At 42.8% G+C, this 72,089-nt stretch overlaps 1 protein-coding gene across 1 annotated transcript; it reads right to left on the bottom strand.

The window, feature by feature from the left end:
• Window positions 1–12,974: 12,974 nt before the first annotated feature.
• LOC145865466 (uncharacterized) lies at window positions 12,975–36,528 on the bottom strand. Its single transcript, XM_082970356.1, has 2 exons — window positions 35,659–36,528; window positions 12,975–13,055 (listed from the first exon to the last, which is right to left on the bottom strand). The coding sequence occupies exons 1-2, from the start codon at window positions 36,526–36,528 to the stop codon at window positions 12,975–12,977; spliced, it is 951 nt and encodes a 316-aa protein (XP_082826482.1).
• Between the last annotated feature and the right edge of the window lie 35,561 nt (window positions 36,529–72,089).

The raw sequence follows: 72,089 nt of genomic DNA on the forward strand, positions 1-72,089 counted from the left end.
AATGTGGTTTCCGGACAGACTCCATGTGACCTGTGGCTGTTCCAGGTGACTATAGAGGAATATATGGCTGGACCATTTTTAGAAAGAGACCAAATGTAATCACTCTATCCGAAGCTTAAAAAATGCACCCAGTCAGTGAGGCCTCTGGATGAATATATTTGGAATACTCATATTTGATGAAAAACAAAATAATCTCCATGCTTTTTTTTTAGGATCCCCTGTTTTTCTTTGTTTCTGATGCTGCAGCACATTCTTGCAGCATAAATGCTTTCGTAAGCCTTTATTATATATTTTTTTTACCGCATCACATTTCACATTCTTGAGTGTAAAGAACCTGTTGCCACTCCAGATACAGGATAATATTAGCTATGTTTTCACTGGGCTACAAACTGAAATTTGCCTTCCAACACTTGGGTTCAAGCTATGTATAACAGCAGGTTATGGCTGAAATAATGTGATAGGGTTGTCATTTGTCAAATGGAAAAACATGATTTGACTCTGGCTTGAGACTGGGAGGGCTGCGGTCTGCCCTGTAGAATATGACAGATTATCCTACTACACCTCGGTGACAGGAATGGGGCCTACTGTGTTTAACCAAGAGCACCCCTGCACCAGTGACAAATGACAGGTGATGGAGGAGGTAGAGGAGGGAGGTGAATAGCTAGATCTGAGACAGAGCGAGGAAGGAAGGGGGCGTTTATGGGTGCTGCCCGGGTCGTCTGTTTCATCTCGGTGTCGACTTGGTGACACCGCTTTCCGGCCCAGGCTTGTAATGGCGTCCGCCCACATGGTGGTAGGTGGCGGTGGCATTGACTGTGGTGCCGGGTGGACCACACAGGGAGAAACTTATACAGCTGCCTGTCGATGTTGTGCCGTGACAGGGGACATGTTGCGGCTATGACTCCCTCCTGCGTGGATGTTGTGATGGGATGAGTCAGCGAACTGTGGTGGGGGACGTTATGTTGTGGAGCAGGAGAGATGATTAGGGGTTGGTTGTAGAGTTGCTGCAATGGTGAATTTCAACATATCCTTGTTATCTCCGAGGCTGACTCTGAGACCAGATACAGACTGTAGTGAGTGTGACACAGCTTCTGGTTTTCTATCTGAAGAACACCTTCAAATATGTTACCTGTAGTAAAACCCTAATGAGCCAAAAGTGCTCCTCTGCTACCATTCTGCACTAATATTACCTCAAAGTAAGATACAATCCCTTGTGTGTGCGGGTCATATTATTATTTGTTTATTATGTGTGCATATGCACTGACTGTACAAAACATTAAGAACACCTGCTCTTCCCATGACATAGACTGACCAGGTGAATCCAGGTAAAAGCTATGATCCCTTATTGATGTCACTTGTTAAATCCACTTCAATCAGTGTAGACGAAAAGGAGGAAACAGATTAAAGAAGTATTTTTAAGCCGTGAGACAACTGAGACATGAATTGTGTGTGTGCTATTCAGATGGTGAATGGGCAAGACAAAACATGTAAGTGCCTTTGAACGGGGTATGGTAGTAGGTGCCAGGCATTGGTTTGTGTCAAGCACTGCAACACTGCTAGGTTTTTCCACGCTCAACAGTTTACTGTGTGTATCAAGAATGGTCCACCACCCAAAGGACATCCAGGCAACTTAACACAAATGTGGGAAGCATTGGAGTCAACATGGGCCAGCATCACTGTAGAATGCTTTCGACACCTTGTAGAGTCCATGCCCCATTGAATTCAGGCTGTTCTGAGAGCAAAGGGCGGAGCAACTCAATATTAGGAAGGTGTCCCTAATATTTCGTACACTCAGTGTAACGTGCTACATTTTTTACTTACAACCCATGCCATTTACATTGATGTAAAGCCTCTTATGGGACCAAATGAATTCTTGCCCTGAGTTTAGTCTCCCAGTGCCAGCTCCTTGGTGGGCTATAATCCCCCATTATAATCTGCCATTAATCCCAGATTGGGAGATCAGGCCGCTGACTGGGTTTATGTTATGCACGTGCATGTGAGTGGCTGGCCTTAGTGTGTTTATCAAGAGGTGGTTGGAGAACAGGTACTGTAGGTGTGGAGCATGTCGTACAGCCTAATCTCGGCTTGGGTAATCAAGAGCGGGGCAATGTGGCCCTGCAACTGTGGTCCGAAGCTAGTCCTGCTGCCTCTTTTTCATACACACACAGACACACACACATACACAAACACGCATATGCACAGACACACAGTCACACACCACCACCACCACTAAAACTTGTCCAAGCACATCCCTATGGTGGGGGAAGAAGTATCGTTAGCAAAAGGACCACCATGGATGTGTTTCCAGAGATGTGACCTAATTGCTGAAGTTTTAAATGATCTTGAATTATCCAGTGTTGGGTTATGGTAATGTGGGTGACAGGGTTCATCATGACGGTAACGATTGAAAGGCTGTAGTCTTTTCCAGCTGTGTCCTGACTCCTAGCCAAGTCCAAGCCCAGTCCAAGGAGAGCTCACACCATCACGTGACGCTGGCCAGAGCGAACCAGTTAATATTAGATCACCACAGGGGTTATTTTGGTGAGAGGCGGGTACAGAGGTGTGTTTGTGTAGAGTACTGGTCAACTGGTCTCGCTTTACCTCAGTGGTCAAGGTGAAAATGCTTCATCTGGTTATCCCACTCCAATAGACGACATCACGATCACTTTTTTGAAGTCAAATGTACATTTCAAGAGGTTTTTTAGATGACAACCTTTTGAGCAGGAATTGGTTGTTAACATCGTTTTTGTTGCTATTTCCAGAGAAGGGTTTATTTCTATGCGATGGAATTGAGTACTGTACAGCTGGGTTAACTGACGATGTCACGAAAGCGATGCGCGCGCTTCCATGGGGCAGGAGTCAGTGATTCTGGATGGCCAGATCGCTTGCAAGGATGACAAGAAACTGCTGTGTGTTGAATCGTATGTGTCTCGTATCAGCTCATTTCACTATCATTTCTTGATACCGTGTCTTGTTTTGAGGTGTTTTGACTGATTTCACGTCAGCGCTAACATGGCTCAACCAACAACTGTAACAACGTATTTCAGAGACAACAAGTGCTCATTGTTCAAATGTATTTATGTTTTCAATAAACATTGGAGACAAAATATATCTTACATGTTGTCAACAATCTAAGCCAACCCAATCGGTTTTGCCCCATACGGTAGTTGCGCACGTGTCGGTGTTGTTGCTAAGCAACCAACCCGTCCACGAGAGGAGAAACATACGTCGGCTCGTGCAATAACTTACAGCGGTATTTGAGTTTCGAAGCCATAACACACATATCACAGGTTAAAAGCCACAAGCTACAATTATAGCCCTTCATGACAGACAGGCCCTGCAGAATCAATAATTCCCCCCTGATCTTTCAACTGGTCCTTAATACTTAGCATCAGCACCTCCAATATGGTTAACCATCCTCTTGCTATACTCTTGTATTAATGTCTACCCCTTCCTATTCATTTGGCCGGTTGGCTGGCTCCATTCCGTTTCCCCTGGCATTGCACAGGGGATGAGGAGGGGATCCAAGACTGTTTCAGGGATGGTTGCCTATTATTCCTCAGTAGTACTTCAGCGAACCCAAAGGAGCCCTCGCTGCCATTAATCTCTTTCTCTTCATGTTGTGGTTGTAACTGATTTCCCAATGGAGATGCCAGCCTAGCTCTGTGGTTTAGGGTTTAGAGGCACCAAGTCTAGCGGATCACCCCCCTCTAAGGTGATGGGTTCATGGGAAGGCCTGGCATGGGCATCCCTTCTTGGCCAAGATGATATTAAAGGTTGATGAATCACATTTGGCTTCCCAAAAGCAGCCGGACAGCCCCCTTGCAATGTCAGCATTTTGGTCAAGTATGCATTTGTGTGTGTGTGTGTGTGTGTGTGTGTGTGTGTGTGTGTGTGTGTGTGTGTGTGTGTGTGTGTGTGTGTGTGTGTGTGTGTGTGTGTGTGTGTGTGTGTGTGTGTGTGTGTGTGTGTGTGTGTGTGTGTGTGTGCGCGTTCATACCTGTGTGTGTTGGAGAGAACGTTCCTGCTTTAAATCAGAGGATATGACAAAGGAGCTGACAAAAGACCTCCCTTAATGGTTAATTAGTTGTGGGAGGGCTGAGTATTTAGTCTTTGAATAGAGGAAATGAATAGAGGAAATGCTCAGGGCTGTGGGAGAGCTGACTGGGCCTGGACAACAGCCCAGCAAACACATCAATTATTGACCTGATGTTCCAATGCATCTGGACTATCTGATCTGCTCTATCATGTTCAATCGCACCTGTTACTGTCCGTCATGTCAATTCAGGCTGTTACTGTCCTAGGAGTGGGCTCAGTAAGAATGGCTGAAAAGAATGGGACAAAGGAGACAGGAGGAAATGCTTGGTGTACGGCATGATTTTGTATTCATTCTAAGTGATACCAGATTTGCTGAATACAAACATTATAAATATAGCTAGAGACAAAATGTTCAACATCAAAAAGTGTTGCTTATCACCCAAGCGGGTGTACCTGTAGCATGGGTTATTAGACACTGTCAACATGATGTCAACACGTCAATATCAAAACCCCTTCTCTCCTGCTGGGTGCTTTCATCGACTAGTTCAGCTGGAGTCACGTGACCCCATGTGTTGACAGAGAAAAGCCATCATTAGGGACATCATTACATATCTGAGAGGTCAAAGGTCAGAAAGCAATAGGGGCCTTGATGTGCCATGTGACATAAACCCCCTCTAATGATTGGTGGAGTTTGGTGACTGGATGGGATCTCTAGAGAGCCACAGTAATATCATAGAAATTTGCTATAATTAACTTTCTAATTACTTGGTAATTGGTCTGTAATGAACATGTGCACCTTGGCTGTTGAGTGGTAAATTAGGTCTGATTTCAACAGGTCTCAATGCAGGAGAGAGGCACGTTGTGCTTCTTTCACAATGTGGATTGATTTAACTTTTCTTAATATGGTAATGGCCCTAATATGTGTTCTTATATTAATTCAGTTATTCAATTTGGATATAAAGTTTATGCCAAAGTGTTTTTACGACTAAGGAAGTTTCACAGTCAGCAGTTGGCTGTACCAGAGAACATAAATCTCCGGCAGGATTAGCAAGACCAAGTCAAGGAATGTTTCTCTAAATAGTTTGTGTTGACAAACAAGATTTAATGTGGCAGCGCTATGGTGGCCAGGCTTAAAGACAACATTGAAAGTGGCCAGCATTTCTGTGGTTTTCCATAAGGTGTGTTGACACACTTGTAGCCAGGGCGTTTCATCGGCCCGGCCGGAGCCAAATAGAGATGTGTGGTCCCTCTCTAAACATGTCAACGCTGGACATTAAGTATGCGTGCACGATACACAACAGGTTGAGCTCAACTCATTTGGATCGGACCGGTTGCAGATCATCGGCAATCCGTTAGGACAGAATTTATCATTAGAACAACTTTTATACAGGTAGATGTAGATGTTTCCTCACATGGCCTGGTTTTCAGTCATCGCTTCCTCAGTCATAACGTATGCTTCATTCATGCTGTGGTTCGTTGGAGATATGTGATGACCGAGCCTGGTTGCATGGATCGTATTACACACATAGACATGCATGCATGGAGGCACATACTCATGCACACAACTAACTAGCTCACACAGTCAGAATTAGACGGTCATCCATGTTTCTCAGACGTAAAATTGTTGTTGTTTTTCCAAAGTCAAATTTCAAAGTGTTTAAGGTCAAGTTTATGGATTAACTCAACTTTTTTTAGGTTATGTTTGGGCATTAACTCCAAAATGGTAAGGTTTTAACTCAGAATGGTTAAGGTAAGGACTAAGGTTTGGGATAGGCTTAACCTTTTCACACGTGAGTTCCAAAATCTCTAACGGTCACCCAGTGTAAGTTCTTTTATGCACGTGATGTCAGAATGCACTCACTGTTCCAAAATGTGATTGTTACGCAACAGGACAGTTAACACGCACTGCCTGCTAATTATCTATAAGCTATGTTTCAACTTGTCAATTTGTAATTATTTTCTAACAGGTTTTATTTTCTATCAACAGTTTAAATTGAGGTGTGTTCTGCCTCCTCATTAATTCAGATCGAAGTAGCCCATTTCACTGTTGCGTAAAATTTACGTTTGAGTCTTTACTGAGCCGGACAAACTTCTCTCATCGAGGAGAGCCCAAGCACTTCCCCAGTGTTTCCGCAGATCAAGTATGCTGACATTTGCGCTGTCTTGCATGCACTGACACTCTTTCTGGCTGGTGCTCGCATTGCCAGCATAATGTTTTCAAGTACTGGTGACAAATAATGTATTCCGGTTATTGCATAGATTGTAATGGATACCTATGATGCTTGTAAAATACTTTTTTGAAGGTTGTTCTGATTATGATGACCTAATGCTAAGCTATTTGCCAGCTATGTGTGGCGCCATGTTTGTTGACATTATACAATGCATTGTCATGTAAACGTCTAGACCAAAGATGTTATAATGAGGTGAAGGAATGGTTCACAAATCTTTCGAGTAATCTTCCAGAGGTGATGAAGGGAAGTCAATGATTGTAGACAACACACTCCCTTCAACATGCATACTGGAAATAGACCAAACTTATCTTGTCTCCTCTTCTTATCTTTGGTTGATGCGGAAAAACAAACATGGTGGCGCTCACAAACTACCCACGAGTGAGCTCACCCGTGATGTGACGAATTGTAAATAGTAATTGCTATTAGCTAATTCAGATTGTGGTTTCTGTCAGCCAAGAGTTAGCTAAATGTAACGTTCGTCGTATTGAGTGGACCAAAACGCAGCGGGAATGTGTATACTCATCTTCTTTCATAGAAGGAAAAAACACAAACAAAATACTTATACAAAATAACCGACGAAGACAGTCCTGTAAGGCAAGCCGCTATACACGCAGGGGCGGAAATCCCGGGGGGGACGGGGGGGACACGACCCCCCCATCCTGGGAAAAATATGATTTGTCCCCCCCAATATATCACTGAAACATAACTATGTAATTTAAATAATATTAATAATACGCAATGAAAGCAATTGTGCTGATTATAGACACTTAATAGCGCGTTTTTAAGTTTCAAAAGATTGCGACCCCCCCCCCACCCTTTGCCTCACAATGGTTTGATCCACTGCCAGTTCCTTAGCTTGCTAGGTAACGTAGAGGTTGTATCTACTGTCTGAAAGGCACTCAATGCACGTAACTGATGTGAGGTTAATCCCGTCAATCGCGCACACACACTAGCTGAATATGCAGAGCTAGCGCGCAAATATTAACTATTAAGCTAGCTAGTACCTATTCCATTTATGTGGCGTCGTCAAAGATGGAATCTTTGCTATCGTCAATTTATTCCAAGATCAGCATACATGTAAGTTAGTGCTTCAAAGTCCCTGTGATAAGGTTAGCGATAAACTGAACAGAACTACACTCTCTTCTACCATTGTTTTAAATATATTTAATGGTCTCGTTGCAAAAGCTAAATTGTCGCAAGGGAACTTTTATTTCTATATTTTATTTCACCTTTATTTAACCCGGGTAGCAAAGATTATAGCAAACACCACTGAATTGGTGCTCGCTAGATTTGCAAATTCAGCTATTGTTAGAAGCCAGCCAATATGAAACAAACGATTAAAATTACAAAAGGTTGCAGCATATGTTGTGTAAATGGTGAACTCATACAGCTGTCAACTCTTGTCACTGCAATCTGTTTCACATTTGCTAGCTACCTTTTAGATCGAAGCCCATATAGAATGATAGAAGATAAGATGATAGAAGCCCATCTCCTACTGTAAATGACCTACATACTGTGTGTGTGTAGCCAACCAGGTAGAAAAATGGCAGAAAAAAGACGGACATCAGAGTATTTTTCAGTACACCAAAACGCAAAGTAAGAACCCTAGTAGCCTAATATCTCAAAGACTAGTTGATAAAATGTTCATAAGAAAGAAATGAAATTCTAATGGACATGTTTCACAATGATGTCATTAGGCAGAGCAGGCAACAGATGGCACACAGACAGCAGAGTTGGGGACAGATATGCAGGGACAGACTGGCAGAGACAGGGAGTCTCAGGTAAGTTTGTTGAGTCTTTGTTTGGCAACATTATGAAAGGTTCTCAATTTTTTTTACTTGTAAAATAGGAACATAATTGGAAAATGCCATGGATACCCCCACTCTCAACTTAAACTGGTGACTGAACTAAGATTTGTTAAAGGCAATGGTATTGCTGTTGTGATTAGTTGTGTAGTTTTGGGTACCGGTAGTTAGGAGTACGGCAAACACCTTATTTCTTTGGTTCCTCAATATACATTTACCATATTAAACGTAGGCTATGTGTTACAGCACTACTTTTGGTGTCCCCCTCAGGAATTGCTCTTGAGAAAATTTAATGTAATTGTCCCCTCCAAAGTTGATATCAGATTTTCGCCCCTGTATACACGGAACAGGAAACAACTACCCACAAACACAGTGACAAAAACCCCTACTTAAATATGACCTCCAATTAGAAGCAACGAAGAACAGCTGCTTCTAATTGAAGGCCAAATCAAAATCCCTGAACATAGAAATAGACTAAATAGACACAGACATAGAAATATACTAACATAGAACATTGCCCAAAAAAATTGAAGGCCAAATCAAAAACCCTGAACATAGAAATAGACTAAATAGACACAGACATAGAAATATACTAACATAGAACATTGCCCAAAAAACCCCGAAACACACTAAACAGACACCCCCTGCCACGCCCTGACCAAACTACAATAACAAACAACCCCTTTTACTGGTCAGGACGTGACATTAAATATGACCGCTTGCGTTATGTCAATATTTCCTCAGTTTGGATGATTGTGTTATGCTGTTGCTAGTTCTGTGAATGTCTGAACATTGCATCCAAACATAAACTGATCACATTCAGGACATACTTCGTAAGGACTGTGTGTGTGCAAAATGTTTCTGTGAAAAAACAGTGTGGCTAGTTCAAAATCGGACTGTTGCGTCAATCGAAAATGGATGTTATTAATAAGCGTTCTAATCACGCCGATTTGAGCGTACGCTGCAGGGACTACTATAGAATGATCACACCCGTTTGTTGGTACGTGTTCCTACTGGCCAGTTTCCAAGTCATCTTCCGACGTCCTTTGGATGGACGTCAAATACTGACTTGTATCACGGGTGACCTGGCTGCACACACACACACACACACACACACACACACACACACACACACACACACACACACACACACACACACACACACACACACACGTGCACACACACACACACGCACACATGCACACGTGCACACACACACACACACACACAGAACAATTACTAGTACTATACTGTAGGTTCTTGATCTGAGCACTGATTTTTAGAATTCATATGCCACATGCCTCTGAGCATTATTCAGTGGAGCTTAGCTGCTGCTGTTGTTGGGAAAGTCAAGCTTGTGGTTCATAATGTATAAGAATAAGGGATTGAGGTTTATACATTTCTTTCATTGCATATTATGCTTGGCTATTGGTAATTTGAGAGGGAACACACAGCTGTTAAACCTACTGTATCTGGAGGACATTCCCTGATGCGTAAAATTACTGACATATCTACAGTATGCAAATCATGAGCTATTCTTCCTGACTGGCTGATCAAGATATAAGATGTAAAGGAAGTCCCCTTTCCTCCTCATCCATCTCCTCCACGATAGGTTCGATAACCTGCAATTACTGTGCTCAGACCATCCTGTAAATACACACCTGTAATCACTGACCTGCTCCACTGAACTGCACTGCCCAGGGAAGGGGGAGGAGATGGGGGTGCCAGGACCCTAAACAACCGCATCCCCTGACCCAAAGACCAGACCAAAGAGACATCAACGGAGAGGCTGCATCTGTAAACAAGGACCCTCTTTTTTTATATTCTGTTTCTCAAAGAGCCCCAGAGTGCAGATCTTAGATCAGTGCTAACATGTGCTACCCAGGCCATTGTCGGGATCCTCACAGCACAAAGACTAGGGAGGAGTCGCCTTGAAGCTACAACGTGACCCTGACCCCGGAACGTGACCTCTTCCCCCTGAGGTCACTTCCACGGGGACGTCCTCAAAGTGGCGGGTGTCGATGCAGCTTTTGAACAAGTATGATGGGACATATGTTTTATGATGATGTCTGTAGGGTGGATAATTTGGGGATAATTTGGTTTCTGAAGATTGAAGTAGTAGATTGAATAACGAACAAAGATCATTATTAAATTAAACATAATAAATGACTACAATTTCTCCAAATCCACTGCCAGAAATGTGTTGAACCCTACACGTTAAAACATTTATATAGATCACGTCTTTATCTCTCACTATCTCACAAGCACCCACCCACCCACACACAAACACGTGCCTGCACACACACACAGACATACACGGACACACACACACACTCTCTCTCTCTCTCACACACACACACACACACACACACACACACACACACACACACACACACACACACACACACACACACACACACACACACACACACACACACACACACACATACACACACACACATACACACACACACACACACACACACACACACACACACACACACACACACACACACACACACACACACACACACACACACACACACATGTATAATATATTTAACTCAATGTTTTCCTTTTGGGAGTAAACCCAATTTTTTTTCAGTTCATTTAAATTTATAAGAATCAACTGAATGGAAATTCTTTTTTTTGGTGGGGGCAGTTTTATGGCTACAAAAACAGAATTTGTGGTTTCAACCATTGAGGTTTGATGCAAACGGCTTTGGAACCTTTTATGCAACCTGGCGTCCAGGAGACTTAAGAAAATATTTTGCTTTCCACCCTTTTGAGCCTTTTAGCCTCTGCTAAGGGAAAAGAGTGAGTCTGTAAAAAACACGCTGCAACAAAAAAAAAACTCCATAAGGTCAAATGTCCTGAGTGGGACAGCTGCCAGGTCGATTCCATTACCATGTTGCACACACACGTACAAACACATGCACGATAGTGCACACACGCACAATCACACGCATAATCACCCACACAAGATCACATGCATGCACCCTTCCACTCAACTCCGAGAAGGAGAGAATAAAGTTGACAACACACTAGTGGTCCACGCAACCATATAAGAGGCTACTTAAGAGCAGCGGCCAGGCAGATCGCCCTACAAGATTAACAAACGAAGAGAAAGACTGAGAAAGAGAGAGAGCGAGAGAGAGATAGAGAAAGACAGACCCTGAGAGAGAGAGAGAGAGAGAGAGAGAGAGAGAGAGGGAGCGAGCACGCAAGCACAGCTCCTGTGTGTACAGCTCCTCCTAATTGACTGGGGGATATTTCCAGAGAAGGGAGCAGATTATTTATGCGGGTGGCTTATTATGACTGCAGGGTCCAGGGCATAAACAGCCGTCCCCACAGAGCCCAGGGTAAGTGGCCCAGCTGATCAGATAGCAGCCCTCCAGCCCTCCACCAGGGCCGGCCAGAGAGAGAGGCCCATGACCCTGTCACAGGCCCACCATTGTTTACCTACCGCGCCCGCGTGGTGTGGACAGGTTATGCTTTCAGGGCTGGATACGGTCTGTGAAAAACACAATCTGTCATAAATCATGATGCAATTTCGGGCCGTGCTGCCACAGCGGTGGCCATCAGGTCTAACGGACTCCTGAGAGCAATTAGACCACAGAGTGGTGGGCTAGGTTAATGCGAAGTGTATTACTTTCAATTTGGACTGATTGCATTGAAAGTCCTTTTATAGTTTTCTCCTCTGGTTACTCTTTCTTTGTGACCAGGCTGGTCTCATAGACTAGACCTAACATAGTAAACGAAAAATCTGGTTCGCTGGAATGAGTATGATATGTTACGTTTGGTATGGTTACATAAGATAGAAGGTTACTTAAAGGTTGCATGTTTGAATCTCATCACCAGCAACTTCAGCATTTTAGCAAATTAGCAACTTTGCAACTACTTAGCGTGTTAGCTAACCCTTCCCCTAACCATAACCTTAACCTTTTAACCTAACTCCTAACCTTAAACCTAACCTTAATCCCTAACCCAATTGTAATTCCTAACATATTATATGGAAATGGATGATGGACATCCACAATTTAATAAATACCATAGCAAACGTAACATATAATACTCATTTGAGTGTCCTGTTTTTTCGTTTACTATGTTACATCTACCTGTGAGTCCATGTTGTTGTGACTGTACAGAAAGGACAGGTTGTTCTGTACTGCCATGGTATGAAATAGGGCGAAGGATATTGCTCATATATCGGTACATTAATTTGACATTACAATAGATTTTTTTAATCTTGAGGAATTTCATGCAAGTACGTATTAGTAGGTTTCACCTGACATTTAGTTCCCTAGGGCCCTTTTGAACTCAAATAGTCCACTCCACATGGTCTCTGTCAGTAATACAATGGTGAGGTCAAGCGCCTCAATGAAAGGGGATCTCAGAGGGCCAGTAAAAGTGTCATTAATGTGTCCATGTCCTAACAGCCCTGTGGGTGACAACATTGTGTGGAGACCACTGACCAGGGTTAAAGATGTGGATCTATGACTAAACACACCAGATAGAGTCAAAGTACAGACTCTACCTCCTCTCCATCTCTTTCTCTCCCACTCCTTCCATTCTTCTACTCTCTGATGGTAAACGTCTTTCTTGACGGAGCCCAAAGGTAGACACGTATACTGTATAAAACACTTCATATACTACACCACTTGTGGTATTTTTAGGAACATGCATAGGTAATGCGTTCTTAATGAGTGAACTTTCCTTGGGCTTGTCGTTAACACCCGTCCTATTCCTGGTGTGGTTCTCACCAGCAATGTAATGAAGAAGGTGCTATAAGCTGTACCAATGCCGGCCACATGACTAACCACAGCTCTGGCCTGTAGTGGATGAGGCTTTCCCTGTTAGGGTCTCCGCTGGTAACCACTTCATAATTACCCATAGTCGTCTAGGGGACATCAAAGTTCCTGCTGGTGATCTCAGCAGTCACCTCCTCAGTGACGTTAGAGTCGCCGGTGCTCTGCTTCACCTAGCCCAGGCAAAACAGGAAGCGACCAGGAGCAGAGGGAAAGGGGTGTGTGTAAGGAGTGTATGGGAAAGGGGAGTGGGGAGAGAGAAGGGGAGGGTTTGGAGCTCAGTTGTAGCTCAGTTGGTAGAGCATGGTGTTTGCAACGCATGGTGTTTGCAACACCAGGGTTGTGGGTTCGATTCCCACGGGGGGCCAGTATGAGAAAAAAAAAATGTATGGAATGAAATGTATGCATTCACTACTGTAAGTCGCTCTGGATAAGAGCGTCTGCTAAATGACTAAAATGTAAAAATGTACGTGAAGCTGCATTGTGGCAAGTGTATTAATTTTGAACAGCAAAAGTGGCAAAAAATAAGTGATTGGTTACTAATTTCTAAATATTTCAGGCTTTAAATTGCCTAGCAACACAGACGGAATGCCCAAAGCTCCTGCAGTTGATCACTCCCGCTTTGTATAGCAGGCAAGCCATCAAACCAGTCTGCTGCTGGCTTATAAAGCCCTAGGCATCCAAGTGAGGTGAGGTGAGGTGAAAAAAGGGGGAGGAGGAGAGGCTAGAGCACCTGGGGGTACAAGCAGTCACATCCAGTGCTCCTCAACCTCCCCTCCCAGCAGGGTGCTTCTCTACATCCATTGATCCGGCCGCTCTACCCCTCCCGTGTCTAATCCTCATCTCTTGTTCTTGGCCGGTGACTAACTCCCCCTGCCAGACGCTAAGGTCCAACCACTGTTCTTTTATGCACTGTGACCAGCTAGGACCTAGCAGCTAGGTGGCTGGAGGCTGGAGTCAGACAGGGTCAAAGGGTTAGGGTCACAGGTCAGGACTCATGCAGTGCAGCGATGGCTGGACGAACGGGATGGTCCCCTTCATCTCTCTGTGATGCAGACCTCTCAGCGCCACGTCAAGGATTTCAGCCTGAAATGTGATACGGCAGTTTGACACAGATGTTCTATGGCAGATTCAGATCAGTGATCTGTTCAATGTAATCTGTTTTATTCTTGATCTTTATGCTGAATAAGATACTATATTGTCTGTATCACACTATAAAGGGGTTACTGTGAAATTGACAGTAATTTACAGGCAGCTCAGTGACAAGTAAAATTCTGTATTTCATATTACAGTACACCTACTGTAATATAAATACATATCACAGCAAGTACTGTGTAATGACACACAGTGTAATACCGTAGAATTGACTGTATTATACTGTAAAAAAAAGTACATGCTAACGCAATTAGAATGAATGAATTAAATGTATTGAGGGGGATGTTTGTATTTCACAGTATTTTACTGTAATTAGAAGGGATTGGTGCAAGCAGGTTGGCTGCTAGGTAAAAAGTTTACACATTACGGTATATTATTTCATATTTGCTATTTTATATAACCTCCACTTCTAGAGCTCTTAACAAAGACTTCCAAACTGGCAGCAACTACAGGCAAAAACAGACCAAAATGACATGGCAAAATGCTCAACCATTGATGGTTTAAAACTTGCTGTCACTCCAATCTGTCCCCTATACAAATTGATCGGGCACCATAACCAGATAGGAGTTAATTGGTACAGCATTCTCACTCACAGGTGCAACAAATATAGCCTCTTACAAGGCACGCCTAAAAATATGTTTACGAGACAGAAACAACAGTACCATGCTCCAGTGGTCATCTCTCTGTGTCAAATTCCATACCATCTCTCTCCTACTCTCTCATTTCTCTCTCTACCGTTCCTCTCATTCTGGATCTCTCTCTCTCTCTCTCTCTCTCTCTCTCTCTCTCTCTCTCTCTCTCTCTCTCTCTCTCTCTCTCTCTCTCTCTCTCTCTCTCTCTCTCTCTCTCTCCTTCTCCTTCCTCTTCTATTTTACTGGTCCATGCTGTGCAGTCAGACAGTGCCCTCTTGATGCTCATTAAAACCAGTGTAAATGGCCCTTGACTTGGTCTAGCCGAAAGGGAGGTAAAGATGTGTGTCTTATTCCTCCCCAGAAACTACACTTAACATCGGCCCGTTGCCACTACAGGATTTGTGGAGCTCCTAGTCCTTACCTTCCATGTCTTCAATAAACTCCCTCACAAATGAATAAGGAGGAGGCTTTCATTGAATGTCTGTTTTGTGTGGTCGGGGTTGGCCTTCACGGACAACGGTGGAGTCCCTTGGTTCACAAGTGGTAACCTTTGAGACAAGGTGGTTCCAGGATTTACACTAAGCATAATTATGGATTTAATAAGACATATTTACAACTGCTTTGCAGCTGAAAGATGCCTGGTGGCTGCAGCCCATAGCAATTACTTCTATTTCCTATGAAAAATTGCAATAATTTTGCTTCCACCTCGGTAAACTTTTGCAAAACTTGGGACAACAAATCAACTGACCACTCTTATTCCATTTGCAGCCCACCTAGAAGCAGCAATAAACTCTCCCTGATGACAAACCTTGAAAAAAACAAGAGCTCTCTTGTTTTTGCTGCATTTCGCATCATTTAATTTCCTTCAGAAGCAATACCTCAATATATATTATTTAATTTGGCAAATTCATTAATCTAAGAGAATGTCATTCAAAGCTATTAATTTCTGATTAAAATAGACTAACTAAAATCTACTGGCACCACCCACAGTATACATTTTTCCACCCTCAGCAAACAAACAGACTTTGCTGAGGGTCTGGTGGTCCGATGGTGGAACGGCTGAGTCGTACGAGACCTCTGCTGGCATTCCTTTTGAAACCTAACCTGTCACAGGAGAGAAATGCTATGCCTTTCATCATTGGCCAGCCTCATGGTCCTAGATGTAGCCTGAACCTAAGGGGGAGGAGGGGTTAAGGCCAAGGAGGGATGGAGGGGGGATGGCCAACTACCCAAACCCAGTGGGGGGTGAGAGAAGGAGTGAAGAAGTGAGGTTAGGTGGGTCGAAGTGCTGATGGTGGGAATGTAAATCTATTTGGCATAAAAAGCATGGGCGCATCAGAGAGGAGGTAATTCAACAGAATTTCACCCTGACTCCTCCTGCATGAATGCAGCCATTGAAGGCCGGGTGTCGACGCTCAATCTGAGGACCGCAAAGCAAAAACAGGGAAGCAACTTTTTTTTATCAAACATGTTTCTTTTTTTCTTTTTTTCAATGACCCCCCCTTCTTTTTTTTCTCTCTTTTTTTTAAACAAACGACTCAGCAACTTTTCTCCTGAATGCATTTCTTTTATTTTATTGGTTTTGTCTTTGAGTAAATGTGATGTGATAAAATAAATCTTGGTCTGATGTCTTTCATTGCTTATATCACTGGCTGTTTCAACCATCTTTTTATATTATAATCATTAGTACCAGCCTTAGTTGGCGATAATATCTGGCAAAGACATAGTTGAGACACAACACACGTGCAATATTTGCTTCATGTACAACCACTTTCATTGAACCTCTTTTTTTCTAAAACTGTGTTAAACTTTTTCAGAGTCATGGCACACACACACACACACGCACACACACACACACACACACACACACACACACACACACACACACACACACACACACACACACACAAACGTGCACACACACACACGCGCACACACACACACACACACACACACACACACACACACACACACACACACACACACACACACACACACACACACACACACACACACACACACACTTGGCTCTGTAACAGACCGGCTGTAGACGATTCTGTGTTTTCCCTCCATTTCTCAGAGGTCTGACAGGAAACTCATGACTTTAATTGTTGCGGCGCATGCATAATTAACCAGAGTGCACAATGCCTCCAGGATGCCTTAGTGGTGCAGAGCCAGCGGGCACCTGTGGCCAACAAAGATGGCCTTATCCCGGGGGTGGATGGGACTGGTGCCTTCCCACACCTATTGTCACCCAACACAGCCCAACCAGCCTTAGCTCCAGCTGCATGGCATTCAGCTGCCCCAGCCTCCACACATATTCATGTGGCCCCAAAGTTGAGGCCACAGTGACAAGCCATAACACTGTCGCTGTGACACCACCCTCTCCTCACCCTCCTCCCCAGCCCGACCAACCCGACCCCACACAACAAGCTCTTTATCTAGGTTATTAATGATGGCCAACCAGCTGTGGCCTAACAAGTGGACGTGAGGTCTTTATTGGACCAGAACACGAGCTGCCTGGCTTTTTGACTTTCTTATGGTGAAATGTTGAAACTTTGACGTCTCAATGCACCAGTCAATCAGTTGTGTGGGCTGTATGAAAGAGGACAGTGTGTTTTGTTTTGTTTATGCCATGTCAGTGCATGGCTATGCACATGTTCTTTGGTGAGATAAATTGCTAGTCTTTTAGCGTTGCTAGTCTTTTAGCATTGCAAAGCTTTCACTGGCTACAATTCCAATAGTAGATTTTGTGTTTCAGTGTCAATAAAGTACAAGATGAGCCAAGCTGTTGACATTCAGGGATGGAGAAAGACTACAATTGTCATTGTAATGTAAAAATAGTTACAAGACTGCATTGCCCAGAGCTGTACCTTGTTATGGTAATGTTGTGGCTTAGCTGTGAAAAGGGGGAAGCTTTACCAGTTAATGTCTTTGAGTTCATGGCAGGCGCAAAACTTGCAAGGAGGGGCGGAGGGACATGACCCCCCCCCCCACCCCCAATATTAGAAACAGGTCAATTTGACCCACCCTCAATAATATAACATGATGAGTTTGATTGATTGGAGAAAAAAAATCCCAAAGTGCCAGGCAGCTACTGGCTTCTTAATAGCTTCTACCCCCAAGCCATAAGACTCCTGAACAGCTAATCAAATGGGTACCCAGACTATTTACATTGCTGCCCCCCCCCCCCCCCTTTCTTGCTGCTGCTACTTTCTGTTTATTATCTATGCATAGTCACTTTAACTCTACCTACATGCACATATTACCTCAATTTCCTTGACTAACCGGTGCCCCAGCACATTGACTCTGTACCGGTACCCCCTGTATAGAGCCTCACTACTGTTATTTTACTGCTGCTCTTTAATTATTTGTTACTTTTATTTTTTATTTATCTATTTTTTACTTAACACAAATTTTTCTTAAAACTACATTGTTGGTTAAGGGCTTGTAAGTAAACATTTCACTGAATGGTCTACACCTGTTGTATTCGGAGCATGTGACAAATACAATTAGATTTTTCTGGGTTTGCACCAGAGTGCTCCTCAGTTCCTCATTTTATGATTGGATCCCCCCACTGCCAAATACACTCGTTTGTGGTAAAGGTAAAAAGAGTTGAGCACAGCTTGTAAGGAGAACACAAAAACATGCAATTTCTCTTCTCTTTCCATTTTCATCGGTTTGTGATGTATTGCTTTGGTCTGCAGTAATAAATCACCAGTGCCACTACCCGCTGTCTCTTTCTTTCTCTTTGTGGTGTTTGCTGAGGAGAGGTAGTTATATTCACGAGCGCTCATCAGTACTTCCTATGTTGTTGTGTAACTAGTGAACTATTGGTGATGAGATAAAATTGGTTAAAAATGAGTTTAATTCCGAGTGAAATCAAATCTATTTTTTTGTCACATGCGCCGAATACAACAGGCGTAGACCTTAGCGTGAAATGCTTACTTACAAGCTCTTAACCAACAATGCAGTTCAAGAAATAGAGTTAAAAAAATATTTACTAAGTTTACTGATATAAAAAATAAAATAGCCTTTTGGTACTAGACTTGGCGCACGGGTACTGCTTACCATGTGGTAGCAGAGAGAACAGTCTGTGACTAGGGTGGCTGGAGTCTTTGACAATTTTGTGGGCCTTTCTCTGACACAGCCTAGTATATAGGTCCTTGATGGCAGAAAGCTTGGCCCCAGTGATGTACTGGGTCGTACGCACTACCCTCTGTAGCGCCTTACGGTCGGATGCTGAGCAGTTGCCATAGCAGGCAGTGATGCAACCGGTCAGGATGCTTTCGACAGTGCAGCTGTAGAACTTTTTGAGGATCTGGGGACCCATGCCAAATCTTTTTAGTCTCCCGAGGAGGAAAAGGCGTTGCCGTGCCCTCTTCATGACTGTCTTGGTGTGTTTGCACCATGATAGTTTGTTGGTGATGTGGACACAAAGGAACTTGAAACTCTCGACCTGCTCCACTACAGCCCCGTTGATGAGAATGGGGGCGTGTTCTGCCCTCCTTTTCCTGTAGTCCACGATCAGCTCCTATATCTTGCTCACGTGGGCTGTCTCATCATTGGCTGTCTCATCATTGTCAGTGATCACTGTTGTGTCATCAGCAAACTTAATGATGGTGTTGGAGTCTTGCTTGGCCATGCAGTCGTGAGTGAACAGGGAGTACAGGAGACTAAGCATGCACCTCTGAGAGGCCCCCGTGTTGAGGGTCAGCGTGAAGATGTATTGTTACCTACCCTTACCACCTGGGGCGGCCTGTTAGGAAGCCCAGGATCCAATTGTAGGAGGTGTTTAGTCCCAGGGTCTTTGTGGGCACTATGGTTTTGAACGCTGAGCTGTAGTCAGTGAACAGCATTCTCACATAGGGTGTTCCTTTTGTCCAGGTGGGAAATGGCAGTGAGGAGTGCAATTGAGATTGCTGTTGGGGAGGTATGATCTGTTGGGGAGGTATGAGAATTGGAGTGGGTCTAGGGTTTCCACGATGATGGTGTTGAAGTGAGCCATGACCAGCCTTTCAAAGCACTTCATAGTTACCGACTCGAGTGCTATGGGTGGCAGTCAGGTTACCTTCATTTTCTTGGGCACAGGGACTATGGTGGTCTGCTTGAAACATTTAGGCTCGGTCAGGGAGAGGTTGAAAACGTCAGTGAAGACACTTGCCAGTTGGTCCGCACATGCTCTGAGTACACGTCCTGGTAATCCGTCTGGCCCTATGGCCTTGTAAATGTTGACCTGTTTAAAGGTCTTGCTCACATCGGCTATGGAGACAATCGTCCGGAACAGCTGGTGCTCTCATGCATGCTTCAGTATTGCTTGCCTCGAAGCCAGCATGAAAAGCATTTAGCTTGTCTGGTAGGTGTCACTAGGCACTTCATGGCTGGGTTTCCCTTTGGAATCCATGATAGTTTGCAAGCACTGACACATCAGAGCCGGTGTAGTAGGATTCGATCTTAGTCTTGTATTTATTTTACATCTGTACACTATGAGTGTTGCTTTACCTCTCTCCATCACTGATGTGGAGTACAGCTCCGCTGGTATGTTGTTTTGCACAGAGGGTGGCAATTCCCGACTCTGTGTTTGTTCACTGTTCCGAACAGGCTAGTCTTTGCAATCAACTTGTCTACCATGGAAATCAATGTGAAGAAGTCGTTCACATTTCTGCCTTTGCCCATGCAAGGCTCCACAAGTCTCAAAATCACAGTCTCAGATAGTCACTCACCCGCTGGCATGGTTTCATATTTCCCCAGATATGGAAAGCCATTGAGCAAGTACTTGGTTTCGACATCGGTTGCTAACCAAAACTTACTTCCAAATTGGTCCGGTTTGTTGGCCATGTATTGGGTAAAAGTGCATTGAGCTTTGGTTAGGAACATCAACAATTATGTTTTCTGCTGGCTTGTCACAATTAATGCAATTCTTCACAAAACTTTTCCAGGTGTCTGAGACGGCGGCAAACTTGTCCGTCTGCACGCTTACTGGACATGTCGCCTTGTCATCAAAACGCAGGTGCCGCTTAATCTCTCTGAAGCAGTTGCGTGGCATGGTCTCTCGGAGAAAGTCCACCCCATACCTATCAGACCAAAATGACTCCACATCCATGCTCTTTCCGCCGTATGCCCCACTGACATACACGAGTGCAATAAATGCTTTGAGTTCGTCCATAGACGTGTCCCACGTACTGTTTCCTTTTCTTGTGTGCATGTGCTACAGTACAATCTCTGATGTGCTGCAACATCTGCTTGTCACATAAAAAAAGAGAACTGTCGAGTGCACTCGCAATTTATCTCTTTGTGTGAGGTGTAGGGCCTGCTCTCTCTGTGAGAATATTCTGGGAAGGCCGCCTTCCTGTTGCGCTTTCGTCACTATTTTCTACCCAAACTGTGGCGTCCCTCCCAGACTCCTGTGTCACTATGGCTGTTGGGATCACTGTCTAAGTTGGCTCTGTTCTAGATTTTCTGTGGCGAGGCTCAGGCATCGGAGGCGCAGGCTCGAAGTCAACATCAGAATGAGATGAAGATTCATCATCAGCAACCTTTATTTTAAGATCAATGTCTGATCCTCCATCCGACTCCTCCATCCATAAATAAATAATTTTTCAAATAAAAGCAGAATCTAATTCATGTTAATAAACTACCCACATTTAAAACAAAATGTTGGTATATTATGGTATGAATACTATAATATTAACTGTAGTGTTTTGTTGACTTTTCTGTAGTATTTACTGTAATATTTACTGTAGTATACTGCAATATTTACAGTTAACTAGTATAAATACTGGAGTAAAATAAAACTGTATTATGTACTATAGTAATTATGTTTTGCAGATTGTAATGTACTGTAGTATTTACTGTAGTGTTTTTGTGGACTGTACTATACTGTAGTATTTCCTGTAGTGTTTTTGCCAACTAGTATACTGTAGCAGTTATTTTAGTGTTTTTGCAAACATTACTGTAGTATTTACTATGGGGTTTTTATTTTATTATCTTTTACATAGAAGTAGAGGCTTTCTCCTTGATGAAAACTACTGGAGAAATACTAAAAGAGCAAATTGGTAGGACTTGGGTCTGAAATGGTAGTTCAGAGCTTCTGCTCTTTTCTGTAACCTGTAGGGAACACAATATATGCTCTATCCTTGGCATGTAGGTTTCTCACTTATGGGTGGCACACATTGTGATATGGGGGAGTGGAATGGGCAGGGTATATGCAATCAGTAGTGTTCTTTCAGACATTACTGTAGAATTTACAACAGTTTTTTTTTGCGGATAGTACTGTAGTATTTACTATACTATTCTACAGTATACTACAACATTCTATAGTAAGTTCTACACATGATCGAGGTATACTACAGCGTGTAGTACTACAGCGTGCAGTATAGTATTCTACAGTATGCTATAGTTTACTATGTTTACTATGGAATTATATAATAAGTACTGTAGTATTCTATAGTAAACTGTAGTATTTTTTTATGTGGGTAACCGATCATTGTTTAGGACAGCCATTTTTGTCATATGATAATGGTATTTGGTCATATGATTATGAGAGGGTTAAAGGACAGGCAGTAGAGAGGGTGAGAGGGAGAGCACCACCCATGTTGAGGCAGGAAGAGGACAAACAGGTCATCAGGTGAGAATTTGAGTTATGAGGGACTATCAGTTCTACTCATCTTCGCGGACTGTATCCCACTGCTATAACACATTTTGTTGCCTACATTCTGATTCAACTTGGTTGTCATGGCAGGGGTCAGAGACAGTCAGCAGAGAGAGGGAGAGCACTGCCCATGCTGACACAGTTGAAAGTAAAGTGGGGCGTTGACACTGGATCCCATTCACCCATTACCCCCTATAGTGAAATGCTTACCTACAAGCCCTTAACCAACATTGCAGTTTTAAGAAAGATTAAGTGTTAAGAAATATTTACTAAATTGAGATATTGCATCATATGTGGTAATGTGTTTTCAGTGTTGTCAAATGCAATTACTACTAAGACTGAGAGACAACAGAAAGAAGATAATTTCTTTGATTCTTACATGAAAGTGAAAATGGAGAAATTTCACTGAGTGTGATGAAAGAATTTAGAAGAGATTTTACCTGATATTAAACACATGGCAACAGTTACTTGGGAAAAACTATCTGATTGGGAAATCTGATCGCTGATTAACTATTTATCTAACGGCTCACTTTTTCTCAACTCTGACAAAGTCCAGCATCTCACCTAAGAATGTGAAGTCTGTAATAGGTGCCATGGCACACGCACACACACACACATATGCGCACACACACACATATGCGCACACACACACACACACACACTCACACACACACACACACACACACACACACATATGCGCACACACACACACACACACACTCACACACACACACACACACACATATGCGCACACACACACACACACGCACGCACACACACACACGCACGCACACACACACACACACACACACACACACACACACACACACACACACACACACACACACACACACACACACACACACACACACACACACACACACACACACACACACACACACACACAATATATATATAAATGCAAGATGAGCATGCAGATGAGATTCTTCCATTGATGTCAAATGGTCTTGTTTTTGTCTGGCGCAGCTACGAAGTCCATTATGATCATTCACCCTTCGGTATGACAGGGCCCCACCAGAGCCCAATTGGTGCAATGTAATGATGATAGTTTTACATGTGAGGGCCCTGTCTTTCAGAACCAGGCTGGGTAGTCTGGATACTCTCACCAGGACCAAAGAAAGGCACAGGACTCGTTGTCCTCAGGCAACAGAAAATATACATTTCATTGTTTTGCATGTTTAAATTTGTACTTGAGTAGGAACCTCTAATGAAACATATTTTCAACTACATTACTATACATATTTTCTGCTGTATTTCACTTAGTAAATGTTCATAACATATCAGATTTTCTTGGTATTTTAGTACCTTTATTGCACAGCGTTTCCCTGAAGCAACAAACAAATGTCTGGGTGTGGGGGGTAAAAGTGATTTTTTCTTACAATTATTGATACATTATCAGAAAAAAAAAATGGTGGATTTTTTTGGGATGGATTATTTATTTTATAAAAAACCTAAATGTTTGCAGTAGAGGCTTAAGACACGCATGTCTCTCTGACCTCACCGAAGCTAACATTTGCGACTAATGCTGGTCTTTGGAAAGTGAGTAGTGGAGAGATTAAGCTATGCTAGAGTTCTATGCCCAGGTAAAATACAGTTTGGAAGCTATTGCAACAGGCTTGAAGAGTGAGGGAGTTTGTAAGGTCAGTCATGAGAGAGAGAAGGCGAAAGAGACCTCTCAGAGGGAGGGAGTTGACCCCTAAAGGAACCCCAGATTACCCTGGTAAAGTTCTGAGTTTAAGGTCTCAATTACTGTTGCTGGCACGGCAGGCAGCAAATCTGATTCATTAGATGCAACGATAAACCATAATCTGAGGACCACACAGAGACAGAGGGAGTAAGAGAGAGAGGGAGAAAGAAACTTGTAGATCTAATAATTATTTAATATATTCTTCCATCACCTACTGTACCTGCATGTACTTGATATTTTAGAATACATTGGTGTGTGTGTTCGTGCCTGTGTGTGCAGCCAGGTCACCCGTGAAACAAGTCAGTATTCGACGTCCATCCAAGTCTGGAGACTTTGGGAGATGACAAGGAAACTGTGTGAGAGAGAGAGCTTGTGTGCGTGCATGCAAACAAGTCTGTGTGTGTGTGTATGTGTTATTATTATTATTATTATTATCAATATTATTATTATACTGAACAAAAATGTAAATGCAACTTGCAACAATTTTAAATCATTTACTGAGTTACAGTTCCTACAAGGAAATCAGTCATTTGAAATAAATGAATTAGGCACTAATCTATGGACTTCACATGACTGGGCAGGGGCGCAGCCATGGGTAGACCTGGGAGGGCATAGGCCCACCCACTGGGGATCCAGGACCTGCCAATCAGAATGAGTTTTTCCCCACAAAAGGGCTTTATTACAGACAGAAATACTCCTCCGTTACATCAGCTGGCAGGGTGGCTGGTCTCAGACGATCTCGCAGGTGAAGAAGCCGGATGTGGAGGTCCTGGGCTGGCGTGGTTACACCTGGTCTGCGGTTGTGAGGCCAGTTGGACATACTGCCAAATTGGTAGAGAAATGAACATTACATTCTCTGGTAACAGCTCTGGTGGACATTCCTGCAGTCACCTTTTCCAATTGCAAGCTCCCTAAAAACTTGACACATCTGTGGCATTGTGTTGTGTGACAAAACTTCACATTTTAGAGTGGCCATTTTTTTCCCCCAGCGCACCTGTGTAATAATCATGCTGTTTAATAAGCTTCTTGATATGCCCACCTGTCAGGTGGATGGATTATCTTGGCAAAGGAGAAATGCTCACTAACAGGGATGTCAACAAATTTGTGCGTATGGAACATTTCTGGGATCTTTTATTTCAGCTAATGAAACATGGGTCCGCAACTACATGTTGCGTTTATATTTTTGTTCTGTATATATCCTCAGGGTAGGCAGGTTTAGGGTCATGAAATATTGGTGGGTGGAGGGGCGGGTTAAATAAAGAGCGAGAACAATGCATAAAAAAATCCATGAGTGTATAATTATTGCGCAATTCATATCAAAAGACTCCATTTCATTTTTTTTCTCATTATTTTTATCTGCCGTTAGTGCGTAGCCTAAGCCTAAGCTTTAGGGCCTAACTGTAGCGTGCCAAATACACACCAATTACCAAATGCTTTTGTTAACTTGCATAGAAAAAGTTAACGTAGATCGACTCAAGGCAAAAAGGACAATGCCAGAGTTGAATTCAATAAGAGAAAAGCTGCGAAATGGAGAGTAGACAGTAAACTTGACTTAGGCAGGAGCTCACCGTAACTGATTACCGGCACCTCAAATGTTATTCTGCTTGCACCTCCTATAGAATATTATCTAAAAAATATTGAGGAGTTCCTGCACCTAAATATTGAGTACCGATACCTAAACTCAGCAAAAAGAGAAACGTCCTCTCACTGTCAACTGCGTTTATTTTCAGCAAACTTAACATGTGTGAATATTTGTATGAACATAACAAGATTCAACAACTGAGACATAAACTGAACAAGTTCCACAGACATGTGACTAACATAAATTGAATGTGTCTCTGAACAAAAGGGGGGGGGGGGCAAAATCAAAAGTAACAGTCAGTATCTGGTGTGGCCACACTGGAGTGCATCTCCTCCTCATGGACTGCACCAGATTTGCCAGTTCTTGCTGTGAGATGATAACCCACTCTTCTACCAAGGCACCTGCAAGTTCCCAGACATTTCTGGGGGGAATTGCCCTAGCCCTCACCCTCCGATCCAACAGGTCCCAGACATGCACAATGGGATAGAGATCCGGGCTCTTCGCTGGCCATGGCAGAACACTGACATTCCTGTCTTGCAGGAAATCATGCAAAGAATGAGCAGTTTGGCTGGTGGCATTGTCATGCTGGAGGGTCATGTCAGGATGAGCCTGCAGGAAGGGTACCACATGAGGGAGGAGGATGTCTTCCCTGCAATACACAGCATTGAGATTGCCTGCAATGACAACAAGCTCAGTCCAATGATGCTGTGACACACCGCCCCAGACCATGACGGACCCCCCACCTCCCAATTGATCCCGCTCCAGAGTACAAGCCTCGGTGTAACGCTCATTCCTTCGACGATAAACGCGAATCCGACCATCACCCCTGGTGAGACAAAACCGCAACTCATTAGTGAAGAGCACTTTTTGCCAGTCCTGTCTGGTCCAGCGACAGTGGGTTTGTGCCCATAGGCGACATTGTTGCTGGTGATGTCTGGCGAGGACTTGCCTTACAACAGGCCTACAAGCCCTCAGTCCAGCCTCTCTCAGCCAATTGCGGACAGTCCGAGCACTGATGGAGGGATTGTGATTTCCTGTTGTAACTCGGGCAGTTGTTGTTGCCATCCTGTACCTGTCCCGCAGGTGTGATGTTCGGATGTATCGAACCTGTGCAGGTGTTGTTACACGTGGTCTGCCACTGCGAGGAGAATCAGCTGTCTGTCCTGTCTCCCTGTAGCGCTGTCTTAGGCGTCTCACAGTACTGACATTGCAATTTATTGCCCTGGCCACATCTGCAGTCCTCATGCCTCCTTGCAGTATGCCAAAGGCACGTTCACACAGATGAGCAGAGACCCTGGGCATCTTTCTTTTGGTGTTTTTCAGAGTCAGTAGAAAGGCCTCTTTAGTGTCCTAAGTTTTCATAACTGTGATAATTGCCTACTGTCTGTAAGCTGTTAGTGTCTTACCGACCGTTCCGCAGGTGCATGTTCATTAATTATTTATGGTTTGTTGAACAAGGATGGTAAACAGTGTTTAAACCCTTTACAATGAAGATCTGTGAAGTTATGTGGATTTTTACGAATTATCTTTGAAAGACAGGGTCCTGAAAAATGGATGTTTCTTTTTTTGCTGAGTTTATTTCAGTCCATGTCAAGCACTAAGAGTTGAAAATAAATAGAAAGGAGGGCCAGAACAGTGGTCTAACGTTTGGGAAAGAGATGGATGTAATAAAGAGGATGATAGCAGTGCCGGCTATTTGATGTGTGAGGATGGTGAGACACTATACAAATTCAAAAGTCACAAGAAGGGGACATCAAAATGGCATTTGAAGGGAACTGTACTGTTCAAATGGGTTAAATGGAATTGTAGCCTAACTGAAATTTGAAAACTGACTGTAAGTCTATAACCTATGACATAGCCTATAACATTAACTCCTTTATAATTAAGCATTTCTTGCAATACATTTTATTTTATTTATCAGGATCCATTAGCCGACGCCAATGGCGACAGCTAGTCTTACTGGGGTCCGACACATAACGAAAAATACATTACAGACAAAAGACTTTACAATTTACATATAGTACATTTAAAAACATGAACATGTAGTGTGTGTGTGTGTGTGTGCGTGTGTGTGTGTGTGCATCTATCAGTTACACATACACTGGGGTCATATAGAAATGTCCTTGTTTTTGAAAGAAAAGCATATTTTTTGTCCATTAAAATAACATAAAATTGATCAGAAATACAGTGTAGACATTGTTAATGCTGTAAATGCACTCATGGCTCTGTATAATACTGTACAGTGCATATCCTTGAATTTGTTCTGGACCTGGGGACTGTGAAAAGACCCCTGGTCGCATGTCTGGTAGGGTAAGTGTGTGTGTCAGTTTTGTGCGTAAACTGACTACGCAAACAATTTAGAATTTTCAACACTTTAATAGTTCTTATAAAAACAAGAAGTGGCGCAGTCAGTCTTTCCTCAACTCTTTGCCTAGAGAGACTGGCATACATAGTATTCATATTAGCCCTCTGATTACAATGAAGAGCAAGACATATGACTCTGTTCTGGGCCAGCTACAGCTTAACTAGGTCTTTCTTGCAGCACTTGATTGATCTCTAATACACTATTGTAGGCCCAGCTTTTGGAACTTTGGCTTTCCTGGATATAGACACTATATTCTGATCACTGCATCAAATAGCTACGGATACATCCAATGGGTAAAATGAAACACCAAATGACAATTTTGATTCAGGAACAGGAGTGGAGAATGTGTGGTTAGTGACAATTTGTAAAGGTGGCGGTGCTATCTTTTTAGCATCATAAAATCTGAGATTATATGAACCACATTAAATATGCATCCAAGCCGAACTGAAATCTTATCAAAAACATGTTGGGTCGTTTAACAGCTTTCAATTTCCTTAAAACCGGGCAAACTGATGTCATTGGGAAATTTTGCAGGGAAAATGTTTCCCCTTTTTTGTTATTGGATTTTTACCCAGTCCGTAAATGTCTTTGCTGCGTGAGAGAAGGAGAGATGAAAGACAAAAATATATATATATTTTTTTTACTGATGTCAACTAGATTGAAGCATTCATTCTATCGATTTCTGACATTATTCTGATGAGCACGGGTTTACTTAGTCTTCTAGGGCAACAAGTAATGACAGAAGAGAAGCTGCATGCAGGCCTATTGAATTATAGACAAGTAGACTAACAAATAGCCTACCAACATGTTGGAAATTATAAGCAGAAATATAGGCCTATATAAAAAGGACTGTCAAAAAAAATGCTCCACCATCTCTGACTATACAGCTCATTTTCACTTTATTACATATCGTCAGGCAATTACGGAATGGTTATTAGTAATTGCAGGTGTGTGCGGGTGAACAAACTGACCCTTGCCACACTAGTACTTGATATCTTAGAGTACATTTGTGTGTGTGTGTGTGTGTGTGTGTGTGTGTGTGTGTGTGTGTGTGTGTGTGTGTGTGTGTGTGTGTGTGTGTGTGTGTGCGTGCATGTGTTTGTGCATGAGTGTGTGTGCGCCTATGGCTCTTCTGCACTAGCCCCTGAAACAACCCTTGGCGCCAGTACAGAGTCCCATGAAATGCCCCTTGGTGCTCCTCAACAGGGAAACCTTTCTTTCAGCATTCTCCTGGCCTCGAAACAAAATCTAAGTGGCAGTCAGAAAGAAAATAATCCATTAAGGATAACCATTTGGAAAAAGTTATCTTGCAGAAAATGTATCCTAATTTATCAAGCTATAATGTAATCATATTATAAGGTAGGGGCATAATGAATATGGCCTTTAAGGTAGTACACCGGAGTTATTTTTCACAGGGAGGTGTACATTTTTGTGGCATCCTGTATTTATTTGAAATTCCTCTGTCTGGTCTCATAATACAGACAGAGTAAAGTGGGCATACACTCCCCTCCACTCCATCCATTTTCACGATGCGGTTTTCATTAATGGTGTTCTCCATCTATACGTTGTTACAGAAATAAATTGAGCAGCAATAAAGTTGCTATGGTCTGCCTTACCTCCATTCGTCTACGTTTGAATAGGAATGGGTCCTTTTGAAACATTGGGCTTGAAACCTGTCTTGATATTGTGGTTACCATACTACCTATATGCCCACATTTTACTCTGAAAACTCCCTGGCAGATATTTTTACATGCCAGCGGTGCTACTGTGTAAATATGTAAATGAGGCCGTGTGTTGATCTTTTATGTCCATGTTCTCATAGATGACTATATAGTCTGTGTGGCTTATGTTTCGCTTCATCTTCCGACAGAAACGTCTGCATACCACAGAGACAGATGTTTTCTCCACGTGGCCACTGAAGAGTCACTCTTGACTTCTGACCTCTCCCCAGAATGCCTCACTCCCCACACACTTCAAACTGGAAGCTTTGCTTTATCTCTGTTTGTCATCTCTCTTGTTCTGAAATAGAAGATCATGATAATAAACATTCTGATACAGATGAAAACACTCCCACATGACACAAAAAAAACTGATAATTAGACAGGTAAGTATATTCCTATATTGAACATGACATTTTATGTTATGTGAATTACAATGTTCACGGCTTATTTCATCTAATCAATATTTAGTATTACTACAGTTACAGTATGTGATTCATTTCAAAAAGTATGTTGTGGCGTCTCAGTACTTTCGGTTATGCCTAGTTTAGTTCCCTTGCTAAATCCCGCTCCCGAAAACCATCTGGTTGTTCGGGAGAACATACGCTGTTTGCTGTGTTTTGAGAACAAGCAACACACAGAGGTCACGTTCGTTTGATGTCCAAAGAAGCTCCTTTAGTTACACCCTCTGTTAGCACAACAACAAACTACCCACACAGCAAATTTCTCACCATGAAATGCAAAATACACAATAACAATTTTCACATTTCTATCCATACCCCAAAACTGTTAATGGTAATATTATGGCCCTTTACCTATGGTTCCTAATTCAACATAAGGACCAGTCCAGACAGACACGGTGGCGAGTGTGTCAATAAACTCCAACTTCAACTCAGAACTTCCCTTTTCACACCTGCTGGCCTGGCAGGTTAGAAAAACAGCAGCGCTGCTTTAGTGTCTGTGTGGTATCAGCAGAGTAGAAAATTAGACACCCTTCCCTTTTTCTACGCTTGGCAGCATTACCCGGTGCCAACATCCACAGTGTCCCTATTCCTGATTTCACTCATTTATACTGAACAAAAATATAAACGCAACATGTAAAGTGTTGGTCCCATGTTTAATGAGCTGAAGTCAAAGATCCCCAAAATGTTCCATACGCACAAGAAGCTTATTTCTCTCAAATCCTGTGCACACATTTCTTTACATCCCTGTTTGTGAGTATTTCTCCTTTGCCAAGATAATCCATCCACCGGACAGGTGTGGCACATCAAGAAGCTGATTAAACAGCGGGATCATTACACAGGTGCACCTTGTGCTGGGGACAATAAAAGGCCACTCTAAAATGAGAAGTTTTGTCACACAACACAGTGCCACAGTTGTCTTAAGTTTCGCGGGAGCTTGCAATTGGCATGCTTCTCTACCATCAGCCGCCTCCAACGTTGTTTCAGAGAATTTGGCAGTACGTCCAACCGGCCTCACAACCGCAGACCACGCCAGCCCAGGACCTCCACATCTGACTTCTTTACCTGCAGGATCGTCTGAGACCAGCCACCCGGACAGCTGATGAAACAGAGAAGTATTTTTGTCTGTAATAGAGCCCTTTTGTGCGGAATAACTCCCCTACCCAGTCAGGTGAAATCCATTCCTAATGGCCTAATGAATTAATTTCAATTGACTGATTTCCTTATATGAACTGTAACTCAGTAAATTCATAAAAATTGTTGCATGTTGCGTTTATATTTTTGTTCAGTGTAGCTGTGTTTATTTCAACTACATGGCTGTCCAAACGTTGTCATGCTCTAGCCCTGAACAGGCCTCCCTGTCTATAAAAAACAGAGCAGAAACGTCCCATAATTGACTGTGGTGTCTAGGTTGTCCCCAACTAGATTTTCTAGAAGTTTTTCTATTCTTTACATATTTTCTGGGTGACAGACAGCTACTGAGCTTTACCAAACACAGAAATATAAAATAAAAAACATGAAATGAGGGCATAGATATGGTATTAAATAACCATATATCATCTGGATCTATCACGGGGCTTAGATTCCTATAAATGCCTATTCAGGATACAGATGTAGCTTCTTCATTTGTTCCCTCTTTTGTTGCTACGATTTTTCCTGCAATATATGCAAATGAGCTTAGTGATTTACATAAATTCACTGAAAACCCGCACTAACACACTGTTATAATAATAGCGTTGCACTTTTCATGTAGCCTACTTTTGTCCAGCTATTAGCCTAACCATCGATCAAGCAACATTATGGACTAAACGTTCAAATCCTGTTGCTACAGGATTATTGTGCTATGACATTACGGGTCAAATTAAGATCCTGCATCTGTGTGTAATACATTGCTACCCAGTGTATAGTATGAAGCTAAGCCTCTCTCCAAGATATAACGTTTTCATCCCCCTCTAGTCTGGCTGGCTCATGTGTTTCTGATAAGGCCTATAACTGCCTACAGTTTAGTTCCGCTGCGTGGTGTGAGATGATGGGGAATAGGTGTCCTATGCTCCGGCCTTATCGTGTACCGGCCCCCTCTCCAACGCTTTCCACCAGGCAGGAGGAGGTACCCTGTGGTGGGATGCTGATGCCGTCCATATGTCTTCTGACAGCGGGCTACCCTGACCCTGCCTGTGCCAATGGCAGGGGGTTTGGGAGGTTCAGTGCGTTTTCATTTTCTTAGCTATTGAGGGTGGAGGGCAATCGGAGACTAAGATGCTGAGGAAGAAGAATGTTCCCATGCCAGTGTTTTGGATGTATTGGGGTAGACACCTGGCAAATGATCCTCCATTTTCACATATGGGAGAACACCGACATGTACTGTAACTTCCTCTTGCGGTTTTGTAGCTCAGCAAACATCTTTCCATTACCTTTTACTGAGTGCAGATGTTTTGGTGAAGTTTGTTCTGCTCTCAATGAAGATTGCATACAGTTGCACAGGCCTTGTTGGTAGTTGTATCCGGCACTTTTCTGAATGGATTTTCAGTCATATTCGCTGGGTATCAAATTCCTATCCCATCTGAAACTCTGTAGGCCTCAATTCAGGCTTGTAGACGCAAACATTGTATCTATATGTGTGTTTACATGTGTGTGTTTGTGTGTGTGTACACGCATGCATGCGTGTGTGTTATTTCGTCAGGGATGCTGAGGCTTGCTAGTGAGCTCTGGAATGAATCCGAGAGCAGGGAAATCCCTGCATGCCACACAGTGGTATTTACATTACAAAGCCAGGTTGTCTGGGCCAAAAGCATTCTGGGAGCCCCGAGGTGGAGACGGGATCCATATGCTGCTGAGAAGGTGCTGGAGCTGACACAGAGACGTGTGCCGCAGGCCAAAGTCCTGAGATTACCCTTATCTTTGCCACACCTAGATGATTAGTGGGGGGTTTTTTCAGGGTGGTTCAGAAACCCAACACATGGTTGGAGGAGAGGAGCGGAGTACTTTCTGTACTTTCGGCTAACACCCACAACATAGCCAGCCTTCCACTGTGTCTGTATACGATAGTCAACTTTATTCCTTCTCCGTTCCCTTTCTCAATACACACATGGCCCACTCTTTTCACTGTACGATATTTGCCCGAAGCTGAAATAAGATCACCATTAAGAAATGAAAAGTTTCAGAGACACTCAAGTGGAAGGGTAGTTTGGTGAATGGGCTTTTTCATGGAGAGTGGAGCGTAAAGGTTTTCCTGCTTTCCTGATTATACCAATATGTTAGCCGCAGCCATGCACAGCTTGGGCGTAATGTGTTATTTTACCAGTTTAGAATTGCCATTTCATGCTTGATTCTGAGAGGGAAGGGGCATTGCAAATATTGATGGGAAGTGTTCTAGACTTTTGGATGGCAGGGACTCTTACCCTGTTACCTGACTGTCTGGGACACTATTTTAAACCAACAGAGGTGGAGCAAACTCTATAATACATTATATGCACCATTTTTCTCTTTAATCTGAGGTCTCAAATCATTTAAATGGATGGAAAAAGGAGAACTGTAAATGTTTTATTGCAGGGAATTAGAAGTGGGAGACGAGAGAACATTTGATGTACAGAAGTGGGCACCACTTGCCCGCTGCATGTATGAGAGGCTTTTATTCACGATTCCAGACATTTTCTGCCCTCTCAAAAATAAACATGTTTGTGTAAAATTGCTATAAATTAAGAAATGGACGAGCCTCTTAATAGCGACATTTCCGAAGTATGATTATGGTGATCAGCTGACATCTTATTGCAACATACTGTAATATATTATGGTATCCGGGATCCTTGGGACATCCCTACCCCAATCCCAAACCTTAACCTTACCCTAACCATAACCCTTACCTAACCTTAAAACTAACCTTAAAGCATTGTCAAATAAATGACTGGACACAAGAGGCATACAGTAACCGCCTTATTGATATTGGTCTTATTTCCGCTCCAATGCTCTCTAAACCTCTCTCTCAGCACAGGGGCCTTGTGAAGCTGTCCGTGGGGCTCCTATAGGAGACAGATAGGCCGGAAGGCCATGGCAGTGTCATTGTGACCACAGAGAGATTGGCATCACTCTCCTCACACAGCGTGCAGTGTGTCAGGGAGCAGCTGTGGTGACAGCCACTGTGACCACTCACTGACACATAGAGTGGTTCAACTCAGAGAGAGGGAGAGAGAGAGACTATTGAACTTTGGCATACAGTTTAACCTTTCTTTAATAGACTGAACAAGAGTTCAACAGTTAGAAAGTAGAAGCGGTAGTAACATTTCTGAATGTGATTTCCATGAAGACAAGGCATTCCTAATGATGAGATGTTGAAAATGGAATAATCTCTGTAATATTTCAAACATAATATTACACAAAACTTAACCAGCCATCATAGGGAACCTATAGGATAGGCACCTAACAATGCAATTCTTCTTTTCCCCGTCAGTTTGCACACCTCTGCTCTTTTCAAGGATCCACTCACACCCTTAGTGTTCCACCAGCTGCCCTGCCTACAGCAATCCAGCTTAGGAGATCACATATCTTGTTTCTATATAAGCAACACTTCTCCCTTTGCCTAAGCTCTACACGCTGCCCTGTAGTGCCTCATCCTGGGTCTGTGCTCATAACGAATGGCGATGTGTTTTCATTCATGTCCACAACCTGTCTATTTACTGTACAGTGAGCCAACAAAACATGTTGAGACATTTCTCACTGTAATATCAGATCCACTGAAACTGAAAACCACGTGGTGCACGGTGCATTTACAAACCTGCATCTTATTTGGGTAGGACTGTGTATTTCCAGCATGCCTCTGACTACAGTTTGCATCCAGTGGTTTCCTCTCCCAGTTGCAGTGCCCTTGTAATGGAGGGCAGAGGTAATAACTTTCTCTAATTTAGCCTGTGGCTGCACAGTAAAAAGCATATGCCACAATGAATCTCTAACATAAACATTAAGGCAGCAGATATCTGAGGGGCAGAGCTGTAGCTTTGACATCCCGTATTACACTTAATTGGCACCAGGCATTAAATAGAAATCCCCCACAGCCACCTGCTCCTAGTACTGTGTTTATGTTTAAGCAGTAATGGCGCTGGACCACGACAATTTCGACCTGCTATTTTCTGACACCCGAGATGAGGATTTTGGCTAAAGAATGTCAGTTTAAATTTGTATCCAGGCGGTGTTTGGATTTCCCAAGTGCATTATCTTACACACACCTGATTTATGTGTTATTTGTTGGTAATGAGATACGGAGGAAACAGAGTTCATAGCTATATTGCAGAACTCATTTGTGTTTTCTTAGAATAGTAATTATGTGTCAGAAAATAACGCAAATCCAAGTATTTAAAACGAAAGACTACTGATTTCGTTATCATCTTAATTAAACTAAATAAACAATAATTTTTTCCACAATAATTTCTCTGCATTAAAACACTTGCCAAATGTGGTTTGAAAATACAAAAGGAGAACGTTCATGTTCCCCATAGTGTAGTGTTCCCCATTACCCTCCTATCCTCCTCTGACGTAGCAGAACTCTCCTCACCTGACGTAGCAGAACTCTCATCACCTGACGTAGCAGAACTCTCCTCCCCTGACGTTGCAGAACTCTCCTCCCCTGACGTAGCAGAACTCTCATCACTTGACGTAGCAGAACTCTCCTCCCCTGACGTAGCAGAACTCTCCTCCCCTGACGTAGCAGAACTCTCCTCCCCTGACGTAGCAGAACTCTCATCACCTGACGTAGCAGAACTCTCCTCCCCTGACGTAGCAGAACTCTCCTCCCCTGACGTAGCAGAACTCTCCTCACCTGACGTAGCAGAACTCTCATCACCTGACGTAGCAGAACTCTCCTCCCCTGACATAGCAGAACTCTCATCACCTGACGTAGCAGAACTCTCATCACTTGACGTAGCAGAACTCTCCTCCCCTGACGTAGCAGAACTCTCCTCACCTGACGTAGCAGAACTCTCCTCCCCTGACGTAGCAGAACTCTCATCACCTGACGTAGCAGAACTCTCCTCCCCTGACGAAGCAGAACTCTCCTCCCCTGACGTAGCAGAACTCTCATCACCTGACGTAGCAGAACTCTCCTCCCCTGACATAGCAGAACTCTCATCACCTGACGTAGCAGAACTCTCCTCCCCTGACATAGCAGAACTCTCATCACCTGACGTAGCAGAACTCTCCTCCCCTGACATAGCCGAACTCTCATCACCTGACGTAGCAGAACTCTCATCACTTGACGTAGCAGAACTCTCCTCCCCTGACGTAGCAGAACTCTCCTCCCCTGACGTAGCAGAACTCTCCTCACCTGACGTAGCAGAACTCTCCTCCCCTGACATAGCAGAACTCTCCTCCCCTGATGTAGCAGACATGGGCAAATTTCACTAGGGACTGCACCTTCTTGTCAGCATAATAATGAAGTAATGTCATACTACATACTACTGTAGGACCACAGAATTATCACTCAATAAGTCATGCCTGGGTTGCTCTCTTTTCAACCAATAAAGCTACCTGCAAATCACTTGCGTATTGCACTGGCTTCATAGTGGCCTCTGGGGGAAAATAACCAATTGAAAATGAAGAAAACAAAACAATGATTTTGCAAGAGTTCATGACTCGGGATTGAAAATAAAAAAAGCAGGTTTGTTAGAGTAAATTAAATGTTGGTTGTCTGTTATTCTCTTTGGTAGGGTATGGTTTTCAAATTTCTGGCATGACCTAGTGTCCAATGCTGCTGCAGACTGAGCTGGTGTGGATGATGTAGTGGGATGGAGTGGTCAATTCTGAATATTGGCAGTTTGCAAAGAAAATACTTTGTTATACAGTTCAATATGTTGGTTACAATATGGACTCATTATTATAAAAAACCTCACTCTGAAAAATACGGATTGCGGTTATGAACCAGTGATGGGAGTCTTACATTTCATTCATACTGAATGCCCAAAGTGACCTTTGGTACCAGTACTAAATATGTTAGTTCTGACACATGAAACCGAGTAATACTGATGAATATGGATGTCTAAGGTTGTTTGTTAGCTGACATATCGTCTACCATTTCACAACCAGGTTAGAGGGTGGCAGGAGATCAGTGACTCCCCTCCCCTTCTTGTACCTGATGGTATATGTTACCCATTAAATAGGAACCCTCCAGGAAATCACTGTTCCATCTGGGGCCCAGTCAAATCCGACTTCCTCGCCACAAAGCCATGCATGGTAAAGTTTAAAAACTCGAAAGCAGACCGAGCGCACTGTCCACCCCTTCTCCCTTCTGAACGAGGGAACTGACAGAGGTAGAAGAGATTTACTACCCTAATCAAAAACCGGCCCACTGTTGGAAATTGAGCGTGAATGATGTCATCAAACTGTTCCCACTCAGATGCTGTGATTTATCACATAATGTGAGATCCCTAAAAAAGAGCAGAAGGAAAAACAACGACTGAGGGGTCTCACAAGGATTGCTGTGTAAAGTACCCTGTGTTCTTGTCTTTCGAAGAAGTAAAAAATGTATGTACGTTTGAATATTTTCTTTTCCCCCTGAATGTTACACAAACCTGTGTCACCTCGGTGATGCATCACACTGGCACCCCTTCATCAATAAAGCTAATTGCCATTTCTACGAATTCAGCGATTCCACGATCCTGAATCTCACTCCAGCGAATCCACCATGTCAAATACGCTGTTCTCCACAGTGGTTCTGCACAGAACAGACCACCTCAAGATGCACCCATGCATATCCGGGTTGTCATAGCTTATCTATGCTGAGGGAAAGCATTCAGGTCACTGCTCAGTGGTGTCTTGGCACTTCATTAAACAAATCATCAGGAAAACACAAAGCAATCTCAGTCTTCAATCCTGGGAAATTATGCGAGAGGAGGGGTGAACTTGTGCTCGTTCGTCTTTGTGTTTGCGGAGTTGATAGGAACTGTGAATGAAGAACGTGGTGATACTGCAGTCTACACAAGCGGATTCTCAAGTAATGAGGTACTGTTGTGTTTCTAGCCTTTTCTGACTCCAAAATACACGTATTTATAGAAGCTCAATGAAAGCTTAGGATTTCTCATGTCCCTTTAGTGAAGCGGAGACCTAATTCAGATGGGATCTGTGGATTTTGGCAGACTTTGCTGCATGGATAAGGCTGCACATTGGGGCTGTCCCACAAATGCAGACCATTGATGAAATTGAGTGAGAATAACTGAGAAAGAAAGAAAAGGAGTGAAAAAAAGAGAGGGGGATTCCTGGCGGTGTGTAAGAGAGTAGGGGGTGGGAATAGTACACACACGCTGAAACGGGAGTTTTGGCCGTAATAAATGAACTGCCACACTGCTATTTCAGGCCTCCGCTCTGGAATAATACACGGCTGTAAGCGCAGCTGGGGCGCGATCAGATGTTCCCTTGCGTGTGGTGTCAAGGTGGTGTCTGCCTACCATCACAGACAGACACGGCACGGGCCCTAGCAGTCCTCCTAGCCCCAGCCCTCTATCCCCCCAGCCCCCAGTTTCCCTAGCCCCTGCCCTCCAATCCCTCAGCCCCTAGTTTCCCTAGCCCCTGCCCTCCAATCCCTCAGCCCTAGCTCAAACACTCCCCAGCACAGAGCACTGCTCTGAGGCCTCTTCCTCCACCCGGCTCTGTCCTCTGGTGGGGTTTTACCCCAGTGGAAAAATGGCTCATTTGGTTACCCACAGTGGAGATGATGGATAGATGGTTCACTTACTGGAACAGCCATACTTTGAGGTAAACAAGTGTAAAGCTATAATAAAAATGGAGGAGAAAGTGAACCTTTTCTACTAGTTACCAAAAAACGGAGGAGGACGGCTTCGGGGCTATATCTGAGCCCCCTAAGTCAGAAGTACACATTTGTTAGACACTAGGTTGGTTTCGTATGCAGTGAAATGGAAATATAGAGTGAACACACCATTTATCTAATCTCCAGATAAAGTGAAGGTGACTTGGTTGCTTGTTGCCTTTAAATAGGTGTTATTACACGATTATAATGGAGTCATTACACTTGAGATTGTGGCCCTTGTCTAACAAAGTCTCTGCACTATGAGTTACATTGCTCCGTGAATGCCTGCCTTTTAGAAAAGACCTTAGACTTTAATAATGGCGACAATTTTTTTTTTTTAGGGCTTGATCCATGCTTTATTTTCCACTAGCAGGGTTGAGGAACAAATGGTCCATGTGAGGCCAAATCAACAGGGAAATTGGACAAGATCTTTGCCCCTGAAAATAAAAGCCATTGGTCTCATTATTCTTCACACCATTACTCTCCAATTGCTCCTGATGGCTGTAATTTCGTCTTCCAAATCAGATCTTGACTAATTAATTCCAGTTATTTTTCTTTCTCAAACTCATGTGCGCACCCCTTTGTCAGAGACTCTGTGACAAAACTAAACGGGTGAAATGAGACAAATTTAAGTGACATTAAATTATGATTGAACTAGAATCTACCAGTCTCCCCCAAAAGCAAGGAAACTTTGTGTTTTAAAGGTGCAGCAGTATAAATAAAAGGAAATTAATTAAATACCGGGCGGGTGGTTTACTACCATGGAAAGAATACACAATTTAGAGACCTGTGCCAAAGATCCAAATGGACAAAATGAAGGTGATCAGTCATATATCTCAGCTTTTTGACAGTAAGCATATTGTTTTTTTAGGAGGTCGACGGAGCAATTTAGACAAATTGGACGAAATTGCAAAGGTAAACACAGGGAGAGGTCCTGTAATGTTTCTCTCGTTCTCTTTTTCTGTCCCTTACTCCTTTTTTCAAGGACTATTTTTGTTTTGTATATCCCTTACCTGTATTTTCTGTGAGCAAGGAGGCAAGACAAGAAGGCCCCACCAAAGCTATCAAAGTCTGAACCATGACATGACAGCAAAGTGCCTTATTTGCTTTTACTTATATACAGCACCAGTCAAAAGTTTGGACACACCTACTCATTCAAGGGTATTTCTAAATGTTTTGTATTTCTACATTTTCTACATTGTAGAATAATGGTGAAGAAATCAAAACTATGAAATAACACATATGGAATCATATAGCAAGCAAAAAAGTGTTAAACAAATCAAAATATATTTTATATTTGAGATTCTTCAAAATAGCCACCCTTTGCCTTGATGACAGCTTTGCACACTCTTGGTTACTACATGATTCCATATGTGTTATTTCATAGTTTTGATGTCTTCACTAGTATTCTATAATGTAGAAAATAGTAAAAATAAAGAAAAACCCTTGAATGAGTAGGTGTGTCCAAATTTTGACTGGTACTGTAAATATATATATATAAAACAATTGGGAAAACATACTTCCCTTTTTTTTTGCATAATACAATTTGGATTTTTTTTTTTTTTTTAAAGTAACATTTAATAAGGCAACAGTCCAGGTGTGTATAATAGATAGAATACATCTCATCTGTGCTACGGAGCACATTGTCTCTCAGTGACGTGTTTCCAAATGGTGAAGAAATGGCGGAATGAATCACTTGTGACGCACAGACACAGTTCATTTTAAACACTTTGCGCTGAAGCGTGTGTGCAAGGTGCTGAAAACCTGGAGCGGAGTAAAAGGTAATAGGTCCTAAGGGTTGCAGGCTTGAGGGCCAAAGTTTATACAAAGTAAATAAAAACTAATAAAGGAGAAAATAACAGCACCGGTTGCTAAGACACAACACATTTATCTTATGACAGAGGGAAAACCCTGTTCTGGTTTTCTCTCACCCCAAAATAATTTTTAGGAGAGGACGGGGTTGAGATGGGGTCATTGGTTCAAAGAATGACGACGCCATTACAATCATTGTGACAACATTGTGGCAGTAGTCAGGGGTCTCTTTCATACTGTAAAACGGCTTTCTAAATTGACTGTAATGATTTCTAATGTAATATAAAGGGTCACAAGTTTGATTAAAACTACCCATGCCGCTGATATAAGAGTAAAACAAGCCACAGACTCTTTATAATAATGTGATTTCCTGTCATCTATTTACCTAATGACTCTTTCACAGTTTAGACTGGGCTATTTTTCTGAGCCTCAGCTAGTTTGTCCACCTCTGGATGCCTAGAAAAGCACTGATCTGCCATAACCGCAATCATGTAATTAGCTGCCCTGCCTCATTAGAAAACAGTACAATATTGGAAAATAGTCTAAGTGACCTTAATTAATGAAAACTTTACCAAGAAACGCTGAGTCACCAACCACTGTAAGTCAGTCAAATGTCACTTCAGAGGAAATACGTGTCCACATTTTTTTGTATTAATGATCATTTTGGAGAATAGTAGTAAGTCTGTCCATGTCCTTGCCCGCTCTGTGACATGCTCTCCTGTTAGCATCACGTCTCACACAGTAACAGCTGATCTGATTGGCCTTATGGTCCTGTGTGCTGCTGTATTATGGGAGGCCCTGGTTGGTTCTGTCAGCACACCACTGGCCTCTAAAGGTGACAAATGATATCTGCAATGCCCAGAAGAACCACAAAGGTGAAATAAAAATAAATAAATAAAAAACAAACAGTGCTTAGACTTCATCATATTGTGAGTGAGAATATGATGAATATGATACATAATTTGGCTAAGTGCTCAATGTATACCCTGAAAAGAAAGGATTTTGTAATTAATCTTACCTGGTCCTCCAGGGTTGTCAAACCCCGCACTCTGTCCTTGAATTGGATAAACTGATAAAAACTAAAACAAGAAGGCAACGTGACATCAGTGGCTCCATTAGATTATCCATCAACTACTGCGCGGTGCCTCGCGGATCACATTACTCACCAAGGGTGGCTATTTAATTTGTTATATGTGACGCTGCTGCATTCCTACCTGTTGACCTTTGACTTCCACAGCAGGAATGCTGTGTGTGTGTGCGTGTGTGTGTGTGAGGAGGCTGTCTCTGGACTATCACTCACTGGAATACATGCAGGAGGGCTGGTGAGAACAGACAAGCTGTAACATATCAATCCTGCCAATATCAATCTGGGGTGGGTTGAGCGTGGTGAGGCGGTGATCAGCACTTCCTCCGTACTTCTCCTGCGGAGTTTACATCCCCAGTCTGTCTCCCTTCCCCCTCCTTGCTTTCCTCCTTCCCTTTCTCTCCTTTCCCCCCTTTTCTCATCTTCACCTCTCCCCCTCCTTCCCTTCCCTTCCATCTTCCTTGCCTCTCTCCTCTCCCAGCCTTCCACTGCCAGAGCTGTCAGCCTGTGTTCAAGCTCCTAATCATCCAAATTGATGGCGATTGGCTGTTTTGACAGAAAAGTGTGTTAGAGGTTGACACACGGGAATGGGCTTTGTGTCTGCATTCAGGGAGCACGTTGAGGACCTCAGTGAAGATGGGAACAGACTGGAGCTCAGGTAGATTATGAGATACGGACTAGACCAGGCATTCGGAGCCTCATTGCCAACCCCTACTGACTGGATCAGACAAACTGTACACGACAGTGCTACATTTTTCATACCTCCACTTTATACAGTTAGGTCAAAGTGCCTATTTATCATAAAGCTGAGTATTATACGCTGCTCAATATGCAGTACCGTTCCAAGGTCACTGCTAAGAATGCTTTCAAAATATATGTCAAATGTAATATGTTCAATCATTTCAAGTGGAATACCTCAATAATGGTGGAATTTGATTTATTAGATATGAATATACAGCACTTTCGGGAAAAACCCACTCATCATCTGTACTTGATCTATGTATTCATGCTTGATGCATTTGTTCTTCTCATGCTCTTGCCCCATAAGAAGAGCATTACTGGATTTGGGCGATCCATCTCCCACTTGTCTCTCCTTCCCAGGTGTGTTTGTCCATCTGCCCCTCTCTTTATCGCTTTCTAATGAATTGTCTGTCAGTGGACCTCTCTATCTCACCCTCCCGCTCCCTTTGTGGGAGACCCTGGTGCTGACTGTTGAGAAGTGAGAGTTCTTCAGGGCCCTGGTGTAGCGTAAGTCATCGCCCTAACCTCAGGCGTCCACCCCCCTCCTGACCGCTGGTGGTGTAGCTAAAGTCAGAACATGTGGTTTTACCCCTTCCACCAGTCACGGGCGCTATGTGATTGATTAGTTGTGACTATATGACGCCACCTCTCCCTCCCTCCACCCCTCCGTCCCAATCTCCTCCATCGCAGGCAGGCTTTACATCATACCAGGCCAGACAGACAGACAAAATCAATTCAGGTACCCCCTGTTTGATTCTGGTCAGGGCCCCCGCAAGAATAATACCTATAAGACCTTTAATACAGTAATTTGTAGCGGCTGGGGTAGTGAATGGGTATTAATCAATAGTTGGGTGAGTTGGGCTGAAATTGGGGCTTTCGAGGCAGGGGGTGTGCTGGGGGTTAGGTGAATAGGGGGTTAGTATGGGGGCATGTGTTATTCCAAATGGGGGTTGTTGAATTTAGTGGCTGTGAGAGAGTGGGCTCTGACAACCCCACAGACTGACACCCTTTGTCTCTTACAGGGGATGAATGGTAGGCGAACACATACTCACGTGCATGTGTGCGCACACACACACACACATACACCGCGTGCTTGGACTGGATCGCTGACAAAAGGTTCAGTCTCCCCACCCACAGTATAGAGACACATACCTGGGTGCTGAGCCAGAGACTAGAAATAATAGACGAGATGAAAGCAGCCTGATGTTGGTTGCCAACATAATCTCTTCTCCAATCTCTGCTTGGGCAAAACAGGAGCAGGCCACCATCCTCTTTCACAGCTGTAAGTGATAAGACAACTCCTTGTTTTACATTGGAGAGTGAAAGGAGTCTAAGGGAATAAACACAGAGTGCAGTATAATTCCGACATTGTATCTGTTTTATATAACTGAGGATGGCAGATGAGCATCCAGACTGGATAGCCTTCATTCATTCCTGAACTCTTCAAAATTGACATATGTGCCACTGAGTGGGCTGTGACGGTTGTCTTGTAGTGAATTAAGCCAATGTGCCTGAACTGTTAATCACTGACATCCTGCCATTTACACTTTGTTAATACTGGCTCCTCTGCTCCCAGTCTGGGATTAGCTTGGCTTAATGGACTCATTAATTTCACAGCATTAGTGTGTGCTTCTAATTAGTCATCTGTTTGTAAAGGAAATCAGCAGAGATCTACCCAGCCAGGAGCTTAATGTCATGTTATACACTGTAATTGTGTGTATTAACTCGTAACAATGTTGCCTGGGTGCAATTAGTCAAACGATGGAGAAAAAAACATTTGTGTTGGATATTGTATCAACAATGTTAGAAAAAGGGAGCGAGCCAAGGCAGTGTATTGAGGCCAGTTCTGTTTTGATGTGATTTTTTCGGTGCTTGAGTCATCTCAGTTTTGGCAAGGCTCACTGTTTGACCACATGTCACCATGTTACACGTCCCTCATACATAACCAAATGCCTTCCCATTGATCGTTTACTTAAATATTAGTGTTTCGACTCCGGGGGTGTGGCCGACGGGGGTTCTTTTTTGGCACGGGCTAATCTGCGCATGGTTTGGATGTAAAATGGGGCAGTTCACTTCAGAGGTAAGTCCTAAAAGTGATTTGTGAGATTTCTCTCATCAGACGAGACTTGTTTTGGCACAAGTCAAAATGTTTTTTTTTTTTTTTAAATGTCTATATTTTCGGTGAGAGAAACCAAATGGACCGGGGGTGGTAATTAGTTGCTCTAGTACTTCACGATGTAGCCATGCGTCCATGTCACACTGTAATGAAGCGTGGGTCTACTGCTGTTCCTCCTGCGCCACTGTTTATTTGATTTCTTTACTGTAATGAAAGTCAGATGGCGCGGTGTTTACACCGGCCCAAATCAGTGACATGTTCTCTAATTATCTGCAAATGGGCTCACATCGAAAGCAGACGTTAAATCAAACCTCTCATTCATTTCCATTAAAGGTCCTTGCACAATGTCTGAGTACCAGGCCTGGTGGTTTCCCCAGCTCTCTCTATCGCTCGTAGTAATTATCTCTTGTTGTGTTATGTTGTAATGGTTTCACAATATCTTTGTGGCTGAGTGACAGTCTGGGACAGTACTACAGGTAATCCACAGCAGGGACAGGCTGTCAGAATGATGGACACCTCACCAAAGCTATGGGTGGAAGGAGGTGTAAACAGCAAGTTGTTTATGAGGTTGTGGATGCCTGTAAGGGAGGGAGAGACATAGAAATAAAAAGGGGAGGGAGAGAGAAAGAGAGAGAGAGGGAAGAAGAGAGCAAAAGATAAAGAAAGCAAGGGATAGTGTCTGCATGGGAAAGATAGTAGGCTTCTGGTCCTTTTGACCCAAAATGGCACAGGATTCACCAGTCACAGATGTAATTATTCTGACTAAAACCCAGACACTAACAGAGCTGAAGGAGACCTATGACTGTGCCTATGAATAGAGGTAAGTGAAGGGAGGTGCCTGTCATTGTCCAGTGCTATTCGTGTTGAGAGAGGACAAGGCCTCTTTGATAATTAGTCTCTGGTAGCATTTTATTGGTGCTTAGCAATGGGGGGATACTGACCTCACAATTGAGCCCAAGAGGTCAGAGGTTAAATGTATAGGATGGTGTAAAAGAGGAAGAAAGGCGTTTGGGTCAGGGTGAAAGAGTGGGATAGATTAATTTATAGTGGAGTCCAAAAATAAAGTCTGAACTTGAACCCTCCCATGACCTTGTGTATCCTTGTCCACCCACATTACTATCTTTATAAAGGAATCAAAGAGTTAAACGCATGGCCTTTGTTTTTCTGCAACGCCACAACTAAAAAGTCCACTTTAGTCCAGTATTCAGCCGATTTTGAGACGCACTTACATGAGCCAAGGGTGCTATTGAAACCCATTTTCCATTTTAGTGACACACCTTACACGTCACCGTAACGGTGGAAACCAGTGGTTGCTCTTTGTAACCAAACCAAAAGCCCTATGTCGCTACGGACTACATTATGTTTCCATGGCACAGATGGCATCAAACTTCTACGACTTCCAAGAGCCTCCAGCTCTGATTACGGCTTCCATGTTTGCGTTACACTCCCTATTTTAGCCAGAGGTCGGTGGCAACGGCTGAAAACAGCCACCACCGCAGCCACTACCAGTAGTGGCACCAGGGTTTGGGTGGTGCAAGACTTGAATTAAAAGTGAAGGCAAGAATAACAGCCCGGAATCCTACTGCCGTCGAAAGTCCCACAGCAGACAGATCAGCTAACAATAACATAGTTATTACTCTTTATTTCCTATTGCTGTGCATTCTCAACAGACAATTTTCAGTTTTTCCTTTCTTCTTTTCCCTCAACTACTTCTTGTGACCAATGTGGCCTTCGCTGAAGGAAATTGCTTTGATTTAGAGGAGATTGAAAAGGATGGGTGCTCATGAGAATTAGCGAAGAAAGCAACTAATGTGAAAAACAAGGATGCAAGAATTCAAGAATACACATTTGCGAATACACACATGCTCAGCATTCAAGCACGCACAGACGCACGCACACACCTGCTCCTGCGTAATCTGCTCTGAATTAGACAGAGGGCCGTGTGCTGCTGTGCTTTATGTGGCCTGCAATGGGCTGATCAGGAATCCAGGACCTTACCACAAATGGACCAGACCAGCCACCAGGCAACATAAAACTCAATTGGCTGATTCCTGCTCTCCATCCTGCCTCCTGGTCGTCTACCTAGTTCCCTCTTCCTTCTGTTTTTCCTCTCTCTCTCTCTCTACACTCCAGTGGCTGGGCTGAAAGGGCTCATCAGGAATTCTGCTGTGCTAGCTAGCTAACAGGGCAGCGGCAGCAGCGTTGCAGCCGCCCTGGCAGAGGTGCCAGTACAAACGCAGTGTGTGAAAGCTCTCATTTATCACTGAGTGGTGTGGGGTGCTGGGCCCAGATATGCTAGGGTGGGGTTGGAGTGGAGGAATCCTCGCCAAGGGCAAGTCCAGACCCCCCTATGGTCAAGGGACTTCCCACTGACATGGGTTAGTGAAGTCCTCCTTGCGTTTACTGCTTCATATGATATGATCTGTGATGTTTAGCACAGTAACAAAAACAGGACACATTTCTCTCTCGTTTTCTACCTTTTGTCCTTTTCCTTACTCTGTCTTTCTTGATCTCTCATTTTACCTTGTTTTCTCTCTATACCTGCTTTTTTCATCCTTTTCCTGTGTCTCTACCTTCTGTCCATCTTTCGGAATAATTTTTCTCATCAGTTTTTCCCATTACTTCATAGAGTATTTGTGGTGTAGATTATAAAAAATCATAAAAGTTTGTGCCACCGATGTTCATAGATGGGCCTCTGTTGTTGATTATGATTGGAATGGTGCTTGGCAGACTGTATTAAATCCTCGGTTTGACTTTGTAATACGCCCTTCATTATAGAATATAGAAATGTAATTATAGAATATAGAGAAAGATGTGGTTTATTTGTTTATGCCCATTTCATGAACTAAATAGAGTTGCCAGGCTGTAAATGCCCTCTGAATGCTTTTGAAATACGGATCAATATCATAAACTGGAATTTCTGAGTTTTCGTAGGATTCTGGTCGGTAATTCTGCCATTGACCCTAGAACCAGTCTTTGAAAATGATACATTTTCATGTAGGCCTCCACGTCACGTCCAGTGTCTACTCTGTGCCGTACAAATATGGGCTCCGAAAAAAATCGGGTAATTTGAGCAATTGCGCTGACCCATATATATATATAACGTATTATATGTTACTAAAAGCCGTGCAACTCCATTTAGTATGATATGTTACGTTACGCTAGGTTACATTATTTGACCTGTTTAGTATGATATATTATGTTTGATAAGACAGTAGATTACTTAAGGCAAAAACGAAAGTTGGTCGGGGTGGATGGGTAGTGTAAAACGCAAACGTCTAGCAACCCAAAGGTTGCGTTTTCCATTCTCATCATGGACAATTTAGACATTTAGCATTTTAGCTAAATACTTACTAATTTTTACATAGTTTGCAACTACTGTATTTGGCTAATTAGCTAACCCTTTCCCTAACCCTAACCCTAACCTTAACCCTTTAACCTAACTCCTAACCTTAACCCCGATCTTAACCCCTAACCCTAGCTCATGTTAGCGACCTAGCTAACATTAGCAACCTAGCCACCTAGCTAACATTAGCATGCATTTCGTAATAGATCATATGAATTGTAATTCATAACATACTATAGGTCCCACAACTCGTATTATATTGATCGATCACTCGTATGTTGGTAGGCCAATGTAATGTAATCTAACGTAACGTAACATATGAAACTAAATGGGGTGGCACTGATTTTAGTAACATATAATACGTTGTTCTATTAGAGTTACCATAATATTTCTTTCATCCATTTTCTCCATTGACATTATCATGTAGTTGAACATTTCCATTATGAGACAAACTACAGACAGCTGTTTTTCTTAAACTCTTGTTTTATGAAATGAACCACCTCACACCCCCATACAATTATAAAGGATAGTTGTGGTTTTCTCTGCATTGGTTGTTGATCACAAATGTCTTAACAGTTTCTATTGGATGTCTGCGTGTGATTGACCAACATTTTCCAGCTTTCCCACCCCACTGTGCTTTAATACGAGTAAAATGCATACATGAAAATACATTTGCCATCAATCGCCATGTTTAAATTGCCCTTCTAAAACATATCTGACACATTTTGTGACTGTGGTATTACTGTACGGCGTAGAAGGCCAGAAGGCTACAATGGCTAGTGTGTTGCCCAAGTGGCCTGAGACCTCAGTTAATTAATGGTGATACATTTGAGTAAATATGACACCATGTGGGTGCATACTAATGGGGTAATGAACTGAGTAGCAACTCAAACCTCAATACAACATTAAAACAACACGTGTCAGTAAAAACAAACTGTCACTGAGTACAGGATGTCACACTTTATGGGGAAAGTTAAAGAGCCGAGGTAAGTGAGGAAAACGTTGGTTCACGATGCGCTGTCTGTTTTTATGTCGCACACTGGGGGAAAAGATGAACATTTTATTGATGCAGGCACCACAGCTCTCAGCCTTTCTCTCTCTGTCTGCTGCATCTGCTACAGGGACAATGGACTTGTGGCCTCTTTATAACATGTAGTGGCCCCTAGATTCTGATTCTATATGATCGTGTTCATTTATCTTACTGGGTCATTCCATGTCATTTCAGCAAGCCATGACACCCACCATCACAGATTGTTCTGATATCATTTATGTAGTTAGAAACAGATTAGATTAGCTTTACTGAAACAATATTTTGTGGAAATTGAATTTGATCTCGGAGAAATGAAGCTAATTGATTGCACTCATATTGACCCTTTTAATATGTAGGATTCACATAATATTCAACAAATATAGTACCCAACATCCGATTTCAAACAAACTCTTCCTACCATTGAGTAAGACAAGAGGAATACAATAAAATTATTAAAAGTTACCCACAGACTCCCCACACCCAACGCCAATACCACCCCAACAACAGAGTATACAGTATCAGTTCTCTATGTTTGACAAGTAGTATAAAGATGTGGTTTGGAGTATTGCTTCTTCATCCTTTGGAATGTTTTTGCCGTGAATCTGGCAATGATTTTTCCCCTGTTTAGAGAAATTATCCATTGAAGTTGCTTGCATTATTTACCATAAATTAGTCTGAAAGTATCAAGTTCTGTTCCCTAGACAACAAAAATGTTGTGATCCATTTAATGAACACAAGAGACAGAAGCATAATAATGGGAATAATAATGTATTTTATTTTGTAAAGTGGTTTCTGGCATCAAACAGCACAACAACATTTTCAGTAACCGCCTTGTCTGAAAGACAAGTAGTAAAAGAGGTCAATGTCAAGCCCTGCATGTTTTTTTTTTAAGTATCATGGAATGTAGGCCTACATTGAACACCACACATTGGCTGCTACTGTAGGCTGAATGATAGAACAGTTATTTCCATGTTAAAATGTTATGGGATGCATTTCCTCCATAGTTGTTGATGGTAGGCCACTCTGGTAGGCCTATATTATGATCAAATATCCGCAGTAGCCTACTTGATCATTGCTAAAGCTATAACTTAAAGCGGGTATAGCCTCAGTGTTTACAGTAAAAGAATGCTGGGAGTTGCATAGAATTTTCACTATGTTCAAGTTGCGCTCGCGCGGCGGTCCAGGGAACATTGATTGGCATGTGGTGTGGGGGGTCAGTGGGTGGCTTTTGTCCATTTTATTGGATTCCTCATGTCTTTCTCATTGTTAGGAAAAATTATGGGATGTTAGGTACTATATCTATTGAAGATTATCTGAATCCTATGAATTAAAATGCCATTTTTGGGTGCAATCAATTAGCCTAAATTCTCATAGATCAAACTATATTTCAACAAAATAATGCTTCAGGAATGCTCACGATTTCCGAACAATATGGGATGGTAGGTGTCGAAAAAATGTTTCTTGTGCTTTTTGAGGTGGAATGACTCTACTGAAAAAGACAAGAGTAAATGTACAGTAACCAACTGGAAGGTGCAGTCCATGTTAAGGGTAAAGTAATAGGAAATTCAATGACAGCTAAAGTAAGCCAATAACATGACTTACTCAAAGAGGGATCCATACTGAAAGGAATACAAGCACTAAGGTCCCATTAAAGGCTATACCTTCAGTCCCAGAGCCATCTGACTCTCACATCTTTCCGCAGGGGCAGAGGGACACAGGACCTAGAAATGTCAGTTACACGACAGACTGGCCTATTACAGGCAATTATGGAGATTCCCTTAAATTACACCAAAATAAGGCACTTTTTTCTCATCTTTTGCACGTGAACACAAATATGTGAGAAGAAAAATCTAGGGAAACCTCCACCTGTCTCTCATACACTGGGACTTTCCTTTTCCACCCCTTTCACCTGGTCCTTTTCATATTTTGGGGTGGGTGACCTGCATTTGTGTTGAGGCGAATAAGATGCAGGTTAGCAAACTCAAAGCAGACCTAAATTACATGTTTTATGTTTGGTATGGGCTCAGGCTACTCATGTCTAAGTCTTTAATTACTTCAATTAGGAGATGTTAGTTGAAAGGAAGACTGCTTTTACACCAGCAGGTAATACACACTAATTCAGGACCATATCAACTAATCATATGCCAATTGACACTGACAAATAAACAGGTTTCTTTTTTTATTTGTATTTTACACCTCCAGCTTGTAATTATCATGCTTAACTTACACACAAAAATAAACAAATGTTAGCAATGGGTTTGGGATCATGGAAAGTAGTCTGTTTCCATCTGTCAATTCTTGTGTTACACTGCTGTTATTGTCAGGAGTTCCAGTGAATTCAGAACAGCAGTGCCCAACTGTTTTCAGTGGCTTTTATGAGGAAATATGTGTTGATTGACATGCCAACATCGCCCTTTTAAAATACCACCTAAGTATTTGATGTCCTGATAGCCATTGTTTAAGTTTACGAACATAAAGTTTGCCTTAGTGGTGAAATTAATGTTTATGTCAGAGTGAGAATGCTTCAGGCCTTTATTTGTGAATGATTGTCGTGGAGATGCCTGGTCTGCGTCTGTTTAGTCTTCCCTCGCAGGCCTAACTGGGATAAAATAGAAACAACTCCCATTTTGTCTCTCCTTTGTTTACAAACCAATTTGGACAGGGATTTGAAAGACAGAGGGCATGCCTTGAATATAGGCTTCATCCCTCAGTGAGGGAGGACGGCTTGCGAGGACAGCAAGTGTCTTCACATTCTAATCGTTGACATTACGTCTTGTTTAGATAATAGTCAGAGATTCCAACCACAGTTTGGTCAACTTTGCGGGAGCTGTGGAGAAACGCTCCATTTCACTTCAATCAGAAAGGGAAATGTGAAACATGCGAAGAGCTAAACCTTAGTAATTTCTCAATAAGCACTGTGGTGAGGAATCTTTGGCTCTTTTCATTTTTCAATCATGAACTCGCCTCTAGAAGAGAATCTAATCTTGCAAAACACTTACATAATGTGCTTTTAGGAGTTTTCTAGGTGGGCATATTAGATAATGATTTGATAGTTATTTCAGGAGAACACCATACTATCTAAGTAGCCACAAAGTCTATCTAAGTCGGTCTTTATTCACCAATCACTACTTTAAAAATCATGATATAGTCTTCTCTGTCAGCCAACGGTGGTGTTAAAACCTTAGTTTTGTTTTCAATTAAGCCAATCATTTAATTCTGTCTCACTCATACCAGGCATCATGAATCACCAATGTAGGTCCATTTAATGTATACGCATACTTTGAGGCAAACCTCCCCTGATGTTACAAAGGCCTGACTGAATCCATAGCACTGCCCACACACTTTTTCCAGTGGTTTATGGCCTTGACAGACCAGTCTCCTTGCTACATCCAAATTCTTGTCTAATACGAGAAGGTGATGTGCATAATTTGTTATATACGTATTCCTTAAAATCTGAAATATAAACAGAGCAAGACATGACACTCCTGCTGCCCTCAAACCCCCTAAAAATAAAAGCTCGGTTAAGCGCTCGGACTATTTTGCATCTGATTAGGACGAGCTCTTTAAATGGCAGAGGTTTTCCATAAACACCTTCAGAAATGGTCAAAAGGAGCAAGGTTAGAACAGAGGAATCATACAGAGCAGCACTAGGATAATAAGGCTGTGTTGGTTAAACCAGAGCCGGCTGCCCCGGACCCAGGGCTGTACTCTGGTACACCACAAGTTGGCTTATTTAAGCCTAGTTATTGGATTTACTTTATTTTTTTTTATTTTTTTTACGAAACTTCTGCTGGAGATGACAAAGAAAGCTAAGTTTCACTGGCCTTTGGTTTAGTGGGAGTGAATGGGGGATCTCTTTCTTAGTGAGCTTTCACGTCAGAGTCTGTTAGCGCAGCTTCACGCTACATTGAGAAACTGAGTGGAAGGTCGTTGACCTCGGTGGAGATACTTCCCAGCCGGCATCTGGCGCTCGATTAACATTTGATTTTGTGGATTTCTGGTTTTGCAGCAGATATAACCAAAGAAAAACCTATATGCCTCAATGTCTGGATCTGGACACTGTATAAACATAGTTAGAGAAGATGTACTGGCCAGTAGTTTCACCCTCCGTGTACACAGACTGTGGATTCGAGTACAGTCATTTCACTGATCATTGCCGAAAGAGTTTGAGACAAACCAGATGCGTTCTGGCATTGATGACAATAGATGATAATGTTGAGTGGTCAGTGCAGCAAAGGTCAGTGGTTGCATTCCCCCCCCCCCCCCCCCTCTCTCTCTAAGGAGCTGAGTGGAATATTCGGTATGATGACGTGAATACCTGCCTACACTACAGTACAGTAGCTGTCATAACTCAGCACTTTACCTCAGCACTCAGACTCCTCTCCCTCCTACCCTCCTGTCTCTAAGTCACCATGCCAACCGACCAAACAAGACACAGACCCACCCCAGACACTCATACACTTGCGTACTCATTATGAACTACTGATGTAATGCCAGATGTTGTTGTAAGGGAAATTCAAGGAGTAAAGTCAAGTATCGGTGGACACAGTCCTTCGTCATTGCAGATTAGGGGGGAAAAAATACAACTATCACTCTCTCTAAAGAGCACTACCGATACAACTGCACTCCTTATGCCTGACAGCACTAATCTTCCTCCTGAGCGTCTAACCACTTGCTGGGGAGATGTGCGGATGCTGATGTTGGCTTGCCAACACAGAGCTGATGTCAACCATCATGAATCTGGAAGCTGATGTCAACCGTCATGAATCTGGAAGCTCTGACTTGCTGCTTTGGGCAAAATAGATTCTCTGTGTGACCCCCGGTCCACTGCTCTCCACTTCCTTTCAAGCTCTAAATAGGCTTCCCCTTATCTATTAGGCAGAGCCGACGTTGTGTGTGTGTGTGTGTGTGTGTGTGTGTGTGTGTGTGTGTGTGTGTGTGTGTGTGTGTGTGTGTGTGTGTGTGTGTGTGTGTGTGTGTGTGTGTGTGTGTGTGTGTGTGTGTGGAGGGGTGTGTGCGTGTGTGTGCGGCTGCGTGTGTGCGGTGGGGGGGGGGGGGGGTACAGGCCTGGTCTCCTGTGATGACTTTAACATCATACGTGATGTGATCACGTCATGCGTTCATTCACATCCCTTGTGTGAAATAAACAGACACACTCTCAATGTAGCCTTTCATGTGTTTTGTTATGGTAACCCTGCCGAGCCATTTGTCTTCGACAACCTCAAGCTAACCTGCTTTCCTTTCCAAACTAAATGGAACGAGGAGAATGCAAAATGAGTAAAACAACTCCCATTCATAGGAAAACTCCGTCATTAAATTGTCTGTTAAGACAAATGCTAGTTATAGCAGATGAGGTTACTGAAAACAATTTCAAATTACATTTCTTGTCCAAAACTATTTTTTATCAATCTGTGACTTTACATGAATTCCTTTTTTAGTTGCTGTGTTTCGGTATAGATAAACTCCCTTCACTCCCTTCATGAAATAGTCACTGATCTCATCAGGATAAATTGAGCTACTACAGGATTGTCACGGCTGTCTGAAGAATGGGACCAAGGCGCAGTGTGTGTATCATTCCACATTTTAATTAAACTGTGAAACTATGCAAGACATACAAATAAACAAAACAACAAACCGTGGCAAACCGTGACAAAGAGGTGCAACATACACATACTCAAAATAATCTCCCACAAACCCAGGTGGGAAAAACAACCACTTAAATACGATCCCCAATTAGAGACAACGATGACCAGCTGCCTCTAATTGGAGATCATCCCCCCCAAAAACAACATAGAAATACAACAACTAGAACCCCACATAGAAAAACATAAACTACACAAAATCCCCAACATAGAAAAAAGAAACTAGAACCAACATAGACATAAATAAACTAGACAAATCCCTCTGTCACGCCCTGACCTACTCTACCATAGAAAAATAAAAGCTTTCTATGGTCAGGACGTGACAAGGATAAAAACATCTGTACTTCTTTTTCATAGCTGACGGTCATTTTTTTCAGTCAGGACGCTTGCTCGGGAACTCAGCAACACGTCCAGAACACCAAGTGTTTTTCCAACCCTCTGCTGTGCCCTGGGAGAGCATCGGCAGCAGGGGAAAATAAGAATGTCCTTGAAAATAAGAGACGGGCAAATATTGTATTGCACGCAAAAGTTTTAATATTACGTTTTCTGAAGCGTCTCTTTTTTTCCCCTCTGGCTCAGCCTGACACCCAGGTTACGCTCAGCGTGTGTGCTGGGCAGTCTAAAAAGCAGGACTGTTGATCTTGGTGGATGATGCCAAACAGAGTCATAAAGGGACTTTTGAGGGTGGCGGTGGGCAGTGTGCCAGTGTGTCCCTGCCCTGGGGATGGCATAGCGTGAGGGAGAGACTATGGCTGGAGACGGAGTCGGATTAATGCCACTTTAGTGTTTTTATTTAGTCTCTCTCCCCTGATGCGCTCCCTCTGACCCTAGCCTAGCGTACGTTCTTAAAAGCTTCTGTTGATACTGGATATGGTGGAGTTCCCTGTTCCTTGTCCTGCTGGGTAATGGTTTATTCCACCCTTTTATTTCAGCTTGTATTCATCATGTGGTAACAAGGAAGATTCAATCAAATTGGTAACTACCTGTTAATCCTTAAGAGTCTACCGATTCACCGGTGCGGCATTCTAAGTAACATAATAAAGAAATCCCCATCAAAATCCGCCAGTTTAAGATAGAGATACACTATATATACAAAAGTATTTGGACACCATTTCAAATGAGTGGATTCGGCTATTTCAGCCACACCCCTTGCTGACAGGTGTTTAAAATTGAGCACACAGCCATGCAATCTCCTTAGTTAAACATTAGCAGTAGAATGGCCTTACTGAAGAGCTCAGTGACTTTCAACATCATAGGATGCCACCTTTCCAACAAATCAGTTCATTACGTTTATGCCCTGCTAGAGATGCCCCGGTCAACTGTAAATGCTGCTATTGTGAAGTGGAAACGTCTAGGAGCAACAACGTCTCAGCCACAAAGTGGTAGGTCACACATGCTCAAAGAACGGGACCGCTGAGTGCTGAATCATGTAGCACATAAAAATTGTCTGTCCTAAGTTGCAACACTCGCTACCGAGTTCCAAACTGCCTCTGGAAGCAACGTCAGCACAAGAACTGTTCGTCGGGAGCTTCATGAAATGGGTTTCCACGGCCGAGCAGCCGCACACAATCTGCCATTGGACTCTGGAGCAGTGGAAAAGCGTCCTCTGGAGTGATGAATCACGCTTCACAATCTGACAGCTTGACGGTTGAATCTGGGTTTGGTGGATGCCAGTAGAACGCTACCTGCCTGAATGCATAGCGCCGGCTGTAGAGTTTGGCAGAGGAGGAATAATGGTCTGGGGCTGTTTTATATAGTTTGAGCTAGGCCCCTTAGTTCCAGTGAAGGGAAATCTTAACGCTACAGCATGCAATGACATTCTAGATGATTCTATCCTTCCAACTTTGTGGCAACAGTTTGGGGAAGGCCCTTTCTTGTTCCAGCATGACAATGCCCCCGTGCTCAAAGCAAGGTCCATACAGAAATGTTTTTTCGAGATTAGTGTGGAAGAACTTGACTGGCCTGACCAGAGCCCTGAACTCAACCCCATCGAACACCTTTGGGATGAATTGGAATACCGACTGCGGGACAGGCCTAATCTCCCAAAATCAGTGCCTGACCTCACTAATGCTCTTGTGGCTGAATGGAAGCAAGTCCTCGCAGCAATGTTCCAACATCTAGTGATGAAAGCCTTCCTAGAAGAATGGAGGCTGTTATAGCAGCAAAGGGGGGACCAACTCCATATTAATGCCCATGATTTTGGAATGATATGTTCGACGAGCAGGTGTCCACATACTTTTGGTCATGTAGTGTATCAGGTTTTTTGCATGGGCTGCTTCTCAATCCACTACATCCGCCTATGTTGGCCTTCCGCATAGGCGTTGAAAAATGGTTGAGCTACAGCGATGTTTGTCAGACCATTAGACATCAAGAAAACAGTCATAACACAATGGTCACGGGACACATGTGACGGGATTCGTCTGAAGGTAACGCATTCAAGCAAATGGAAGTATGTAGGAGTTAAATATGTGTCCAAAAAAACAAATCTGTATTTAAATACTTGTATCAGAGATTTTATAACCTTATTCCTTATGATTTATTTTTTGACTGTCTTTTTAAATGTATTAATATTTTATTCAATGTGTTTCTATGGGCTATAGTATTAAAGGGCAAGTTCAATCTTATATCAAATATATTTTCAATATTTTTTTATACCTAAAATTCGAAATCAAATAGCTAAATGATCCATGGTATGACCATCATAAAAATTTGTTTTAGTTTAGCACCCCCCCCATGTTATGTAATATTATGTAATTACCATTTTACCATGACATTAAATATAAATCAACCAGCAAACTCTGAAATAAAGCATAACAGCTCTCCCAAACTACTATCTCATTGACTTCACAGAAGCGCTGCTGTGAAAGGTCCAAATAAATTATTATCTATAATTTCTTGTTTAAATTCTCCCCTTTCGATGTAATAGGATGATCTGCAGCTCGATGAAGTCCAAACCAGTTAATTAACTTTCATGGAATCTTAGCAACTCTCCAAACAAGTTGTGTTTGAACGGAACTGCACGGGACGAGCGTCAACATCAGTTAGCTTAACGGACACTTTACCAAACCTCCAGGGGTAACTCCAAGGAGCAGGCAATATTTACCCACCAATCTACACGGGCCTGTGAGTTTCCCCGTCTCCATTCAACTCACCAAGGCCCAAGCAAAACAGCTGTACCTTGCCTAGTGTTGATGTTTACTCTACAGACCCTCTTGTCCAATCTATGGCCACACAGATACCATTTGGAGAACATGAAAAATATTTTCCCAAGCAGAGCTGGCTCGGAGAAAAAAATAAACACTTTGGTTGGGGTACAAACAGCATCGGAAGAATCCGCCTCAGTCTCAGAATCTGCTCAGTACCCCGAGAGAGGGATGGTAGCGTGGAGCGGTGGAGGTAGAGCGAGAGGGGGAGACATACAGAGATTATAAAGCAAACACCTTAGGGGTCGTAGGTTTGCAGGCTGTCCAGCTAATGGTGGTTTGATCAGCTGAATCACTTGTGACTGTTGTCCTGGGGAAATAGTCTCCCTCAATAATAATAATGGCCATGGCCTCTGCAGGAACAGCTGTCACACACAGGCACCTCTGGCCTGGATATATGGATTTGTTAATTAAGGAAACCCCTGTGTTGTTAGCAGTGCATTGCTAATTTGGTTCCGCTAAGTTGCCAGGGCATCATAAAGGAAGTTATTGCATTCAAATGAATGGTGAACAAGCATTACATTTGTGTTTCAGTCATTAGTAAGAGTTGATGCAGTCAACACTTCTGCACTTTACTAACAACTTTGCCTACACCCTATACTGCATGAAGACCCTATCATTGTTCACTTGCCAAGAGCGACAATTGGAGAATTTCTGTTATGATAGCATTTGGACAGTCACAAGGAGGATTAATTACTTCAGCTCAAATGAGTTCCACACAGTAAAGTACTTGCCCTCCTCAAAACTTTTCATTTGGCTTGGATCACAACGGTGTTGCTCTGTTTGGACATCACTTTGCCTTAAATTCACCTAAGTCTGCAAAAGACGTTATGCTTCGGGGAGCAATAAAGTGTATCTAGTCTGTTTTACTCTACTCACAGTGGGTCCACTTCAGAAATGTAACCTCCCCAATGTGACATTTCTCCTGACGCTCGCCAGGAACAACACCAGCTTTACACACTGTCTGTGACCTTCCCATGGATGCACTCCAGAGTCCCATTCTCCTCTTCCGTCTCCCCTCGCTCTACCTATCGCCTGAGTCGCTTCAATGACCAGGCCTAAGAGAGCTCTCCTTACAAGCTGCACCTCACCACAAGTCTCACATATCACCCCAATCCTTTCTCTGCACCCGTTAGAAGTCATTATTTTCCTAGCTTCTCTTTTATTTACCAAAGATTGTTGTTTTGCCAATGGCATCTTGAGTTTGATGAGTTGGTTAACCTAGAGTCGATTTCCACGGCCTAATTAGTGTAATACAAAAATCGCAATACAAATCTGTGAATTTAAGCTCGAGAGATCAGCACTGGATGCGTCTCAATCCACTGCATCTGCCGATGACGCACTTCCGCATCTGCGGTGAAAGGTGACAGAGCTAGAGTAGTGTTTGTCAGACCATGAGACATCCAGAAAATTGTTCTTCTCATAAAATTGTCTGTAGCGTCCGAACGGTTTAGCCTACAAACTGTTATGAGCCCTCTATGGAGAGATGAGACTCAAACGAACGCAATGGTGTTCTCCATTTTGGAACTCATCTGAAGTCGGTACAGCCGATCTGCCAACTTCTGTCTGTAGAGTCCGAACATTTGGGCTACATACTAATATGACCCCTCTGTGGAAAGGTGAGACTCTCACAAACATGTACATATCCAGGACGCCCACAAGTCCACGACCCCCACAAGCTATTTCTAAGGCCTTCTGAGCAGAGATTATTTTTACCATACTGATTGATTGTGGTAAGGAGCCACACATGCAAAGCTATTTATTTGTTGTGTCCCTCCCCGAATTTGCACCTGGCTGGGGTAGAGTGTGGGAAATTTTTTTTTTTTTTTTACAATGAATCAAAATAATGTATTGTAATAACATTGTGCAGGTTCCCGCAAGACATTGTGTAGTTTCACACGATACAAATGCTCCTGAGGGCTCCTGAGTGGCGCAGTGGTCTAAGGCACTGCATCTCAGTGATTGAGGTGTCACTACAGACACCCTAGTTCAAATCCAGGCTGTATCACAACGGGCTGTGATTGGGAGTTCCATAGGGCGGTGCGCAATTGGCCCAGCGTCATCCGGGTTTGGCTGCTGGAGGCTGTCATTGTAAATAAAACTTTGTTCTTAACTGACTTGCCCAGTTAAATAAAAAAACAAAGGGTAAAGAGAGCAAGAAAAGTGGCAGGGAGACAGACAGGTTCTTTGTGCTATGTTGAAACTGAAGGCCCAGGGAGGAGGAAGGCACACATCAAACCTTTTTGTTAATTTTTACTTGTTTTCACCTACACACATACTTTTCCTCACTTTTATTACCCTCGACCAAACACCACATATGTAATATAAATGTGTAGGGGGGTGCACAGTGTGCACTCAATGAAAATGTCTTATTTTACTTGTTCTTCACAGAAAATGAGCCTAGGCCAGTGAGTCTCAGGTTGAAAAAATTATTAATTGCATCATTTTTCTTTTAGTAAACATTGACAATGGGTCCCACAGAACCGAACACCACACAAGGGTTAACATTCCCCGGCTTAACTGTAGAGGGTAAAAATATTTCAGTTTTTGGCCCTTGGATATCCCTCCGTTCCTTCTTACCTTTCCTCTCCCATAGTTTTAACTATTTAATCGGTTGGCCCCTGAAAAAAATGAGAAGGGAAATAAAATAAATTCACAGTGAAAAAAAAAACATTTGCAGGTGTAGAGTTGGAGAAAGAAAAGGTATATAATGGCAGAAATAAATCATTATGCGCTTGTTCGTGTCATGGGCCTGTTTATAATGTAGTCTCTTTCAATAAAGTCTGAGGAATATCTACCTCTCCATACTTCTCATTTATCCGACCTCTTAATCTACTGTAACATAGACAATTTTGGGGTGTTAGGTTGCACAGTATCTGCAATGCATTAGATCACAACGGTGTGGCTCTGTTTGGACATCACAAACAGTAATAAGGAATGGAAACAATGCAGTCTACGGCGTATAGAGTGGATATCCATACTGTCTCAACGTTAGTCCGACAGAGATGACACTCCTACACCCTAACAGATTACAACATCCCAGCATCAAAGACTCAGACAAGGGGAATGACAGGAGGGAGGGGTATATCCACATCCACATTCCATACAGGCCATTCCTATGACGTTCTCACCAGGCACAGTTTAGATTCGTTTTGAAGTGAGAAAACACCACAACTCTTTGTCATATTTTGATGTGACAGGTGAAGGCATACCTGTTCTGAGTTCGTTAGACAATTGGAATATCCCAGGGTCAAGAAGGTACCAACTGTTGCATACAGTCCAGATTCGGAAATGACTTCCATGAATTTCCTAAATTTTTTTTCAGGGAATAGGGGAATTCCTCATTTCCACTGGGAATTGAACTTTAGCATAAATAAAAAATAAAGAACCAAAGGTTTTGCAGAATATTACATTGAAATGTACAATTTTCAATATTGAAAAGCAAACGGGTGCAACTGTTTTTAAAGGCACATTTGACTGATGAGCTTGCTGCTGCGCGAGCTAATTCAATCAATGGCTGTTTCCTGAATTCATCACCACAGCTGATAACCAGGCCATAGAGACCAGGAAGACAGATTACTGTAGAGTTAAACATACAGAACATGCTAAAGACCAGCCTGAACTTTATTCCACAACTGAAGAGAGGCCAGGCTTGGCCGTGCCGTGCGGCTTCGTTTAACCCAGCCTGCTTGTAGGGTTCCGGATAAAAGCAGACAGGAAAAGGATGCAGGAAAACATGTGCTTTTGTGTCTTTCCCAGGTTGAGGTAACACAGCTGCTGTAGTGAGGTATTTTGTTGGTGGATCCTTTAACCCCAAACCCATTCATTATGTCTGCTTTGGTGTTCTCCTTCATTGACATAGTCCCTTGTGTGACCACCATGCAGACGTGCGGACATGCAGGCGCGCAGACACACACAAATGCACGCTCACAAACAAGCGCGCACAACTCAACCATGCCAAACACCATGTCTCTCCTTCGATAATACACCCTGTTTCCATCCTATTAATTCACTTTTACATTATGATTCAAATCAAAAAGCTGCTCATTTCCTTCTCAACTAAAAAGCCAACCTTTGGAACTTTGGACTGTGTGGAACGGCTGGATGTTGAAAACATACCATGATTAATGAACACCTCGACGTGTCTGACTGGGCTCAATGAAGTGTGCATGCACACCCATCTCAGCCAAACCCTCACCATTACACTTATTGTAATAATTACAGGGGAAAAGTCCCCATAATGGGTTAATTACAATAAAATCACTGGGTCTGGGACCACAGGCGTTTTTAATTATCTCACATTGCTATAATGTTTTTCAATTTTTCTATTCCCGCTGCTTTGACGAAGGGTCAGCACCATGGAGGAAAATGGGAGGATAATTGAGGTCATCCATCTCTCTCTCTCTCTCTCTCTCCTTCTCTATCATTCTTTCTTTCTCAACTTCTCTCTCTCTCTCCCTCTCCATCTTTCTCCTTTCACCGCTCTTTTTCTAAGCTCCCTCTCTCTCATCCTGGGGTCATGGATAACAAGGCCTGTATTATGTGATGGGAGACGCTTGCCCCCATCCTTTCCCCTGGGGGTTACTCACGTTCCTATAAAATTGATTTACGTAAAGCTCCCAGAATTATGATTTCATGGGGATTTGCAATCACACTGCTTCTGCATCCATCCAAGCTTTTAATCTCTGTCCATTAATGAAGTGTCCTGCTTAATTTCCTTCCTTACTGACGATCGGAGATGAGTGGAAAGGAAGGTATGGTGCGTCAGAGAAAATCATGATGGTCCTAATGACTTTAGCTTGACATTAGAGAGAGGGGGGGGGCACAACCCATCTACAGATGTGTGTGTGTGCGCGTGTGAGTGTGTGTTGATGGTCCAGTCAGCACAGTCTAGTGGCTCAGACTGAGGTGTGTGTACAGTATATGCCACAGAATCGGTCTCCCTGACCATGCTGAGGAACGCAGAATACTCCTGTGCCCAACTCAGCAGAAAAAAACAATGAAAACATTGAGCTGTGCTCCTCAAAATTGTTTTTGGCCAGTAAAGTCATGTTGTAGGAAACACAAGCACACCTCTATACTTGTGTCTATTAAAATGTAAGGATTTCTTCCTCAGTCTTGAATATTATTCTATACTTCCAGTATTTCACACATAATTGCTGTAATTTGTGGTCCCTAATCGTGATGGAAATGTTAGTTTATTTAATTGCTAGTATTACTATCGATATTTCAATGTTGTTTGGTGATTGCGGCTATGATTATGGTCATGGTGGTTCTATGGTTATGGTTATGGTCATGGTCGTGGCGGTTCTATGGTTATGGTTATTGTCACGGTCATGTGCATATGGTCATGGCTGTGGCGGTTCCATGGTTATGGTTATTGTCATTGTGGTTCTATGGTTATGGTGATGGTCATGGTGGTTCTATGGTTATGGTCATGGTCATGGTGGTTCTATGGTTATGGTCATGGTCATGGTGGTTCTATGGTTATGGTCATGGTGGTTCTATGGTCATGGTCATGGTGGTTCTATGGTCATGGTTATGGTCATGGTCGTGGCGGTTCTATGGTTATGATTATTGTCACGGTCGTGGCGGTTCTATGGTTAAAGTCATGCATATGGTCATGGCCGTGGTGGTTCCATGGTTATGGTTATTGTCACGGTCGTGGCGGTTCTATGGTTAAGGTTATGCATATAGTCATGGACGTGGCGGTTCTTTGGTTATGGTTATGGTGGTTCTATGGTTATGGTGATGGTCATGGTGGTTCTATGGTTATGGTCATGGTGGTTCTATGGTTATGGTCATGGTCGTCGCGGTTCTATGGTTATGGTCATGGTGGTTCTATGGTTATGGTTATGGTCATGGTGGTTCTATGGTCATGGTCGTGGCGGTTCTATGGTTATGTTATAGTCATGGTTGTGGTGGTTCAATGGTTAAGGTCATGGTGACTCTATTGTTATGGTTATGTTATGGTCATGGTGGTTCAATGGTCATGGTCATGGTGGTTCAATGGTTATGGTTAAGGTCAAGGTGGTTCTATGGGTATGGTTATTGTCATGGTTGTTCTATGTTATGGTTATGGCCATGGTGGTTCTATGGTTATGGTTATGGTTATGGTCATGGTGGTTCTATGGTTATGGTCGTGGTGGTTCCATGCATAAGGTCATGGTGGTTCTATGGCTATGGTTATGTCATGGTCATGGTGGTTCTATGGTCATGGTCATGGTGGTTCTATGGTTATGGTCATGGTTGTGGTGGTTCTATGGTTATGGTTATGGTGCTTCTATGGTTATGACCATGGTCGTTCTATGGTTATGGTCATGGTCATGGTGGTTCTATGGTCATGGTCTGGGTGGTTCTATGGTCATGGTCATGGTGGTTCTATGGTCATGGTCATGGTGGTTCTATGGTTATGGTCATGGTTGTGGTGGTTATATGGTTATGGTTATGGTGCTTCTATGGTTATGGCCATGGTCGTTCTACGGTTATGGTCATGGTGGTCCTATGGTTATGGTCATGGTGGTTCTATGGTTATGGTCATGTTCGTGGTGGTTCTATGGTTATGGTATTGGTCATGGTGGTTCTATGGTCATGGTTATGGTCATGGTCGTGGCGGTTCTATGGTTACGGTCAAGGTCATGTTGGTTCTATGGTTAAGGTCATGGTCATGGTAGTTCTATGGTTATGGTCATGGTACTGGCAGTTCTATGGTCATGGTCATGGTCATGGCGCTTCTATGGTTAAGGTCATGGATATTGTCATGGTCATGGTGGTTCTATGGTTATGGTTGTGGTCATGGTGGTTCTATGGTCGTGGCAGTTCTATGGTTAAAGTCATGCATATGGTCATGGCCGTGGCGGTTCTATGGTTATGGTTATGGTGGGTCTATGATTATGGTCATGGTTGGTCTATGGTTATGGTTATGGTCATGGCGGTTCTATGGTTATGGTTATGGCCATGGTTGTGGTGGTTCTATGGTTAAGGTCATGGTGACTCTATGGTTATGGTTATGTCATGGTGGTTCTATGGTTATGGCTAAGGTCATGGTGGTTACATGGTTATGTCATGGTGGTTCTATGGTTATGGCTAAGGTCATGGTGGTTACATGTTTATGGTTATGGTCATGGTGGTTCTATGGTTATGGCTAAGGTCATGGTGGTTACATGTTTATGGTTATGGTCATGGTGGTTCTATGGTTATGGTCATGGTCATGGTGGTTCTATAGTTATGGTCATGGTGTTTCTATGGTTATAGTCATGGCCGTGGTGGTTCTATGGTTAATGTCATGGTGATTCTATGGTTATGTTTATGTCATGGTGATGTTGGTTCTATGGTCATGATCATGGTCATGGTGGTTCTATGGTTATGGTCATGGTCATGGTGGTTCTATGGTTATGGCCATGGTCGTGGTGGTTCTATGGTTATTGTTATGGTCATGGTGGTTCTATGGTTTTGGTGGTTGTATGGTTATTGTCATGGTCGTGGTGGTTCTTTGATAATGGTTATGTTATAGTCAAGGTTGTTCTACGGTTATGGTCATGGTGATTCTATGGTTATGGTAATGGTCATGGTTGTTCAATGGTAATAAATATTGTCACGGTGGTACTATGGTTTTGGTCATGATGGTTTTATGGTTATGGTTATGTTATTGTCATAGTGTTTCTATGGTTATGGTCATGGTGGTTCTATGGTTATGGTTATTGTCAGGGTGTTTCTATGGTTATGGTGATGGTCATAGTCATGGTATTGGTGGTTATATGGTTATGGTCGTTCTATGGTTATGGTCATGGTCATGGTGGTTCTATTGTTATGGTTATAGTGATGGTGTTTCTATGGTTATGGTTATGGTCATGGTGGTTGTATTTTCATGGTTATAGTTATGTTCATGGTAACGGTTATGGTCAAGGTGGTTCAATGGATATGGTCATGGTGGTTCTATAGTTGTGGTTATGGCCATGGTGGTTCTATGGTTATGGTTATAGTGATGGTGTTTCTATGGTTATGGTTATGGTCATGGTGGTTCTATGGTTATGTTCATGGTTGTTCTATGGTCATGGTTATGGTCATGGTGGTTCTATGGTTATGGTTATGGTGGTTATATGGTTATGGTGAATCTGGTTCTATGGTTATGGTTATGGTCATGGTGGTTCTATGGTTATGGTCATGGTGGTTCTATGGTTATGGTCATGGTGGTTCTATAGTTGTGGTTATGGCCATGGTGGTTCTTTGGTTATGGTCATGGTCATGCTGGTTCTATGGTCGTGGTCATGGTGGTTCTATGGTTATGGTTATGTTATGGTCAAGGTTGTTCTACGGTTATGGCCATGGTGGTTCTGTTGTTATGGTTATTTCATGGTCATGGTGGTTCTATATTCATGGTCATGGTCATGGTGGTTCTATGGTTATGGTTATGGTGGATCAATGGTCATGGTCACGGTGTATCTATGGTTATGGCTATGGTGGTTATGGTTATTGTTATGGTCATGGCAATGGTTATGGTCATTGTGGTTCTATAGTTGTGGTTATGGCCATGGTGGTTCTATGGTTATGGCCATGTTCATGTCGTGGTGGTTCTATGGTTATGGTTAGGGTCATGGTGGTTCTATGGTTATGGTCATGGTGGTTCTATAGTTGTGGTTGTGGCCATGGTCAAAATGGTTCTATGGTTATGGTTATGGTCATGGTGGGTCTATGGTTATGGCCATGGTCATGTTGTGGTGGTTCTATGGTTATGGTCATGGTGGTTCTATGGTCGTGGTCATGGTTGTTCTATGGTTATTGTTATGTTATGGTTATGGTGATTCTATGGTTATGGTTATGGTCAACGTTGTTCGACGGTTATGGTCATGGTGGTTCTATGGTTATGGTTATTTCATGGTCATGGTGGTTCTGTGGTTATGGTTATGATCATTGTCATGGTGGTTCTATGGTTATGGTAATGGTGGTTATATTGTTAAGGTCATGGAGGTTCTATGGTTATGGTGGTTCTATGGTTATGGTCATGGTGGTTACATGGCTATGGTTATGGTCATGGTGGTTCTATGGTCATTGTTATGGTGGTTCGATGGTCATGGTTATGGTTGTGGTGGTTCCATGGTTATGGTTATGGTTGTGGTGGTTTTATGGTTATGTCATCATCATGGTGATTCTATGGTTAAGGTTAATGTTATGGTTATGGTCATGGTGGTTCTATGGTTATGGTCGTGGTCATGGTGGTTCTATGGTTATGTTTGTGGTCATGGTGGTTCTATGGCAATGGTCTTGGTTGTTCTATGGTTATTGGTATGTTTCATGGTCATGGTGGTTCTATGGTTAAGGTCATGGTGGTTCTCTGGTTATGGTTATGGTGGTTCTATGGTTGTGGTTATGATCATGGTGGTTCTATGGTTATGGTCATGGTCTTCGTGGTTCCATGGTTATGGTTATGGTCATTATGGTTCTATAGTTTTGGTTATGGTCATGGTGGTTCAAAGGTTATGGTCATAGTCTTGGTGGTTCTATGGTTATGGTTATGTTATGGTCATGGTGGTTCTACGTTATGGTCATGGTGGTTCTATGGTCATGGTTATGTTATTGTCATGTTGGTTCTATGGTTATGGTCATGGTGGTTATATGGTCATGGTTATGTTATTGTCATGTTGGTTCTATGGTTATGGTCATGGTGGTTATATGGTTATGGTTATGGTGGTTCTATGGTCATGGTTATTGTTATGGTCATGGTGGTTATATGGTTATGGTGGTTCTATGGTCATGGTTATTGTTATGGTCATGGTGGATCTATGGTCATGGTTATGGTCATGGTGGTTCTGTGGTTATGGTTATTGTCATGGTGGTTCTTTGGTCATGGCTATGGTCCTAGTGGTTCTATGGTTATGTTCATGGTGGTTCTGTTGTTATGTTATGGTGGTTTTGTGGTTATTGTCATGGTGGTTCTATGGTCATGGTTATGGTCATGGTGGTTCTATGGTTATGGTTATCATCATGGTGGTTCTGTGGTCATGATTATGGTTATGGCCATGGTGGTTCTATGTTTATGGTCATGTTGGTTCTATGGTTATGGTCATGGTGGTTCTATGGTCATGGTCATGGTGTTTCTATGGTTATGGTTATGGTGGTTCTATGGTCATGGTTATTGTTATGGTCATGGTGGTTATATGGTTATGGTGGTTCTATGGTCATGGTTATTGTTATGGTCATGGTGGATCTATGGTTATGGTTATGTCATGGTGGTTCTATGGTTATGGTTATTGTCATGGTGGTTCTTTGGTCATGGCTATAGTCCTAGTGGTTCTATGGTTATGGTCATGGTGGTTCTGTTGTTATGTTATGGTGGTTCTGTGGTTATTGTCATGGTGGTTCTATGGTCATGGTTATGGTCATGGTGGTTCTATGGTTATGGTTATCGTCATGGTGGTTCTATGGTCATGATTATGGTTATGGCCATGGTGGTTCTATGTTTATGGTCATGTTGGTTCTATGGATATGGTCATGGTGGTTCTATGGTCATGGTCGTGGTGTTTCTATGGTTATGGCGGTTCTATGGTCATGGTTATTGTTATGGTCATGGTGGTTCTATGGTTATGGACGTGGTGGTTCTATAGTTGTGGTTATGGCCATGGTGGTTCTACGGTTATGACCATGGTCATGGTGGTTCTATGGTTATGGTCATGGTGGTTCTATGGTTATGGTCATGGTGGTTCTATAGTTGTGGTCATGGCCATTGTCATAGTGGTTCTATGCTTATGGTTATGGTCATGGTGGTTCTATGGTTATGGTTATGGTTATGGTCATTGTGGTAATGATGGTGGAGAATCTGCCTCACTATTATTGCTCTCTGATACACCTTATGTAACTTCCAGGCCACGGTCCATCCTCTAATTAGTTTGCAGTTTGTCCACTAACCGTAAAAGAGTCTACCGGGCTATCTAAGGAATCAGATGGAGTATAAATATGGCTTAGTGTTAGTTTTCAACCTGTCTGTCTGCACCATCTGTATTGCTGTTTAACCACGTTTCCACCTGTCTGCCTGCCTTCTAGCCAGCCTTCCTTCCTTTTTGTTTTTCTGTCTTCTTGAATCCTTTCCCACTCTTGTTGTCTCTATATCTCCATGCTGCCGTGTATGCTGCTTGATTGCAGGTGTGCTTGTGCGTCTGCCCTCCTGCTTGGCCTCTCTGTGTCTCTACCTGCTTACATGCTTGTCTGCCTGCCGCCTCCTAGCCGATGTTTGGTAGTCCAACACATGCACCATGGGATAGCCTGTATGCTGCTTGCCTGCAGGTGATCATGTCCTTCTGTCTGCCTTTAATTCTCTGCCTGCCTGCCTGCCTGCCTGCCTGCCTGCCTGCTTGCTTGTCTGTCTGCGTCACTCTACCTGCTTGCATGCTAGTCTTCCTGCTGCCTGCCTGCTAGCCGGTGCTCTGTACAGGCCAACACAAGCATGTGGGGCTTAGCCAAGGCCGGCCACGGCCCTCATTATTAAAAGCGATGGCCAGGGCTCAGGGTCTGTCTGCACAAACACAGAGTGACGGAGAGGGGGAAAGGGAAACCGGCTCGCTGGGGATGAGGTTTCAATAAACGTCAGGCAGCGTCGGCTCTGTTTGGACTGCAAATTATTGCTGGCTGATGGTCTATTATTTTACAACCGAAGATCGCTGTCGAGAGAAAGGTAGAAGGGGGAATGAGAGAGGGAAAAAAATTAAATAAAAAACTCTGAAAGGCCGCCAAAGGGGAAAAAGGGTTACAAAATACTATAATAATCTTAGAAAATATTACTGGAGTGGCTGCAGCTCTAGCTAAGAATAGGCCAGAGAGTGCCTGGGGCTGATTTAACAGTAGATCGGAGAGAAGGTGGGGAGTCATGTGAGAGTCTTATAAAATCAACACCTTGCAGCAAATAAGTTGCCTCAATACTTCAAAAGAAAATAAAAGAAATGTGTCACTTTCGTATTACTTCCACTCATCTATTTCCTTGGGGTTTTTGGACTGTTTTAACTAATGGAGGACATGCATGGTTATGTTAACTCAAGGATGGGTTTATGTTACTATTGCTGAATCTTTGTGATAACTAGTCCTTTATGGAGTATCGGCATGTGAAGTGTATCAGTTTTTGTCATTATCCGTTTTATGGAGACATACATTTGTGAAATGAACACAAAAGCTTGACTCCATTATACTTGACTCGATAATATAATTCCTCCAAAAGTTATTTTCTTAGCCAGACAGCGAGACCAGAAGTACCTGTGCAGTCTGGGTCTGTGTTTTTTCTACCCATGTTCCACTGAGCGAGACTACACGAGGAAGGCATCTGAGTGCCAGTGTGTGTGCTGTCTGCAGTTTTGTAACAGCGAACCGCGAATAGGTTTAAAAAGTCAACTAGCCGACAGGGAAAAGTAGTTTTCTTACCTCAATAAAATTAGTTTGGATTTTAGTGTTTTTCTAACACTCTTGTACTCCCTTAGTATTCTAGAACGCACCAGTCTGGGCAGAAAAAAAAAGGTGTAACTTATAATGGGCGGGCCTCACTGGTGATTCCAGGCAAATTAAAATGCAACATTATACGGCCGGGCCAAGGTTAGGCTGCGTTTGTTGGGAAGCTGTTACAGGCATTTTTTCTAGCCTCTCAATTGAGGTAATAAATTGAGGCTGATGGCTAATTTTAGGCGAAACCCAATACCTCTCGGTAAATTACGGGCCTAGCGAGACCTTTTAATCAAACTGCATCTGGCGCTGTCGCCGATATAGAAATAAGCTGTATGATTTTTTCGGGAAATAAATCTCTTGAGAATCTGTGTTCAGAAATACTGTAGCCAGCGTCCGTCATGTTTCCGCCTCCCTGGGACAATAAGAGGGAGGCAGGCCACTTTGGCTTGGCACGGTGCAATGGCTGGTTTTAGTCAAGTCTGATTGGATGTGCAGCCTCAGTCTTGAGCCATTATAGTGTGCTTACAGTATGTGACTGCAGAGGTTTATAATAAAGGGAGCAGCGATATAAACATAGGTTACACTAGGGCAAGAGGTGGTTGACAATGCCACTCGTCAAAGCCTGGAAGTAGTTTGATAGTTGTTGTGTAAGAATAGAGTTGCTTGAATGGAATACACAATGTACAATATATCATGCTCGGTATATGAACATATCTTCTCATTCTCAGACTGTTATCTTAAACCCAGCAAAATGTGGATGTCAGTTAAAATTTTCTGAATAGTCTCAAGTAAAATATCCCAGTCAAAGCACATTCATGAAGGTCTATGATATGTCGAACATCCATTTCACATTTACCTTAGGGTCATCGGAGGCAAAATAAACATTTTACAGGACTACAACTTTTCAGAACCTTAGCTGCATGCCAAAAGCCACATCTCGTCTGCAGCCTCACAATCAACGGGTGATACTTAATAATTAGACTGTGGAACGCAGTAAAGGTCTAATCTGCTCCTGTAGCCTTTGAGAATTTACACGACACGCTCAGAGTAGCTGTCAACTCTTTCCCCGAGGTTCATGCATGAGACTTCTGGGTTTCAGCACTTCAGGCAACAGAGGAAAAACTGCATTTTGACTGCCACTGCAATAAACGTATTGTCTTACTTAATAAGATGGAAACGTGTGAGTGATTACCAGCTATATAGAACTGTGCTCAGCAGTCTGGTGTGGGTAGGATTAGTTTGAGACATTGTGGTCGTAAAGTAGATGATCCAGGCCTCCCCTTAAATAAAACTGAGATACACAGTATAAGGGAATCCGCTGGACTATGTATGAGAGTGCATGTGTCAGGGAAAATGGGAGCCAGATTAGGGAATAGGTCTTTGTGTTTGGTTTCGATTTGTTCTACCCCATTGGAGCACTTTGAGTGCCTGGTCTAACCAAAGATCCCACATTTGGTCAAGTGTTATCTGATTGGGTAAAAGCTCTCAGGATCAAGAATACTTTTCTGTTGCCTAATACAAACTTACCTCCAGGAACCATGAAGCCTTTGCTGCTGTTTGAGGATATATGGAAGTGAATATGAGAGTAATTATATTATGCATCGATTATGACATTGCTACAGTCCAATTAGAGGCAATCTCCTTTGAACAATCACAAGAGAATGAAAGCAAAAGACCTACAATATGGTTTTGAGAAAATATTTTCTTGTACCGAAAATAGCCATAATCAAGCGTTAAAAACAATATTGAAATTGTA

Source organism: Salmo salar, chromosome 28 (genome assembly GCF_965601325.2).
Source record: "Salmo salar chromosome 28, fSalSal1, whole genome shotgun sequence".
NCBI classification, from domain to species: Eukaryota; Metazoa; Chordata; class Actinopteri; order Salmoniformes; family Salmonidae; genus Salmo; species Salmo salar.

Excerpts from the sequence above, each read along its gene's own strand:
- LOC145865466 (XM_082970356.1), bottom strand. The coding sequence starts at position 36,528 with ATGTCTGCTACATCAGGGGAGGAGAGTTCTGCTATGTCAGGGGAGGAG. Across the intron at positions 13,056-35,658 it reads CGTCAGAGGAGGATAGGAGG|GTGAAGCAGAGCACCGGCGA; the intron begins GTAATGGGGAAC and ends TGCCTGGGCTAG.